We start from the raw sequence: 72,089 nt of genomic DNA on the forward strand, positions 1-72,089 counted from the left end.
AAACGGCACCGTTTCACTGCTCAATAAATGATGAACTTCTAGTCTTTCCTTTCCATTTTCTCTTTACTTTCTCTAGATTTTCTAATTCTTTATCCTTTTTCAAACTAAACAACTAGTTTCAAAAACCACCACCTGCACCCAAAGCCTGATTAAAGATAGCCGCCTGTTTTACCATTCACTGATAATGAAAGTCCAACACAAAACCATTTTTAAACTCTTTGTAAACCCCTCTTTAAATTTTCTCAAGGAACTTAAAAACTAAAACATTAGTAGACCAACCCCGAAACTATCAAGATTTGCTTACTAGCACCACCATTCATCATTGTTCTCCGCTTCTTGTCACCTTGTTCAGACAAAAAAAATCCACAACCTATTTGAAATCCCGGTGTTGAAACCTCACTTTCCCTTTCCTATTTTCTACCCAAAACCTTAGCCAAGAACCCTTTGGAACTTTCCTTTTTGCTACGTAATTGCTGATGTTTTGTGTATGGCTACCCAATTGCTTGTTGCCTTCATTTTCTATCGCTGTTTTCTGCTAAGTTTTTTTTGTATTGGGTACTGTTTTTTGGATGCTTTGTTTGCTTTGATTGTGGATTGGTTTAGTTTTTGGGATTGTGTTTGTTGAATGCTTCTCTGGCTCTATCTCTTGTTGCCCTCTATGCTTCTGCCTCAAATGCCTTTTTTAGCTTGTACTATTTTTCTTGTGATTTAATGAATGCTGTCGAATGGGAAAATTGGACTTGAATATCCACTTCCTTTTTTGAAATTTCCCCTTTTGGTTCTTCAATTGCTTTCTATTGCTTGATTGCCCCCTTTATTTTGCCAATTGCTTACTTTATAGGAATCAATCCATTTCAATTTGGACCAATTTTAATATTCATTGGATCTTCTGTGATTTTTACTTTTTCATGAAGATTGAGATCAAAGTATTTCCATAATTGATTCAACCATTAAACCATAGAATCGAATCTTGGATTCTCAAAATTGAGATCTTCAACCACTAAACCACAAAATCAAATCATTGATTCTCTGAATTAAGATATTCAAATTCCCACATTTTTTCTATTTTTGACATTTTTTTAACTTTTCCTTTGACCAAAAATAAAACAAAAATAAAATTAAGATTAAAATTAAATAAAACCCCAAAACATTTGTTTAGGCTTTTAATCATTGGGTTCAAAATTTTGCATTAAGACTAAATTGACAATCAATACACATTTTAATTCTGATAAATTTTCAAACAAAAAGGGATATCTATAGTTACCTCTTTTTGTGCATTCTATGAAACAAAAATTACGAAAAAACATAAATACCCATTACGTCTGGGCTCAAATTATTCAATGTTTTTTTTCCTTTTTTTTTGTTTTGTTTTTTGTTTGTGTTTCAAAAAATTCCTTAGGAATAAAGGCACACCACTATAAAAAATAAAAGACTCCTTCAATACGAAGGCACACAACTTTAAAAACTAGGGATGACACTTAAAGGTTTTAACGATCTTGCCCAAAAGTCTTATAGATCTCATCCAAAGAACTTAAAGATTAGGCCTATAAGTCTTACAAATTGTTCTTAACAATGAAAAAATGCTCCTTTAAAACAAAGGCTCCATAACTTTTAACAAAAGGTACCTAGAGAATTTAAAAGATCATGCCCGGAGGTCTTATAGATCATGCCCAAAAGACTTGGAGACTACGCTTAGAGGTCTTACAAATCTCAACTTTAAAATAGATTTAGCTCAGAAGACTTACGAATCTTGCCTGAAAAACTTAGAGATTATGCCTAAAGGTCTTACAAATCTCAACTCTAAAAATAGATTTAGCTAAAAAAACTTACAAATCTTACTCGAAGGACTTAGAGATTATGCCATGACGTCTTATAAATTAAACTTCAAAAAAGCTCTTTTAAATAAAGGCCCAACCACTTAAAAAAAAAGATACCTAGAGGTTTTAAAAATTATGTCCAAAAGACTTTGAAATTATCATTCAAAAGCTTAAAGGATGCATTCAAAAGTTTTAAGAAGTATTACCTAGAGGTTTTTCAAAATTGATACCTGTCGTAACGTCTAGATCCGGGGATCTATCGCTAGACATTGACTTTTAAGGAGTCGCCACCAATCTTTTTTATCTAGGTGCGATTGGCCACCTAAAGAATCTATCCTTTCAGGGAACACCTAAGTTTAAGGGTCCCTAGAAGAATAGGTTCAGGTCTGCTAACCAGAACAGGGTTCGGGAGTTCGGTTACGTGTGAGGAAGGTTATAGCACCCTCACAACGCCCATCAAAAGATGGTACCAGCTTAAATTTGTGTTATCCAAAAGCCTTAAAATTTTATCAAGTAATTAATTATTAGAAATTATTCTCAATTGACTCTAATACTTTTAGCAGAAAATTGAGAAAATTTCCTCACCTCAAGAGTATGCAAGAAAAACTACTGTTTCACTTGCAGAGGCTCCGTCGTCGGATTATTTAAAGAAAAATCAAGATCAAAATCAGAATATAAGAAAAGAAGGATTTTTTTTGTTCAGGGAAAATTGATACTTTCAACTTTTCCCCAAAAATATTTTTTGGAAATTTATTTTTCTTTTAAGGAAAATTGATACTTTCAACTTTTCCCTAAAAATATTTTTTTTTGAAATTTATTTCTGAGGAAAATTGATACTTTCAACTTTTCCCCAAAAATATTTTTTGGAAATTTATTTCTAAGGAAAATTGATACTTTCAACTTTTCCCTAAAAATATATTTTTTTGGAATTTTTTTATTTTTATTTAAAGAAAATAAAATAATAAAAAATAAATAAAAAGAATATTACATAAACCTAATCTAATAAATAAAAAAATAAAATAAACAAATAAACAAAGAAATAAAAATAAAAATAAAAAAAAAACAACCTGGAGCGGCTCAGATCGCGGCTCGGCTCGGCTCGGCTCAAGGAAGAGAAAACGGCTCGGGGGGAGCGGCTTGGCGGCTTGGCTCGGCTCGGCTCGGCTCGGAGGGGGCTGGCACGCGCGGGTCAGAAAGCGGGTCGACGCCCGGGTCGGGTCGGGTTCGGCAAAACGCGCGGATCCTCTGGGTTACTTAAGGCCAAAACGACGTCGTTTTGGGAGAGTATAAAAGGCACCTTCCTCCATTTTTCGGCAGAACTCTCCTTCCCCTCTCTCTCTTTTCTTCCTTTTTCTCTCCTTTCTCTCTAGAAACTGAAGAACACCGGTGCCGGATTCTGGAAATTTTCGCCGGAATCTGGAAATTTCATCGGAAGTTGGCCGGAAGATCGCCGGTTTCTGGGATTCTTCGCCGGAAACTGGACTGGTCGCCGGAAACTTCAATGTTCGCCGGAATTGTTGCCGGAAAATTCAAATTTCGCCGAAATTTTCGCCGGATTCTGGAAATTTCCCAGAAATTTTCAGAAAAAATTTTCGCCAAAAAATCTCTAAAAATTTTTTCTCACTCCCAGAACACTCCTAAACTTTTCCTAGCTTCCTATACGCCTCCTTTTCTCTTAAATCAGTAGCTTTGCTTACTGTTTTCTGTCTCCAGCATTGTTTCAGAGGGTCCCTTTTAATGGGGTTGATCAGGAGTTCCTGATCAATCCCAATTCCTCCTTGGACGGGAATTCAGTCTTTGAATCCAACTGGACTCTTCTGATTGAATTCCCCTCCAGAGTGGGATTCTTCAACTTTGAATCTTAGCCATCCAGAATTAAAATCAAAATAAATAAAAAAATACTAGATAATCAAAAGATATGATAGTATAAAAATAAAAAAATAATATCAGATAATTCGGAAAAAAAAATCAGATAAAATTAACAGATAATAAAAAAAAATAACATAAGATAAACCCAAAAATATATTACAAAAAAAAAAAAAAGATAATAATAATAATAAATATATAACTATATACATACAATACATATAAATCTAATCTAAATAAAAATAAATACACAAAGATATACATAATAATAATAATAATAAAATACATAAAATACAAAAGAAGAAAAAGAAAAGAAAAAACAATACAGGATTGAAATGGGCCTTACCCATTTGGGCCAGGCCCAATTGATCTGGGCCCGGACCCAATTGGGTGTCTACAATACCCAAAAGTTTTAATAAATATACCCTCAGGTAAATCTTATACGACCTAAGAATATGTAATGAATGCAACACATGAAATGAATGTGATGCATATAATGCATGAAATGCATGAAATGCTTGTAATGAATGCAATGTATACCTTATGTATGAAATGAACATGATGCATATAATGCATGAAATATATGAAATGCTTGCAATGAATGCAATGCTTGCAATCTATACCTTATGTCTTTAATTGTGGTACTATGATTCTTGAAACTTTTTCTTTTTTCTATCTTTCCATGATATAGCCTTTGGATTGGCTGACAAGTTTTTTCACGAACTAAAACAAACATGCTTAAAGCATTTTCATTCTTGAAAACCATTCTTCTTCTTCTAGTGGTCCCTTAAATTTGGCATTCTTCTTGCCTAGAAAGATCTCATCATAGCATTCATTTATTTTCCCTCAATAAGCATTGAGATTCAAGAAAATTTTTAGAACCACTAATGCAAATTGCCTCACACAAATATCTTCCTAAAAATGAATCAATTTTGCACATGTGCTCACATCTTTTAAAAATTGGTAATTACTACCTTGAATGACTGCGATGAATCACAAGTTGGTTTTTCCAAAGAGATGCAATGGCTTGGCACATTAGGTAGGTTCTTAGTTATAAAAAAAACTTGGCCACTAAATGAGAACAGGAACATCTTTTCATATAGGCTCTCAAATGAAAATCATCTTTTAAAGTGTAATCTATTTTAGCACTCTTTTCAGTTCTTGATATGTGATATTTTAATAAATATCAAGACCAACTATAGTAGGCTCAATGTTTCACGTTTGAAAGAGGAACAAGATCCAAATTTTAGAAAGAATCTTTGTAGTAAGGTTGACCTCATAGGGCTTTTAAAGAAAAGTCTTTAGCTTCCCTTTAAAATGCCTTTTTAGTGGTCCTCGCTTCTTCCTATGCATGAAAAATCATGAGTTGCTTTCAAAGCTTTAATCTTGCTCTAGATTGCCCTTTCAAGATTTCACCATAGAGCTTCATTTTGTTTTTTTTTTTTTGGATTATTCCATCATGCATTTAAGCATTCAAAATTCATTTAAAACCAAATCATAATGATTTTCTAAGGAATAAGCTTCTAATTTAGGTATCCATATATAACTAAAATGGATTTTTCGAAAGACGTAACATAGGCCAAGGTTTAAGATTTTGAAAAAAGGGATAAATAGGCCCAAAAGTGTATTTAAGGGTGATCAAACCAAAATTCATTTCTTTTTTAGAGACATCTTTCTTTTTCTTAAAACATGACTTTTCACCTTTCACCTTTCTTTTTTTTTTTTTTTTTAACATAAGTTCAAAAATTTTAGAACTCATCTTATGTCAAGCCTGCCTTTTAACAGAAAACATTATTTTCTAACCCTCAATACAAGATCAAATGCCATCTTAATGATATTTCCCTTTTTTTTTCTTGCATCCAGATTTGGAGGATGTTCCTTGGTTAGGGTTCATTTAAAAAAAAAATCAATAGTCCAATTTTCATTTATTATCCTTAGTAAATGAATATTTTCTTCTTTTGTGAAGGGAATTTAAAAAATGACTATTTTTCATTTCAAGCGCGAATACTTCCTAAAGAAAAGTAGTTCTCAGAAGACAACTTGTTTTTTTTTTTTTATTGATTTTAGATTTAAATGACTTACATGTATGATTGCACAATCAACTTTTTTTTCTCTTTTTTAGTTTTTTTTCTTTTGCAACTTATACTCATAATGCATTTTGATAACAAACCCATCGGATGTTCATTAGTTAAAAGTGGGACTTCAAGCAAAATTGGTATTTTTCAATAAAGTTACTGTAAAGTGAGGATAGAGAATCGTTTGGTGAAGGATTGAAAAAGGTGAAGAATGTAGCATAGGCCCAAAATACTAAACAAATTGAAAAAATATGGCTTAAAGAATTTAGGTGGTGAAGAATTTTGAAACAGCCTTGACATTTATTAAATCACTAAATTTAAAAAGCTTAGGAAGTGCTTTAAAAGATTTACAAATTAATTGACTATCTCATTGCTCATAGCCTAAATAAAGATCAATAAATTTCAAAGTTCATCATGGTCAAAATGGGGTGAAGTTTTGAAACTTTCATCCCTAGAAATTCTCAAGGTTTTTAACCTTTTAATTGAAGAGAATGAAATGTTTAGGGAAATGGCTCAAAATTCTCATTTTTAATAGTAATCACCAAAATTTTTTAGATTTTTCACATGCAAATATAGGAACCTAAACAATTAAAACTCATTAGAAACCAATGACTTCATGTACAAAGAAAAATCAACCTATGATAAAATAACTTTTCATTGTTCAAAAAGCTCTTGGGCCAAGGTGCCACTATGGATGAGACTTTCAATCTTCTCTTTCAACTGTCTGTATTTCTTAATTGAGTGCCCAATTGACCTCATGTGATAATCATATTTACTATTTAGATCATAACTCTTTATTGATGGATTCAGAATTACTTTCAAAGGAATTGGGGTAACATATTGGTACTTTACCAATAAAGGTAAAAAATTAAAAATTGAAATTGGGGTTTTCTCAAGAATGTTTCTGATCTTTTTTGACAATTCAATGGTTAAGCAATAAACTAAGGATAATGATTTAGGTGAGGAATTGATTGTTGGGTTGGTTGATGAAAATAAGACCTTTAAGCAAAGTTATTTGGGGTAGGGTAATAGGGTTGATGAGGATGGCATGGGGTAAAACCTCTGACTTATTTCCCTTAATACATCATAGATTAAACATATTCTCTTTTCATTCTCAGTATACTGACATCCTTTACACTAGCTATATCATCCTCTTTAAGTTTCTCACTTTTTATGGCATTCTGTATTATCTCCCCCGATATGACTATATCAATAAAATTCTTTATTGCATTTCCTATTATCCTTTCATAGTATAGAGCTTTAAGAGTGTTGACAAACAAGATTATAGTTTTTTTTTCTATTAAAAGAGGCTACATTTGGGTAGTAGCATCCTTCCACCTTTGACAATATTTTTTAATGCTTTCAACATATTTTTTCTCCATGTTTTGTTGAGATATTTGATTTGGGGCTAACTTTACAATGTATTTGTACTAAGTTACGAATGCTCTAACCAATTCTTTCTACGAAGTGATGCAAGTTCTATCCAACTAAGCATACCACCTAGCAGCAAACTTTATTCTATTCTTTTAATGGGTTTAAGTCTCTCATCTATGATATCTATCTTCTTTTGAGCACTTGAATCTTCTATTGCCTCAAATGAACTTTTTTTTAGTTCTTTTAGCTTTTTAGAATTGTCAGGGAATTGGGTTGGATCAGATTTATCTCTACCAAGAATAGTGTATCCTTAAGATTGTCTTTGTGTAGCTACTGAAAGTATTCCAGGATAAAAGTATGCCCAAAAAATGGTGCTTGTTATGATTGTGCCCTTTAAGATGCTTGTATGAAGGTTTTTCCACTTTTTTCTCTCTATTTAAATTTTTAGTAATTCCATTATCTAGTCTAGATCTTCTCATTCTATGTTGAGCTTTCGTAAAATTTCTCAATTCGACTATATTGTTTGGCTCCATGAATGGCAAGTAGATTATTTTAACAATCAAGCTCTTGAACTCTTACTATAATTATTAAGGATTAGGATGATGTCTACTACAAATTTATGCAAAAAGAAATTATATATGAATAAATGGATGGATGCATTCATTGAATGCTATCACATAATAAGAAAGAAAAAAAGCATTTATTTAAAAATTAAAAATTATTCAAACAAAAACACCTAAAAAAATCCTAAAATCTATTGCATGGCCCTATTCTTTAGCTTCAAGATCCTGATATTGCCATGGATAAGTTCTTTAGCTATTATGATTAAGCAATGACCTCTTAACAATCTTAGGCTCTCCTTCATTCCCAAATCTTAACATATCAGTTTTGATTAAACCTTGCACCTTATGTTTGAAAGTAGGGAAATTTTCTATTGAATGGCCCATATTCCCAAAGTGATAATCGCACTGAGTCTTGACATCAAACCACTTACGATAATGAGGTTTTAGTGGCTCTAAAAGAACTATTATGATTAGATAGTTTTCGAAAAATAGTGAGAAAATTTCAATTAAGTCATAGGGATTTGATCAATGATGACTTTCTCCTTTTTAGTCAACCATTTTTTGGGTCAAATAGTTGTTTGACTCACAAGTTGGAGTAGAATTAGGTGTATACACCTAAAGGTTCATTGAGAAATTTTGTTGCTAGTTGGGTTGATAAGTACAAGGGTTTTGGAAAACATTGTTCATAATTGGAAAGGTATATGGGTATGGGCCAATTTGTAGGGGTTGAATAGGAACAAATCTTATTTGGGATGCCAAAAAAGGTTGTTAAAGAATAACCAATTAGGGATTTGGGTATGAGCCAATCTATAGAGTCAACATGAAGTTAAAAGGCCCTATCCTTTCTACATTTTTTCTGACTTGGTCTTTTTTTAGGCCATTAGATGCATTGGCATGACTTAGACCGACATCAGTATTGTGATAGGCATTTTGATCTTGACAAAGTGGTTGTTTAATTTTCACATGGATTAGAGTTGATTAGGATTCTTTAAAACATGCCATTTTAAGATTTTTAACTTTTTCCACTAGCTTGGCAAGTTACATTTTTATTTCTCATAGGTCATGCCCAAAATTCTCTTGGTTGAGTTCCAAGTTTCAAGGCCTGGATCTGTGCTTCTAATTGGTCACCTATGTCTTCTAAATTGTTGCCCTAGATAAGCAAAAGATTTATATTATGCAATGATATGATGATGATTTATGAATGTGTGAGATGCATGAAATGAATGCAAATAGTCAAACAAACAAACAAATAAATAAATATGAACCTATTGATGATAACTTGATTCATGCAACAAGGAAGTAACGAACAAGAACAAAGTTAGCATCCAATATAAAGAAAGAAAAAGACAAAACAAGTTAGTGTACCACTCATGTATTAGAAAAAGGTATATGACCTAATTTTGGGTCATTTTTATCAAAAGAGAGGACATGGCTCTACCTATGGATTAAGTCCATTACGGATTGACTCTATAAGTTCTCAAATTGTTCCTCACATCATTGTCCATTATAGGCTTGTAAGACACCCCAATCCTCACCTATTATAGGTTATAAGCAAAAATAATTCAATTTTAGTGAGAATATTTTGTTAGCCCATGCGGAGACATAAAATCTCATGAAGGCACAGGTGCTTTACTCCCTTATTAGGGACTAGGTTGAGTGTAGAGCTCATGTTACACATATGTAAATGAATGATATATATGTAAAAAATAAATAAATAAAACATAGATAGGAAGAAAATTTCTTAAGTTTATTAAATTATGCTTGGATAACAAGAAATTATTTACTAACCTGACTTTTGGTGTCCCTAATGGAATCATCAAAATGTCATAATGTATAGATACATGGATCTATCGTTAGGCATAAACTTTAAGGAGTCACCACCAATCTTTTTTATTTAAGTGAGATTAGCCACCTAATTAAATCTATCCCATTTTAAAAAGAGGTCTTAAGTTTGACTTAGGTGTTTTTAAATAATAGATTCTAATCTACAAAACTAGATTTAGGTCTAAGAGTGCGGTTACACATAAGAAAAGTTATAGCACCCTCACAGTGCCTATCTAAAAGATGGTATCAGTTTGATTTCAAGTTATCCAACTCTTAAAATATTTTTATAATTTTACCAAGTAATTTAATTATTGAAAATTGATCTTAAAATTATTCTAATAGTTTGGTAGCAATTTAAGATAATTTCTCACCTTATGAGAATTCATGGAGATTAATGTCTCACTTTGAAAAGTCTCTATCATTAGATTCATTTAATTTTTGTAAAAAAACTTTTACTTGTGATGTCATAATGTTTAGATCTGGAGATCTATCGCTAGACATTGACTTTAGGAGTCGCCACCAATCTTTCTTTGTTTAGGTGCGATTGGCCACCTAACTGAATCTGTCCCTTTTAAGGAGGAATCCTAAGTTCAACTTAGGTATCTCTAAAAGGCAAATTCAATGTCTGTGAAACTAAAACTAGGTTCGGAAGTACAGTTACGTGTGAGAAAGGTTATAGCATCCTCACAATGCCTATTGGAAGATGGTACTAACTTGATTTCATGTAATCCATTAAGTCTAAAAAATTTATCAAATAATTAATTATTGAAAATTATTCTTAATTGACTCCAATACTTTTGGCAGAAAATTAAAAAAATTCTTTCACCTCAAGAGTATGCAGGAAAACTACTATTTCACTTGCGAAGGCTCTATTGTCGAATGATTTAACATTAAAAGTTTTCTAAGAAAAGAAACAAAAACAGAAAATAATGATGATTTGACTTTCGATATAGATCTCTTTTGCATTTTATAAGAAAAAAACTCATACTTTTATACAAGGAAAGTTAATACTTTCAACTTTTCTTAAATCATTTTAAGGTTTTATTTTTCATATTTTCTTAAGGAAAATTGATACTTTCAACTTTTCCTTAAAATGCCTTTTTTTTAGAATTTTATTTTTAAGGAAAATTGGTATTTCCAACTTTTCCTCAAAATGCTTTTTTTTTTGAAAATTTATTTTCAAGAAAAATTGATATTTTCAACTTTTTCACAAAAATATATATCTTTTTAAAATTTTTATTTTTTATCTTCAAGAAAATTGATACTTTCAACTTTTCCTCAAAAATATTTTTTTGAAAATTTTTATTTTCAAGGAAAATTCATACTTTCAACTTTTCCTCAAAAATGCTTTTTCAAAAATTTTTATTTTCAAGGAAAATTCATACTTTCAACTTTGTCTCAAAAATATTTTTTTAATTTTGTTTCATTTTTTTTGAAATAATAGCATAACTAAAAATATTTTTACTCAAATTATCTTTTAATTATTAACCAACATATCCTTAATGAATATAAATAAATCAAATGAGTGCTAAGACTAAAAACAAAATAGGATAGAAAATAGAATACCAAAATTTAGGCTAAGATCATAATCAAAGTGAGTCTAAGCCCATTTGAGAAGGAATTCTGGGCTTGAATGGATCGTTTCGTGGGCTGGTTCAATCGAAGCTCAAACCCGGTTTGAGCTTTGAATGGGTCAACATGTCCATCTTCTTTTCCTTTATCCATTTTCTGTGCCAATCCTCTCTTTCTCTTTACAAGTGGGCAAAAACCCAGAAACTAGTTGTCAACGTTCCTCGTTGTTGCCAACTACTGCTAGCAGTTTGTGTCTGTCGCCTATGGTCTACAAATTTGTTTCAGTAGTCTTCAATCCCTTTGTTCTTTCTGTAAAACAAATTATGAACCCAATAACCAAAGCAAAAGGCAGTTATTCAGATCTTTAAACCAGTGAATTTTGCTGCTATGCACCAATCACTACACTACCACGCCGTTGCAAGCCATCAATCACTACTGCAATTCGTAGGTCATTCCCACCATCAAAAATTTTCTAGATTCATTTTCCTTAAGGATCTGCTTGTCATCGACTTGGGTTTGGGTTTGATTGTTTGCTATTTGCTTTGTTGTCTTATGTGAGATGGTTTAGTCTAAAGTGATTAGATAGTGTAAGAAGTCTCAATTATAGGATTGACGGTGATAGCAGCTTCAGTAGTGATGGTAAAGGTAGTGGCTATAACGGTGGAGAGCAACATTGGCAAAGGTGGATTGTTGTTGATGTAAAAAGCAAGGGTGGCCACTAATTGGTGATGAATTTTCCTTTGTTGTTTCTCATGTTTCTGGCTTAAACTGCCGCGAGTTTCTGTTTTCCTCTCTGTGTTTCTTATTTGATCACTTGCCCATGTCTTCTTCCATTGATTCTTCTATTGATTTATAGGACTAAACTTAGGAGAATTTTAAAACAAATGTGATTCCATTTGCGTTATTAAAGAAAATCAGAATTTATCTTCCACAAAATGAACCCCACTCCAACCTTATCACTACCACTCACTTTCTCCCATTAAGTCTAGCCTTAAAAAAAAAATTAACCAGATAATGATGAAATTAAACTAGAACTAAATCACAAAATATTAAAAATAAATAAAATAAATAAATAAATATGATAAACACAAAATAAAATTTTAAATAAATAAATTCTACAATTGAGCTTGTATTGAGCTTCCCATCGACGAAAACTTTGAACAAAATAGCGTGTCTACAGCTACCTCTCTTTGCGCATTTTCTATGAAACAAGAATTGTCCAAAGACATAGACACCTTGCACCTAATCACCCAACATATTCATGCTCTTTTTCTGTTTTTGAAAAAGTAAACAAAGCTCCTCTAAACAGAGGCTCAATGACTTTCAAAAATAAAAATGCTCCTCTAAACAGAGGCACCACAACTTTGGAAAGTAAATTGCTCCTCTAAACAGAGGTACCATGACTTTAGAAAAATAAATTGCTCCTCCAAATAGAGGCAACCACGACTTTGAAAAATAAATTACTCCTCTAAATAGAGGCAACCACAACTTTGGGAAAAATAAAATGCTCTTCTAAATAGAGGCAACCATAACTTTGAAAAATAAAATGCCCCTCTAAATAGAGGCAACCATAACTTTAGAAAAAATAAAAGGCTCCTCAATAATCATGTCTAAAGAAGTCATAGATCGTGTCTGATAGAAACTCAAAGATTCACAATTTGAGTTTGCAATTTAAAGGTTCAGATTCATAAGAACCTTTCAGCTTTGCCTAAAATTCATTGAAATTTGATTCTCAAAATTTTAGCTTTGCTAGAATTCACTGAAATTTGATTTTTAAAATTTTAGTTTTGCCAAAATTCACTGAAATTTGATTCTCAAAATTTTAGTTTCTCAATATTCACATTCAACATTTAAAGAGTATCATTCAAATTTTGGATATTCACATCCAAAAGTTTAGAGCTTTTCATCTGAGTTAAAAAAATTCACACTTGACAAATTTGGGATTCATATCGAAAAAGTTTAAAGCTTTTCATTTGCATTTTGAAGATTCACATCCAAAAGTTCAAAACTTTTCATTCTAGTTTGAAAATTCACATTCGATGAACTTTAGGGTTTCACATCTCAAAGATTCTCATTTGAAACTCAAAGATTCTCATTTGAGTTGAAAGATTCTCATTTGAAATCAGGACTCCATCAAAATATTCAAAATTTCTTTTTTCATATGAGCTTTAAACTTTCACCAGAGTGAAAATTTTGTAAGTACTGAATGTCATGATCAATGATGCAAATGCTTTCCTAATGAAGCAAATGCAACAATCTAGATTTTCATAATGTCATATTCTTAACCATGATTCATATGTTTACTGTATAATGCAAATGCATATCCAAAGCAAAGTTTTAAACATTCTCTAAAAAACAATGCCAACGTAATGCATGTAATGCAAATATCAATGTCATGAAATTCTAATTAGAATGTGGTAATATGGTCCTCAAGACTCCACCATCTCATGTTTTCTCCTTGTTTAGCTTCTCAACACTTTGGAATAAGTCTCATCAACTGGTCATCATTATTTTTATCACTTGATTGCCATTCATAGACTTTTTAGCACTAATAATTCCAGAACAAGTTTCGTTCATTGCCCCATATCATTTAATCACAACTCACTGGTTCCTTAGTATTAGCAATTTTAGCATAAATTTCATCCATTGACCTATACAATTTTCACCACAATTCACAAGCTTCTTAGTACTAGCCACTTCAGAATGAATTCTATCTTTTGATCCATTATGTTCATCACTTGATCACTATTGACAAGCTATGTCGACCAATTCATCCCCATACTCATCATTTGGTCACACCATGTGCTTTATCAAATCATCCTTTTTCAGGTTTCTACCATCTCTTCTTTTTTCTCTTATTATTTTGGATTTCTCTTCAAAAGAATGCAAGACTTTTTTATGCACATTGTCATTCATTCATCATCATTTCAAATCATGACAAATATAATGCACTCATACATTTTCTTGATTTATTCTGGGGATGTAACAATAAGAGAAACACAGGATGATTTGAGAGCAAGGTAATCAATGAGGAATGAGTTTGGTACAAAAACAAATGGGGAAAGAAACAAGTTGGATGCATGTCATTGGGATGAATGGTATATCCAAATAATGAATATTCAGACAATTCTGAACATTAATCCAAGATTCTTTTTCAAAAACTCATTCCATTGACTGTCAAAATCATTTTGAGCTTATCAAACTTTGTTATAACTTTGAGGGAATTTTAGATGTCTTTGACCTTCCACCCATGCGTCCAACTCTCAACTCAAAGATCTTTTTACCCAAATCACCTTTTCAGGTTTTCAATTTGAGTCTTCATTTTCTCTCTTTTTCATCTTTTCTATTTTTTTTTCATTTTTTCATTCTTTCACCCATTATTGATATCTCTTCCACATCAATCTATAGACCAACATAGCATGATTATGTCATTCCATCACGAGCATGCCTTAACCTAACATATGACCATTCAATCTGAGCATTCACATTTGATCCAAATGGACTTTTAAAGGTTGTAATGTAGGCCATGGTGAGGGGTCATGAATGAAATGGATAAAATAGGCTCAAAACATGTGTTTAAAGGGTTTAAAACCAAAGGATCATTTCTTATCATTTGAAACAACTTGGCATTTTGCCCCTATCCACTTCATTTCACTTCATTTTCTCTTTTTCCATCTCATTCCTCACAAAAATATTCTCATTTCTTTGCCTTAACTTGTTTATGGCACTTTTTCTTTCTCTCTTTCTTTCATTTTGGTTTTCTTTCTCTCTTTAAGACCTTTTATGATCTTTTACCTCTTTTTTTTTCAAAAAAACCCTCCCATGTGAAGAGTGATCCTTGATCAAGGTTTTTTAGAAAAAAAATCATAATAGTCTCAAAAGGGTAGCAATGAATGGTTTTTCGAATGGTAAACGAATAACAGCCATTTTTCATCTCAAATATGAATGCTTTTCTAAACATCATCTATTGAACAAAAACAAGCTTATGGATGTTTATAAAGAACTACACATCTTCAAGACATATTCACATCTACTAGTAATAGCTGACTTCTTTTGCTCAAACAGTCTCATCAGATCAATGTGAATAAGTTTTCAAAATAAATCACAAAATTATTGTTATCTTTGTCTAAATATTCATCATTTAGAATTTAAGAATGAGAAAAAATGCAAAAGTGTGGAATAGTGGTTGAGATGAAAGAGAAAATCTAATGAAATGCATTATCCTTGCCTTTTATTAAAATGATAACAAATGAAGTCCTATTGGATAAAAGAAATCCTAACATTACTCTAAAAAAAATCCTAATAAACAACTTCTAATCAACCTTAATATCCTTCTCCAAAATTGTGTCCCTATGCAATTAGATAAAGGATCTTTATTGATATCTTGCCCTCTGATTCATTAAAGCTCTCCAAGCCATTTTCGATCAACGTGTTCTTAATTCTCACTCAGAGCATTGACATTGTGATTAGGCAATGGTTGCCATTAACATTAAGTGTTGTTGCTCTTCCTTGGTCAAAATTTACTATCCCATCCTTGATTAACCGTTGCACCTTATGTTTCAAAATAATACAATTTTTAATAGAATGGCCAGCAATTCCATAGTGGTAATCACAGTGGGCTGTAAGATCATATCATTTGGGATAAGGTGGTTTAAGTGGCTCCACACGGTTGGGGCAATCAAGTGGTTATTGTAGAGCTCTCGGTATAACTCTGTATAAGTCTTGGGGATTAGATCAAATATAGGTCTTTCTTAGGTAGCTCGTAGCTCTCATGAACCACTTACTGGGCTAACAGGATGAATTTAGGGTCTTGCAAGAGGTTGAATGTTAAGGCTGCATGTGGAAGCTTGAAGGCTAAAAATAGGTTGTTATGTTGATGGGTAAGATGGTTGTGGTGTGGGCTGGTATGAGTAAGATGAAGTATTGTTCACAGCAGGATAATATGGAGGGTATACTTATGGTGGATAAGGTTGATAACCCCTATACTGTCTATCAAAGCTCACAACTTGAGCTTCAGTCTCTTTTTTCTCTAACATTTTCTTAGTTTCTCATCCTTTCAACTTGCCATTTTTAGTGGCATTTTCAATGATTTCTCTTGAGATCACCATATCGGCAAAGTTTTTTATTGCATTCCCTATCATCTTTTCATAATAGGGAGATTTCAAGGTGCTAATGAACAACACTGTGGTTTCTTTCTCAGTCAGAAGAGGTTGCACTTGAAAAGCAATATCCTTCTACCACTAGGTATATTCCTTAAAGGATTCAATCACTTTTTTTTCATGTTTTGCAAGGATAGGCGATTAGGGGCTAAGTCTATGATATGTCGATACTAACTGAGAAAGTCATGGGCCATATCACTTTAAGAATGAATGCAAGTCCTATCTAGCTGGACATACCACCTTATAGCAAAGCTTGTAAGGTTGTCATGGAAAACATGCATCAATAGTTTTTCATTATTAGCATGGGCAACCATTTTTTGATGGTACATAGTAATGTTGGTCTTCAGACACTTTGTACCATCATCTTTTTCAAACTCCGACACCTTGAACTTCAGAGGAATAATCACATCTGAGACTAAACAGAACCTAGCAACATTCACAGAACCATAAAAACCAACTATTTCCACTGATCGTAGCCTCTCTTCCAGCATACTAATCTTTTGGTCAGCTTTTAAGTCCCCTAGTGACTCACCTTCTTTTGATTTTAACTTTTTGTTTTCCTTTGGATCGTCCAAATCAAAGACCTAAATTGGCTCTACTGCCTTTTCTATAAAGACAGAATTTATATAACTCTGATATTGGCCAGGGTTTAAAGCTGATGGCATTTCAAGGTATGTGTGCCCTACAGGATAAGTGAACTATTATGGCAGTGGACCTTGTGTGGACTGGGCTTAAGGCAGCCTAAAACTAAGAGGGTACAATGGGTCATCCACCTCTTATGATGGATGATCTTATTGGCTAGTACTTTCTTCTATACCTTTTCTCTTGTTAAATTTGTTCAAAGCCTCCAAAATCCTATTCAACTCTCCTTTTAGCTTTTCTTGGGCTTTCTTTATCCCCTTAAGATGATTGAAATTTTCTTGTTTCATTTATTTGGCTCGAGCCCTTGTATTGTATTGGTGAGTGAGGTTACTTGGTAGAGCTATCCTTGAACCTTAAGCATCACAATTATGATCAGAAATGCTATGCTTTATGCAAGATATATTGATGCATGAATGAAATGTACATTTTTATGGATGAAATAAAAATGATGTAGATGTAGAATATTACATATGACAATGAAAATGATACATGATATGTAATACAAATGCACAAATTTAAACAAACAAAATGGTTCGTTTCATGATGAAATGAAAGTGATGCAGATGCACATTATTACATATGATGCACAAAGTTAAATAATCAAAATGGTTAGAAAGTCATAAATTGTTCCTTTTTGTGTCCTAGTTTTGAGGTATATCTATCACTAGGTAGGAAGAGTTCTATCTTAGGTTTGGCCTCTTAAGTGTACACTATATGTTGGGTTAAGTGATTTTGACCCCTAAAGGTTCCCAAATTGTTCCTTACATTATTATCTATCATAGACTAGTAAGGCAATCAAAACCTCACCCATCAAAGGCTACCAATGGAAAGGATTCAATTTGAATAAAAGTATTTCGCTAGCCACTGCGAAGGCATTAGAACCTCACGAAAACATAGGTATTTTACTCCCTCCTAGAGGGATGAAACTCGGGTATAGAGCTTATGTTATGCATATGCATATGAATGACAAAGTTAACAAAGTAAATGAATGAATGAAAAATCTATACAAAAAGTTCAATTTTATTAGGCTTTTAGATAACACGATTTATTTGCTGGCTTGGCTCTCAGTAGTCCTTAGTGGAGTCACCAAACTGTCATAACATTTAGATCTGAGGATCTATCGCTAGACATTGACTTAAGGAGTTACCACTAATCTTTTTTTGTTTAGGAGCGATTAGCCACCTAATTGAATCTGTCCCTTTTAAGGAGGAATCCTAAGTTCGACTTAGGTATCTCGAAAAGGCAAATTCAATGTCTACGAAACTAGAACTAGGTCCGAGAGTACGGTTATGTATGAGGAAGGTTATAGCACCCTCACAACACCCATCAGAATATGGTACTAGCTTGATTTCATGTTATCCATTAAGCCTAAAAAATTTACCAAGTAATTAATTACTTGGAATCATTCTTAATTGATCCTAATATTTTTGGCAAAAAATTAAGAAAATTTCCTCACCTTAAGAGTATGCAAGAAAACTACTATTTCACTTGTAGAGGCTCCATCGTTGGATGATTTAACATTAAAAGTTTTCTAATAAAAGAAACAAAAAGAGAAAAGAATGATGATTTTACTTTCGATATAGATCTCTTTTGTGTTTTATAAAAAAAAAAACTCATGTTTTTATACAAGAAAAATTGATACTTTCAACTTTTCTTTAAAGCATTTTAAGGTTTTATTTTTCATATTTTTTTTAAAAAAACTTGATACTTTCAACTTTTCCTTAAAATTTGTTTTTTTTTTAGAATTTTATTTTTAAGGAAAATTGGTATTTTCAACATTTCCTCAAAATGCTTTTTTTTGGAAATTTTATTTTTAAAAAAATTGATATTTTCTAATTTTCCTCAAAAATATATATCTTTTTAAAATTTTTATTTTTTATCCTCAAGGAAAATTGATACTTTCAACTTTTCCTCAAAAATGTTTTTTTAAAAATTTTTATTTTCACGAAAAATTGATACTTTCAACTTTCTCTCAAAAATATTTTTTTAATTTTGTTTTATTTTGTTTTGAAATAATAGCATAACTGAAAATATTTTTACTCAAATTATCTTTTAATTATTAACCAACATATCCTTAATGAATATAAATAAATCAAATGAGTGCTAAGACTAAAAACAAAATAATGGGCTAAGATCATAATTAAAGTGAGTCTAAGCCTATTTAAAAAGGAATTTTAGGCCTAAATGGATCACTGTGTGGGCTGGTTCAATTGAAGCTCAAACCGGGTCTGAGCTTTAAATGGGTCAACCAATCCCTCTTCTCCTTTATCCTTTTTTACTGCCAATCCTTTCTTTCTCTCTATAAGTGGGCAAAAACCTAGAAACTACACCGTTGCTCGTTGTCGCCAGTTGCTACCAGCAGTCGGAGACCATCGTCTATGGCCTGCAAATCTTCCTTCAGTAGTCTTTAATCCCTTTGTTCTTTCTGCAAAATGAATTATGAACCCAATAATCAAAGCAAAAGGTAGTTGCTTAGATCCTTAAACCAGCAAATTTTGCTGCTATGCACCAATCACTGCACTACTACGCCGTTGCAAGCCACCAATCACTGCTGCTATTCGTGGGTCATTCCTGCCATCGAAAATTTTTTGGATTCATTATGCTTAAGTATCTGCTTGTCATTGACTTGGGTTTAGGTTTGATTGTTTGCTGTTTACTTTGTTGTCTTGTGTGAAATGGTTCAGTCTAAGGTGATCAGACAGTGTAAGAAGTCTCAGTTGTAGGATTGGCAATGATGGCAGCTTCCGCAATGATGGTAAAGGTAGGGCTACAGTAGTGGAGAGTAACGTTGGCAAAGGTGGATTGTTTTGATGTAAGAGGCAAGGGTGGCCACTACTTGGTGATGAATTTTCCTTTGTTATTTCTCGTGTTTCTGGCTTAAAGTACCGTGTGTTTCTATTTTCCTCTTTGTGTTTCTTCTTTGATCACTTGCCCGTGTCCTCTTCCATTGATTCTTCTATTGGTTTATATGACTAAACTTAAAAGAATTTTAAAACAATTGTGATTCCGTTTACGTTATCAAAGAAAACCAAAATTTATCTTCCCTAAAATGAATCCCACTCCAACCCTATCACTGTCACTCACTTCCTCCCATTAAGTCCGATCTTAAAAAAAAAATATTAACCAGATAATGATGAAATTAAACTAAAACTAAACCACAAAATATTAAAAATAAATAACATAAATAAATAAATATGATATACACAAAATATAATTTAAAATAAATAAAATTTTACAATTGAGCTTATATTGAGCTTCCCATCGACGAAAGCCGCGAACAAAATGAGGTGTCTACATGTGATAACAAGATCTAGAATATTGGTATTGAAAATTCTTATATAAATTCTTCAATATGTTGGTAAAATTTAGAAAAGATTTTCTCACTTAAGAATTTTCATAAAGATTGCTGTTTACAACACTCTTAACAATTCCATCATCAAAGACTCAAAATCTAATTTTTATAAAAATAATTTTTTTCGCAAATATCTTTCACTATTTTGATAAAAAATTTTATCAAAGATTATCTTCAAATATGTTGGTAAGATTTTATGAAAATTATTTTGAAAACACCTATTTTAAGAAAAAAAAAAAAAGAGGAAAAGAAAACAAATTCATAAATGTATCAGGCAAATAGAATATTATGCAATAAATCATGCACACAAATTAAGTTCACACAAAATATCATGCAAATATATAATTATTCATACAAAAATATAAATCATGCAATTTACATAATAATCAAACAAAGTAAAAAAATTTTTGAATTCTAAAAAAAATTGAATTAAAAGGAAAAAGTATAGGAAATAAAATTCAAAACATTGTGAACCAGGTTAGGAGTAGGAAGCAAGGCCATACATGGGTCTTAGTTAGGTTGCAGGTCAGACTTTTCCGTGTTGAGAAACGGCACCGTTTCACTGCTTCATAAATGACAAACTTCCAACTTTTCCTTTTCATTTTCTTTTTTACTTTCTCTAGACTTTCTAATTCTTTATCCTTTCTCAAAACTAAACAACCAGTTATAAAGACCAACACCTGCACCTAAAGCCCGATTGAAGACAGCCACCTGCTCCACTGTTCACCAGCGATCAAAGTCCAACACAAAACTATTTTTAAAGTCCTTGTAATCCTCTGTTCACATTTTCTCAAGAAACCTAAACACTAAAACATCAGTAGACCAACATGGAAACTAGTGAGATATTGCTTACTACCACCATCGTTCATCATTATTCTTCTTTTCTTATCACCTTGCCTAGACAAAAAAATCCACAATCTATTTGAAATCCTGGTGTCAAAACCTCATTTTCTTTTTCCTATTTTCTACCTAAAACCTTATCCAAGAACCCTTTGGAACTTTCCTTTGTGCTACATAATTGCTAATGTTTTATGTATAGATACCCAATTGCATGTTGCCTTCATTTTTTGCCTTTGTTTTCTATTCAGTTTTTTTTTTTTTTTTGGTTTTTGTATTGGGTAGTGTTTTTTGGATGCTTTGTTTGCTTTGATTATGGGTTGGTTTGGTTTTTGGGATTATGTCTGTTGAATGCTTCTCTGGCTCTATTTCTTATTGGCTTTTATGCTTCTACCTCAAATGCCTTCTTTGGTTTGTACTGCTTTTCTTATGATTGAATGAATGCTGTTGATTGGGAAAATTGGAGTTGAATATCCACTCATTTTTTGAAAATTTCCTTTTTGCTTCTTCAATTGCTTTTTGTTGCTTAATCTCCCCCTTTTATTTTGCCGATTACCTCATTTATAGGAATCAATCCCATTTCAATTTAGACCAATTTTAATATTCACCGGATCTTCTATTATTTTTTCTTTTTCATGAAGAGTGAGATCAAAGTATTTCCATAATTGACTTAACCATTAAACCACAAAATCGAATCTTGGATTCTCAAAATTGAGATCTTTAACCATTAAACCATAAAATCAAATCTTTGATTCTCCGAATAAGATATTGCAATTCCCACTTTTTTTCTACTTTTGACATTTTTTTTACTTTTCCTTTGACTAAAACAAAAGTATACAAAAAAATTAAGATTAAAATTAAATCAAAACCTAAAATGTTTGTTTGGGCTTTTAATCATTAGGTCCAAAATTTTGCATTAAGGCCAAATTGACAATCAAAACCCATTTTAATTTTGATAAATCCATAGACAAAATGGGGTGTCTACACCCTTTAACTAGCGGCCACTAGCTTTGATGAGCTATTGAATAAGGGACCTTGTGACCCCAACCCACAAATAAAGACTATAGGAGGTACTCGACTAGAAGAGGTTACACACTAAAGAGGTCACAGCAAAAAAAAAAAAAAAACATAGAATTTGGAAAAGAAAGCCATGATTCCTATTCGCCACCTTCTTACCACCCATTCAACAACCTACCATAAACACCAAAACTAGCCCTTTCATGACCTACCATTGACCAAAAAAACCACCACAAGCCCACCAAAGTACCTTTAGTCGAACTCCTTTCACCATTGATACTCCTTCAGCTCCACACCCATGATCTTTAACCCTTCTTAATGAAGTACTCCAACTTTCATTTTGCAACCACCAAAGCCACTAACACAACCTAATTCCCTAACAAACACTAAAATCCCATAAGGCCAGTCCCCCCTTCTTGGATTCCAACTTCCAACCAAGTACAGTGATAGCACTTAAAAACATAGTGATTTTATATATAACAATAGATGCAAAATTTAAAATTTTGGTTGATTTTGGTGCCTTAATGCTTATTTTCATGATTTTAGGGTTTCAAGCTTATGGACATCATTTTCATGCAAACCATGCATGCATGCAAGCAAGAACATATTTGACCCTACCTTGTAAGTCTATAGTCAAATCCTATTGGCCTAATTCCCTCATTGCATTCAGCTAAAGCAAGATTATTTGAAGACTTTCACTTGCTCTAGGATTTATCATATGGTAAAAAGAGATCATGTGGCTACTTCAAAATATTAGAAGAGATAATGCTTATTTGGAGAAAGTGGCAAGCATTAAGACTTTCTCATGCTTCATCATATTCAGCCACCCTTATTCTAAGAAGAATTGCATCCAATTTCAAGCTCACGTAGACTCTATCTACTCAGCCAAAGAAGGTTTATCCAAGAATGACTCTTTTACTAAGCCATGAAGGAATTTAAATGAATAAGGGCTCTTTTGCTTGCTTTTTGAAGAATCACGATAAAAGGAGGACTCTTGCCATTTGAATTGAAAGAGTTTGGATAAAATTCAAATGCATTGTCTTATAATTCAAGAGCTAGCTGAACGTATCTAGAAGAATGAATCAAGATGGAAGCTACAAAGATCAAATGCCAAGATTACATCCTAAGAGACCATTTGGCCAAGACCATTTCACCATGAAGAGTCCTATTTGGCCATAATGCTTTGGAGGCCAAGATTAAGCTCTATCATGTAGCATTTGAATTTAAATACAACTCTTATAATCCTATCCCTTTTATGGCTGAATCCTTAAGTATAAATAGGGAGGCCATTCACTTCATTTCATTATCCCTTATCACTCGCTTCTTTTCTCTTCTTTCTTTTAGTTCTTTTCTTTAGTTTTATTTAGTTTAGTTATTGGCTTAGTTGATAGATTTGCCAATAACAAAAGCTTTGTTCTTTATATTATTTTTCTTTTAATTCAAGAAGTATTTTTCTAAGATCTCTTTTTCATTACTTTTAGTTTCAAATCTTGTTCTTTACTTTCTTATTTTTAGCAAGCAATTTTTTTCATTTTACAAGTTTGATTCAAGAATTCTTATTTTATTCTTTACAACTCTTTTTAATATTCTACAAGTTTGTTTTTATGTAAGCATTGTTTGAAGTTCATTATAAGTATTGAACAATCTCCATTTTTCTTTGCTTTCAAGTTTCTCCTTATTATTCTTTAGATCTAATTTTTAGCCATACACTTTTACTTCTCAAGTAACAATTGGTGAAGTCAAGATCTAAGCTTACATTACTTTCAATTTTTCTCTTCTTTGCAACCAAACCCAAGTTTTCATCTATTTCGATAAAGGATCTTAAAATCTCACCATGGGTACTTGAAAAGCAAGCCAACATTTATAATTTATAATCCCATTGGAGATGATACTAGAATACTTTCATTTTATTACTTGATCTTTGCACTTGCAGGCTATACAAAATGCAACAATCAAGTTTTTGGCACCATTGTCGGGGATTATTGATGTGTTCTTAATATCAATAAGAATTTCTTAAATTTTATTATCTAAATTCTTTTTCTTTTATCTACTTTTATTTTTTCTTTGGTCTTTTCTTGTTTGTATGCGCAAATCTAAAAATATTGACTTAGCTCTAGTTGATAAAGAAATTGAAAGGACATTCAAAAAAAGAATAAAAGAACAATCCACATGACTTACACCAATGCCATTGGCAAATGCAAACAATAAAGCTCAAAAAACTTTAAAGAATTACACAATTCCTCATTCTAATGGTTTTTAACCATCCATTAGAAGGCCAACCATTTTAAACATAACTTTGAAATCAAGCCTTCAATTATACAAATGGTCTAAACTTTTGTCTAGTTTTGAGGACTACCAAAATATGATCCTAACCTTTATTTGTCTAATTTTCTTAAATTATGTGATATTTTTCACTAGAATGGTGTTTTTGATGATGCTATTAGACTAAGACTTTTTTCTTTTTCTCTCAAGGACAAGGTGAAAAGTTGGTTGACATCACAACCACCTGCCTTTATCACAAAATGGGATGATTTGGTACAAAAGTTTCTGGCAAAGTTTTTTCACTAGCTAAAATAGCTAAGTTAAGGAATGAGATCAACACATTTCTACAAGCAAATGATGAAACACTATGTGATGCATAGGAAAAATTCAAAAAGTTGCTAAAGAAGTGCCCACATCATTGACTACCCCAATTGCTTTAGATCCAAATTTTCTATAATGGTCTCACTTCACCTATGAGAACAACTTTAGACTCAGCTACTAGAGGGGCAATTATGAGCACGACTCTTAAAGAAGCCAATGAATTAATTGAAGAGATGGATGCTAAAAACTACTAATGGGGCATGGAAAAAAGGGTAAGTAAGAAATCTGTTGGTTTACTTGAGATATATGTAATCATCTTCATCAATTGCCAATTAGTTGCTCTAACTAAGAAAAGATAGAAGCCTTAGGAGCCTAACCCTAAAACAACCATGTAAATGCAATCCAAAACCCATTTTTTTCTTGTGATATCTATGAAGGATCACATTCCAATAAAAAATGCCAATTCAAGATAGAACTTATCTGATACATCCAATAGTCAAACCTAATTACAATCTTTATAGCAATACCTACAACTTTGGATGGTGAGACTACCCTAATTTTTCTTAGAACCAACCAAAAATAACCAAAACAATAACTTCCGGCCTAGTCCATCAACCTATAACCCACCCCAAGAAAAAAAAATATAGTTTTAACAATATGTTGACCTAATTGATGCAAGCCAATAATGCCAATATCCAAGGCCAAGCTGCATCCATAAAAAACCTTAAAAATCAAATAGGTAAACTAGCCAAGCTATAGTCAACCGCCCTATAGATACATTTCCTAGCAATATTGAATCCAACCCCGAAAGACAAGACAAGGAAGGTTGCAATTCTATCTATTCATTAAGAGATGTTGGGATGGAGGATTATGATAAAGAAAATGATTTTATGGATGAACCTATAGTGGTAAATGTCCCTAGTTTTATGAAACAACCTAAAGTAGATTTTGTAGAAAAGAAAGATATATTAGAAGATGAACTCTTAAGATTTGGAAAAAAAATTCTAGACGAATGACCCTATAACACTGAAGGCCCTGAAAACATTGAATCATATGAGGAAGACACTGAAAAGAAAAATGCTATGATGGAATATAAAGAAGATCCTAAATAATATATTAAAGGGTCAGCTGAAAAGGGCAAATACTACTGCAAATAGGGAGAGAACTATTAAAAAACACTTCAACCTAAGCCTAAAGAGGCGGTGCAAGAAATAGTTCAAGAGGAAATAGTCCAAGAAGAAGCAAGTCAAGAAGAGAAAGTTCAAACAAAGTCAAGGATGAATGCAAGAATGTATAGGCAACGTTTCAATGTAGCCTAAAGAATGTATATGCTTTAGTTAATGGTTTATAGAATCCATTTTATTTCTCATGTTTTAGTACTTCTGCTTCTAAGATCATTTTTTTGTTTCTCAATCAAACTTCTATTTATATTTATTTAATATAGTTTGGATAGCATTTAATAAATAAAATTCTAATAATTTTCTAAAGAATATTAGTACTTTCATCTTAAAACAACAACAACAATAACAACAACAACAACAACAACAACAACAACAACAACAACAACAACAACAACAACAACAACAACAATAATAATAATAATAATAATAATAATAATATAACATTAAATCTATGTAGATATATGACCTGATCCAATCTAATTTGATCAAACTCAACTCAAACTCGAAATTATTTAAACTTAAATTAATATGAATTTGAAATGATTCGAATTCAAATAATTCGAAAGGTTGATTCAAAATTATTATTTAAAAATAAATTTATTTGATTTTAAAATACAATAATTTAAACTCAAAATAATTCAAATCCAATCGTCTTAAACTCAAATAATCTGAGCCTTTATCCAAATAATCTGAACCGACAACCATAAAAAATTTCTTTTACCGTAATAATTCAATATGAAGTATAATGGCATACAAAATTGCCACCACTACCATCTATAAATCTTTTCCAAAAATTGTCTGTACAATTAAATTCAATATTTTAAAAGATATCCATTCAAATGTGTGATTAATTAATGTAGAGATAATTAACAACATTATAAGAAATTTGTGTAAAATGCATTCATCCATCAATTGTCATAAGATTTTATACAATTATATCCAAGTAACATTGCTTATTGTATTATCTCTTCATTTTAAACACGGTAAAGAAGTTTGCCAAATTTCTGAAAGTCCCCTTAATGATGCAATTATCAAGGAAAACATGTCTGCAAGGCATCGAGACAATTTATTCATCTCCAACCAAGAACTCCTCCAAACAAATAGTACATTGTTTCTTGGAACTCAAATCCTCAAGTCTTCTCCTTTTCTTCATGAGTAAAAGACCATCTTCATCGTATCACCAAATTTCACTGTTTTCAAAGCTTGAATAGATAACTTATTAGTAGGCTTGAAATTCATTGTCGTCAATACTCATCAATCACATGATCAAACTCACCATGAACTATTACTAATTCTAGGACCAACTTTTTCATTTTACGTCCAAGATTAATAAGGTCTCTATCAACCTCCCATGCAAAAGACAAGATGTCTGGAATAATGATAGACTGAAGGAGTTCTGGAGATACAACATGTTGGCAAACAAGGAAAGTAGACTGTTTGAACCATACTTTTTAAATAAAGTCATGTGACGAGTATATATGACCGATTAATGGAATATTTTTACGGTTGTTTCGAAATCAAGAATTAAAACATAGCAAACCTCTAACTCTAATTTAAAAAGACCGTATGGTATGCAACAATAGAGATATTTTAAGTGACTATCTATTACATGAGTAATCTTGAGTCGTAATTGGAAGCCATGGCAATATTTTGAAAATAGATTTCTAGGTTTTTGTTGTTCTTATTTTGAGAATAGTTGTTGCTAAATTTAAAAAAATAATAATAATAAGTTGCTTATAATGGTTTTGATGGAAGTTTTGGATTTTGGAATAAAAAAAAAATAGACTTATTTACATATATAGAAGATTAAAACCTAATTAATTTGTTTTTGCACCACCTTCCTCTTTTCGTATTTACATTGCTAATTGAACTCTAATTAGGAGTATAACTCTACTAGGGTTTAGGAATTTGCTATATATATACGGCAATTAGTTAATTATTTTTGTTTCTTAAATAAAATATTTATTTCATTTTCGTATGCAGAGCATTGTTTCTATACATTTAAGTAATTGCAATAAATTTAATTAATAGAGAAATATTATAATGTCAATGTCTCTGAGAAATAAGTAGGAATTAAATATACATTTATATTGCTAAAAGTTTGAATTGCTAATTTTAAACCAAAGCAAAGGAATACATACATATATACATATACAATACATAGGGAACTTAGGTTAATAGAAATGGTTGTTTATTAATATAGAGAATTCCCATTCAGTCATTCAATTAAAATTACAATAAAAAATACAGTAATATATTTAAACTGGTAAAAAAATTAAAAAGTTCATAAAATTATTTTTTAAAAAAATCAATTCTCATCAATCAATCATCATTACTGTTACCTGTTTATAAATCTAATAATAAGAATATTATTGTTTAAACTTTTAATTACTTTTATTCATTGAATAATGAAATATCTATTTTATTTTAATATGCTAAACATATTTTTATTTGTTTTAAAAAAATTATATTATCATTTATAGGTAGGTATTAGGTTATAATATCTGTGTAGACTGTACACATATGAATATTCATAATTAAACCAATATTCAATGATATACCAACGTACCTATTTACTATGTAAACATATATTTATTGAAATTATGCCAATTCTTCAAGCTAAAGTTCGGAACCACTTAATCTAAAAGTGTATATTAACTTATTAATTATTTAATTACTTTGTGTTACAGGCTATATGCCTTGTTGGACTAGAATTTGGGCTGAAATGAATAAACGTAAGCCATGTTGGTAGGCTATATGTGTTACAGGCCTATTTAGCTTTATTTGTTTCTTTTATTAAATATGTTTTCACCATTATAATGGACGAGGGGATTATTCCTTTATGCTAAAATCACATTTACTAATTTATTCTTTTATTAAATATACATGTAAAACCACATTTACTAATTTATTAGTGCCATGACCACGTTAGTTTATTAGTCTTCGTGGAAAATTAATTGGAAAGGAGCTGAATAAATACCTGACAATATAATTAACGAAATATTCTTTTGAACTATCCAAATCATGGCTTCTTTCTTAATATCATTCCAAGTCTTGTTGTTTCTCATGCTTGTGTCGGTTCAGTCATCCTACGATCATGAAATATTTTTTTTATTTAATTCAACCTTATTTTGCATGAAAATTTAAGGAAATTTCAACATTTCACATGCTCAAACTAAAATTTCATTATTTTAATATAGTAGGTTCATTATTAGTGTTAATTTACATAATTCCTTTATTTAGGACTATTACACAATTTTAATATATAATTACAAGGAAACAAAACGTTTGAACATGACCATTTAGCTAATAGTAAGTGCATATATGTTTCTGTCAAACATAAAATGTTTGATATAAATGGAAAAGAAGCTTTTAACCAAAGGTTTCCAAACCACAATGTTACTATCCAACGATACTGTGAAACTAAAATGTAAAAAAAAAAAAAAAAAAACCCCTAATCTCTCTGTTTTTTATGTTAATTTCTGATTAAATTCTTTATCTAATATATTTAAGTGATTTGCTTTTATTTAACCCATTGACCTTGCATATATAAAAAAGTAATTTATTTTTAAGGATTTAACTCATTTTAATTTTATTTATTAATGAAATGTCACCTGTGGCTACGAAGTAATACTTTATTTTTTCTTATTCTTCTTAATGTTGAAATTAATTGTATTGGTTCGATGATGATTTAAGCATTTTTTTTAGCATTTTGTCTTTTTGTTTTTTGGAATTTTTAATATAGAAAATGGTGGTTTGAGCTTAATTTTTAGTGAGATATACATATTTATTGTTAAATCAAAATTTGGATGCAAATTAGGTTCTTTTATGGAAAAAAAATCATGGAAATTATTATTTTTTTTTTAAATCTAATATATGAGTGAAAGTTTTAAACTCCCCGTTTAGGTTTACAAGATTTTCAGGTATCGTATATTCATAATTAAGTAATAAAAGAACCTAATGAAATAACTTATATCATTATTAAAGAAAAATTATTTCATTCATTGGCAGTAGAATTTTTAAACTCTATAAATCAAAGTAAAAGATCAAAACTTGTCTCTAGCTTTTTGGTCTCATGATTAAGAAGGTTTATGAAGACTGGTAAGGTAGAGTTTGAACCATACCATGCCCATCTCCTATCTCCAATCCAATGGATAAAAAAAAAAACACTTGCTTTATTAGAGTATATTTATAAAAATTAACAAATTGATTAATTATTTAAATAGACATAATGAGTTTTTAAAATGCCCACTACTTAAAATAGTAATCCGAATATTAAATAGACCTTTTTTTTTTATTTATATTCCATACACTATTCAGAAAAAAAGAAGAATTTGTATTTAATTTATTGGTACATTTCTTTTTTATATCTCCATTCAAATCTATAGGATAGATTAGGATCTATTATGATATATAAATTGAATTGATTAAGTAAAAAAAACGTAAAAAAGAGTCTTTCCTTTTCTATCTTTGCCTATTTTTTTTGTCGTCCTATATTTATAATTTATACATCTCCATTTATACATGAAAATTACATCAAAACAAAAATATGTAAAAAAATCATTTTATCTATCTAATAAAAAACAAACTTGAATTTTTTTCTATTAATTGGTAAATGGTCAAGCTCGAAGAGAGAGTATGCCCAATTTTCATTTTCAATCAAATTCGATATAAAACAACTTTAAAATTAATTTGTAATATTAAAAATTACCATAGTAATCCTATAATATGTATAATTTTTTGAGAGCATATCATCTACAATTATTGTAGTATAATTAATTAATTATAATTTACCATTGTGTAGAGTTCATAAAAAAATTATGTAAAGTCCACACTTTTATGTAGTGGACTCTTACATAATTTTTTGTTGTGATTGCTGTAATAAAAATTATAGATGAAATTAACCAATTTTTTTTGCAATTAATTTTGTTCAAAGTCGATCGTTTCTTCAAATAAACAAAAAAAGAATTCTCTTCACCATATTATTAAAAGAAAAACAAATGGAGAAAAAGAGATAAAGTAATTATGGGAATTCATTGAGATTTAATAGTTTAGTCTCACACAATCATTGTCAAAATGTAGTTAGGATAAATATGAAAACATGTTGGACTAAATTTAACTCAAAATTTTAGTTTGGGAAAAAATGTTTTGTGTTTTTGTTAATAATTATGTTTTGTATTTTATTGGCTATATATTATTATTGGAAAATTTGCGTTAAATTTAATTACAGTCAAACCCCAGCTATAATTAAATATTAAACATGAAAAATATTTTGTGATGCTAAGCCTTGAATTTTTCAAATAAGCCTCCATCCTTCTATTAAATCTAATTAAGTCCTTAAAAGAAGTTTTTTTTTAATCTAATTAAATCTTTAAAGTATAGTTTTGTTGCAAAAAGCATTTTTTTTATGAAAATTGCAAAAGAAATATTATTTCTTGCCAAATCAACATATATGTCTTAGTTACTTCTACGAAGCCAACATCTACATAGCATATATTTGAAAATAAAAAATTCTTTGGAGGCTAATGTGGCCAACTACATTAGCCATTCATTACATATCATGTAAACGACAGCTTAACTTAAATTTTTATAGTTTGCAATCAAGCATTGATTTAACAAAAATAATTATTATCGTTGATGCAGTAAATATATCGAATTTTAGTGATTTTCATGTAAAATAAGATTTAATTAAATAAGAATAATTATGCTTTCAATTGGATAAAAAAAGATAAAAGTTTATTTGAGAAATTTGAGGAAAGGACAACATTTTTTTGGCATTTTATTAAAAAATAGTACAAGTTAAAGGTATATAGTTCAAAATCATCACTCAAATCCGTTTCAAGTGTACTCAATATAATTACAATTAAACTTTGAATGATTTAAAAGACAAGGAATGAAAAAAGATTAAAAAGATGAAATTGTGAGAAATAATGTGCATGACTGTGTATAAGAATAAATGGATGAGTAAATAGTAATATCAAAATGTTATTACCTGAAGTTGTGTTTATTGTAATTTGGTTTACTCACCAATTGTATTCTTTGTTTGTTCAAACAAATAAAAAAGTGATATTAGAATTGCTGTAGCATTCCAAAGTGAAACACTATAGCAAATCGATACCACAGTAGAATATTACAGTCAATTCACCACAAAAGCTTTATTACTAGAGTGCTTTAACATTTTCAATACAAAGAAAAGAACAAGAAATAGATTGAAAGCAAATACAAGAGCTTAAAACTATTATTCAAATTGTTAGCACCTTAATATTAGCCATTGTAGATTTCATGATCCCATAATTCTCCCAATTTATGGTTAAGAAAGGATTGGGCAATGGAAGCGATTGATGGGTAAGGGCTTAAGCAACTTCTCGCATGGTTGGCCGAAGTTGGGGATTGCCATTCAAGCATGCAAATGCTAGCTTTGTAGTAGAGACAACATCCTTTACAACTCGTCTTATCGATGGTGAAAGACGTTGGTTAATCACATCTTTAAATAAAATATGTTGGTTGTCTACCAATGTCGATGTCAATGTTGATGCCAATGACGATGATGGCAAACATAAAATCAAATCACCAGGATGCTTTCCCATAAGCATTTCCATTGTTGGCACCCCAAAACCGTAAACATCACATGTCTCATCTAATTTCATTGTATAGGCCAAATTTGCTCAGAAAAATATATCTAATCAATGTGCTCTATTAAGCAAGAAATATATCTTATCAATACACTATTATATAAGAATATTGAGAAGATTATAAAATGTCAAAAAAAATTGCAAATGTTTAAAATATTAATTGAAAACTGAAATTCAAAGTATCTAATAAAATTTTACATTTAGTTCTTCAGTTTGATATATTGAATATTGAAAATTTAAGTGTTAAACTTCAAAGATTAATTACACATTTGACACTTGAAATATGGTAAAATTCTTAATTTGATACTTAAAACTTAAAAAGTTACAATCATAATACTACTTGAATTTTATTTTAACGCATCAATTTGCACACAAAACAAACACTTATAATTGAATGTTGACATGTTTAAAGCATCTTAAAAAAAGAAATATCAAAAAATACCTGCAGCTATGTACCCGAAAGTGTCAGCAAGTGAGGTCCACTTGGAGAAGTGAGGCTTTAAAAGGTTGGCTGTGCCAAACTATGAGACATGAGCCTCATAGTCCAAATCCAAAAGAACAGTATTGCTGGAAATGTCTCTATGAATTATAGGTGGTGAATGGTCATGATGCATATAAGACAAGGCATTGGCCACTTCTTTTACAACATTTAGCCTCTTCTCTCAATCCAACTCCATTGCCTAATCCTTGTTGGTTAACACCATTTTCAAACTTCCCTTTTCTACAAACTCATAAACCAAAAATGAGTTCTTTGGATGTGAACAAAAGCCATACAGCTTCACAATGTTATGATGCCTTATTTCTGATAAAGCATGAATCTCGCTTTCAAAGGCTTTCAAGTTGTTGGAAATCATGCTATCTTCAGATTGGTGAAGTTTCTTCATAGCAACCACCTCACCAATGGGTAGCGCAGCTTTATAAACAGTTCCATAGCCTCCTGAACCAATGCAATTGTTGGAGCTGAAATCTTCAGTGGCTTCAATAATGTTCTCTTAGAGTATTCTTCCATTATATCCCCACAATGTGAAAAAATCTCCCAGTTGTGCCTAGGCCATTATTTTTTCTTAAGGCATCAAATGAAGCCTCATGGAATGCCTTAATGTTGGGAATAGGGCCTTCTAATTGATTGTAAGAGCTATTCACAACAGTCAAGCTTTGTAAATCATTGAAAGAAATTGGGATGGAACCATTGAGCATATGGTGAGAAAGAGCCAATATTTCCAAGAAATGTAATTCCCCAAGCTGTTGTGGTATCGCTCCAATAATCGAATTATGACTCAAATCTAGGATCTGAAGACCATATATGAAGCTTATTGAAAATGAAATGCTTTCTCCAAGTTTATTTTTGCTCAAATTCAAATTCAATAACTTTGAGCACTTTCCAAGTTTATAAGGAATCGAACCACTTAAATTGTTTGATGCAAGTTAAGATGTTGTAGATTTGAAAGAACTCCAATCTCTGGTGGAATTTTGCCTGAAAGTTGGTTACCACTTAGCAGAAAACGGAACATCAATGTCAATGCTCCTAATTCCTTGGGAATCTCACCAACAAGATGATTTGAAGAGAGATCGAGTTCCTGTAACTGAGTTGCATGTTGCAACTCTTGTGGGATCTTTCCAGAAATGTTGTTATTGGAGATTTGTAGGCTTGTTAGATTATGACATTGTCCCCATTTTGGAGAAAGTTCACCATAAAATCTGTTGTTGCTTAATGAAATATAATTCAAATTCGGATACACAGCAAAAGTTTCTGATATATTTCCTGTAAAGTTGTTTCCTTCAAGCCTAAATCTGTATAAACTTTTGCAATTTTTCAAAGTTGGTGGGATACGACCCGTCAAATTGTTGTTGATAACTGAAAGATTTGCGACTTGTCCACCCCTGCATAAATTTTTAGATAATGGACCACTGTGATGGTTATCTCCTGATTGTAATGATTGCAAATGAGTAAGATGTAACCTTGCAAGCTTCATTATGTTTCCAATTGAAGCAGAGATTGAACCACAGAACATATTTTGATGAAGGTAGAGAATGGATAAGCTGGTCAAGTTTCCTATGGAAGCAGGGATTGAACCAAAGAAATTATTTTGACTCAACGCAAAGTCAGTGAGAGATTTAAGCATGCCTATCTCTTGAGGTATCGATCCAGAAAACATATTTTGGTAGAGGTAGAGAAGAGATAAGTTGGTCAAGTGTCCTATAAATTATTCTGATTCAACAAAAATTTAGTGAGAGATTTAAGCATTCCAATCTCTTTAGGGATCGACCCACCCAAAAAACATATTTTGATGAAGGTCGAGAATGGATACTGGTCAAGTTTCCGATGGAAGCGGGGATAGAACCACGCAGATAGTTATCAAAGAAATAGATCTCGGAAACTAAACTCAGCATCCCTATCTCTAATGGAATGGAACCACTGATCTCATTACTTGCTAAGGAAATCAACTCAAGACCTTTCAATAAGCAAATTTCGGATGGAATATTCCTCGAAAAGTTATTGTATGACAAGTCAAGGAGGGTGAGCTTGGAAAGGTTCCCAATGTGTGAGGTAATGGGCCGATACAGTGAGTTGTTACGAAGGTTAAGCCTCATCAGGTTAGGGAAGAAAAGAAAGTTAAAACTATGAAGTGTACCTTTCAACCCATAATCTGGAAGGCTTAGATTAATGATGCTTTTAGCCTTGTCGCAGGTAATTCCAGCCCAACTGCAATGGCTGTCTCCAACCCACAAAGCAGAGAGCAAAGTTTGGGTGTTGTTGTCAAGGCTAGCTTTCCATTTTAGAAGAGCTTCCGCTTCTTTACCTCTTGTAAGTGCAGCAATGGAGGATGAAGAAGCAAAAACAGAGGAAGAGTGAAGCAGGACAAGTATGAGGAAGAACATGACTTTGAATGGTATTAAGAAAGATGACAGGATTTGGACAATTCAAAAAGGATCTTTTGTTAATTTTTCTAAATTACATTGGCTAGCATGGTCAGGTAATTATGCAAAATACAAGAGTATTGTAGTCACTACGAAACATCAACATCAAATGGAAAAATATAACTCCAAGACCGATGGATCTTTTACGTTTAAATTAATTTTGGTAGACGATGATTATCAGTCTTCTAAGTTTAAAGGACAATTTTAGCTTTCGTTTGCACTTATTATTAATGGAATATTAAAAAAAATCATGATAATTTTTTTAATACATCAATCAAAATTTTTAATTCTATAAATGAGTTTATAAGATTACTACAAGCCATACACATCTTTGTCATCATCTCTAAAATTTAATATTTTTTTATTTTTATTCAAATAAAAAATTAATTTTTTATTAAATTTGAATAGGATTGACATCTCTAGCGTAATGGAAATGATTTAGGATTCACTTGAATTGGTGATAAGATTAACTTTGGTGAGATTAAAAACAGTAATTAGATTAGATACTATATCAATGAGATTAAAATCAATTGTCAAGATATGTGTTTCCATAAAACCAAGCAATGGAAGTGATGTAAATTATAATTAGAGGATAAATCACCATTAAATTTGTATGTAATAAAAAATTAAAATTATTTAACATTTATAAAATTAATAAATAATTTAAAAATCAGTAAATTATTTTTATGTAAAATAATAATTTTTAGATAAATAAGTAAAAACTAATAAAAATAATAATATCTCAAATGATATTTTTTTCTTTAATTTTTATTAATAATGTAGTTATCTATTTTTAGTTAAAATAATAATATAATATAATACTAAATTTTATATTTAGTTATTAATTTTTTATATAATAATAATTTTTAATTTATAATATAATAATAACTTTATTTATTTATAAGTTTATTATATAATAAAATCTTTCATTATATTAAATTAAAAAATTATTTCATAACTTATTAATAAAAAAAAAGAGAAAAAATATCAAAAGTGTCAAAAGCTCACCACACCCTTTTCCCATCAATGCAGTTTAAGTCTCCCACTGAAGCCACGTAAGCATAATCGGATTGTGCCTTTGTGATCCAAACAGCAAAGCACAGTGCAATTGGATCAATAAGTGCTTAAATGCATTAAATAGTGACACCAATTCATTTTAAATGAGGTTTTAGATGAAAATTTGTAAGCAAAATTTGTGTATTTTTTATTAAAAGTATTAAATAAAAATTAAAATTAATTAATTTAAATTAATAAATTAAAAAAATTATGTTACATAAATTAAATTGAACATTTAAAATAAAAGCATACAATAAAAAAAATTTAGAAGGCATCGGATCTAAAAATAATCGACCTTAAATAAAGAGTTTTTTCATAATAAAGTAAATTATTATGTTGTGTGATATCAACAAAAACAACAATTGTAGCTAGATACAAAAATATATATTATAAATTGTATGACTTATAATTTTATAACAATATTGGCTTGAATTTTATAAATTATAACAATAATATGATTTATAATTGATTTTATGACATAAAATTATTATCAATTTCAACAAATGCAGATTTATTGAGTGTTGAGTTACCATAAATAGAAAATTTTGAACATACAAATTGAGTACTTAAATACAGCTGTTCTATATCACATGCTTAAACACATCTGTTTTATATCATAGCCAATTCACTACAAAAGCTTTTTTACTAGAGTGCTTAAACATTTCAATACAAAGAAGAGAAAAAGAAATAGATTGAAAGTAAATACACATGCTTAGAATTATTATTCAAATTATTAGCACCTTAATATTAGCCACTGTAGACTTCAAGATCCCACAATTCTCCCAATTTTATGATTGAAAAAGGATTGAGCAATGGAAGCGATTGACGGGTAAGGGCTTGAGCAACTTGTCGCATGGTTGGTCGAAGTTGGGGGCTGCCATTCAAGCATGCAAATGCTAGCTTTGTAGTAGAGACAACATCCTTTGCAACTTGCCTTATTGGTGGTGAGAGGTGTTGATCTATCACATCTTTAAGTAAAATCAATTGGTTGTCATTTGGTATCGATGTCGAAGTTGATGCCGATGTCGATGACGATGATGGCAAACATGAAATTAAATCACCAGGATACCTCCCCATAAGTATTTCCATTGTTAGCACCCCAAAACTGTAAACATCACATCTCTGGTCTACTTTCATTGTATAAGCCAACTCTGTTTAAAGAAATATTTCTAATCAATGTGCTCTATTAAGCAATTAATATATCTAATCAAATACACAATTATGTAAGAATATTGAGAAGATTATAAAATAATGTTGAAAAGAAATTGCAAATGTTTAGAAGATTACATGAAAATTGAAATTAAGAGGTTTAAAAAGATTTTATATTTAGTTCATTAGTTTAATATATTGAATATTGAAAAATTAAGTGTTAAGCTTTAAAGATTAATTACACATTTGATACTTGAATTAGAGTAAAATTCTTTGAAACTTAACTTTGAAAAGTTACAATCTTAAATATTGAAAAATTAAGTGTTAAGCTTCAAATATTAATTATACATTTGATACTTGAATTAGAGTAAAATTATTTAATACTTAAATTTGAAAAGTTACAATCTTAATACTACTTGTACTTTGTTTTAATGCATTTGCACACAAAACTAACACTTTTAATTGAATGATGGCATGTTTGAAGCATATTTAGAAAAGAAATATTAACAAATACCTGGAGCTATGTACCCAAAAGTACCAGCAAGTGAAGTCCAATTGGAAGAATCGGTCTTTAAAAGCCTGGCTGTGCCAAAATCTGAAACATGAGCCTCATAGTCCAAATCCAGAAGAACATTGTTGCTGGAAATGTCTCGATGAATTATAGGTGGTGAATGGTCATGATGCATATAAGACAAGGCATTGGCCACTCCTTTTACAACCTTTAGCCTCTTCTCCCAATCCAACTCCATTGCCTCGTCCTTGTTGCTTAACACCTTTCTCAAACTTCCCCTTTCTACAAACTCATAAACCAAAAATGAGTTCTTTGGATGTGAACAAAAGCCATACAGCTTCACAATGTTACGATGCCTTATTTCTGATAAAGCATGAATCTCGCTTTCAAAGTCTTTCAAGTTGTTCGAAGTCATGCTATCTTCAGATTGGTGAAGTTTCTTCACAGCAACCACCTCACCAATGGGTAGCGCAGCTTTATAAACAGTTCCATAGCCTCCTGAACCAATGCAATTGTTGGAGCTAAAATCTTCGGTGGCTTCAATAATGTTCTCGTAGAGTATTCTTCCATTATATCCCCACAATGTGAAAAATTCTCCGAGTTGTGCCTCTATTGACTCAGATTTTCTGGTTCGGTTCTTTTGGCAAAGAATAAGGATACTTCCAATCATGATAAAGAGAAAAAGAAGACCAAAGAATGGAATCACAATGAAAATGATGACTTTGGTGCTTTTTCTATGACCGTTGCTGGCAGCAGCGACAGCACAAGGCATTAGTCCAGTGGCATTACCACATAGGCCTTTATTGTTTCTTAAGGCATCAAATGAAGCCTCATGAAATGCCTTAATGTTAGGAATAGGGCCTTCTAGTTGATTGTAAGATATATTCACAACTGTCAAGCTTTTCAAATCATTAAAAGAATTTGGGATGGAAACATTGAGCATATTGTGAGAAAGGTCCAATATTTCCAAGGAATGTAATTTTGCAAGCTGTTGTGGTATCTCCCCAATAAGTAAATTCCAACTTAAATCTAGATTTTGAAGACCATTTATATAGCTTACTGAAAATGGAATGCTTTCTCCAAGTTTATTCTTGCTCAAATTCAGGTCCAATAACTTTGAGCAGTCTCCAAGTTGATTAGGAATCGGTCCTCTCAAATTGTTTGATGCCAAGTTAAGATGTTGTAGATTTGAAAGAACTCCAATCTCTGGTGGAATTTTGCCTGAAAGTTGGTTACCACTTAGCAAAAGATTGTACATCAATGTCAATGCTCCTAATTCCTTTGGAATCTCACCAACAAGATGATTTGAAGAGAGATCGAGTTCCTGTAACTGAGTTGCATGTTGCAACTCTAGTGGGATCTTTCCAGAAATGTTGTTGTCGGAGATTTGTAGGCTTGTTAGATTATGACATTGTCCCCAATTTGGAGAAAGTTCACCATAAAATCTGTTGTTGCTTAATGAAATATAATTCAAATTCGGATACACAGCAAAAGCTTCTGATATATTTCCTGTAAAGTTGTTTCCTTCAAGCCTAACTCTATATAAACTTTTGCAAGTTTTCAAAGTTGGTGGGATATGACCCGTCAAATTGTTGTTGAATGCCGTAAGCTTTGTGAGTTGTCCACCGAGGCATACATTCTCAGGTAATGGACCACTGAGATGGTTGTCTGATAAATGTAATGATACCAAATGAGTAACATTGCTAAGTGTTGGAGGAAGGAAACCAGACAAACTGTTATCAAATAAATGAAGTTTGGTAAGAGATACAAGCATCCCTACCTCTTGAGGTATTGACCCGGAAAGCTTATTCTCAAAAAGGTAAAGACTAGACAATTTGGTTAAGTTTCCTATGGAATTAGGGATGACACCAGTGAGATTATTACGTAACAACTGCATTGTGATAAGGGATCCAAGCTGTCCTATTTCATTGGGGATAGAACCAGAAAGGTTATTATCATACAGATAAAGCCATACCAAGTTACTTAGGTTTCCCAGAGATGCTGGGATAGGACCAGATAGGTAGTTCATTGAAAGATCAAGCAAAACAAGTGACCTCATCATTCCAACTTCTTTAGGTATGGAACCATTGAGCCTATTGTTAACGAGGACAAGTCGGGACAAATTGTGCAAGCTTCGAATAGAAATAGGTATTGGACCAGTGAGATCGTTTTCATGGAGATAGAGTATAGAAAGTGAACTTAATAACCTTCCTAAGGTAGATGGAATATTTCCGGAGAAATCATTCTTGGACAAGTCAAGTTCGGTGAGCTTGGAAAGATTTCCAATGTGTGAGGGAATAGACCCATACAGTGAGTTGTTTGGAAGGTGAAGACCCATGAGGTTGGGGAAGGACAAGAAGTTGAGACTATGAAGTGTACCTTTGAACCCATAATCTGGAAGGCTTAGATTGGTGATGGTTCCAGCCTTGTTGCAAGTGATTTCGACCCAATTGCAATGCTTGTCTCCAACCCACAAAGAAGAGAGCAAAGTTTGGGTGTTGTTGTCAAGGCTAGCTTTCCATTTTAGAAGAGTTTCTGTTTCATTTGCAGCAATGGAAGATGAAGAAGCAAGAACAGAGGGAGACCAATGCAGGATGACTATAAGGAAGAAAAGGGCTTTGAATGGTATTATGAAAGATGCCATAATTTGGATGGTTCAAAAAGGATTGTTTGTTAGTTGTTGTAAATTACATTGGCATGGTCAGGTATTTATGCAAAAAACTAGAGTATTTCAGTCACTATGAAACATCCACATCATGTGGAAACACGCAACTTCAAGACCGGGACTTTTACGTTTATATTATTATCCCTGGAAACGAATTTATTTTTTGACTTTTGAAAAGCTTGCTTGAAATACATAACACCCTTCAAGTACTTCATCCAACCATAGCCTAGAAGAAGAAATTTAGTAAGGGCTTGATCCCAGTTTCAGAAAGAAACAGAGGCTTATATCGCTTTCGCAAAATCATGCTGAGAAATATTAGTGTTTTCACATTTTAGGTTCTTTTAATTTTTTAGCCATAACTTTATGCTTAACATTCATTGGTTCAATAATAAAAAAGTAGCCAACATTTCAAAAAGAAAGAAAAAGCAGACAAAATGACGCAGATCTTTCTACTTTTTCAAAAGAAAAGAAAAGGTGCTAAAAAACGAATCAATTGCTTTAAGAAATGCAAACTTTCCAACTTTGAGTAAATTTGCATCATAATCATATTTTTTATAAAGGCGTTTGATTGGAAAGAAAGAAAATTATTAATAGTATTTTTATTTTTGATTATTTGGTTATTACATTTGATTATTTGATTAAAGAAAGAAGATTATTATCTCATATTATAGAATATAAGACTTAATATGTTGTTATTTTTATTATTACATTTAGTTATACAATATTTTTGAATAGTGAAAATGTAAGATAATCAGTAATACCAAAATAGAGCTTCAATATCAAACAAATTATATGCTAAATCGACGCCAAAAAATATTCAAATCATTGAATCTCTTTTAACACCTAATTATGCTTATAGTTAAATTTCTTTGTTTTTCTTTTTTTTAAAAAATAAATTCAGATTTTATTTCAGAAAAGGAATAATGCATCAATCAGCTTAATAAAATATTTCGACAATTTTTATTTTTCTTACTTTGCATGCCCTTTTAAATGCACTTTATAACCAAATATGCAGTATGCATGAATCCGAATAAATTTGTTTTGCCAAAATACATGACCACCGCTAATTTACCTTCCATAAAGAAAGAAAAATAAAATTTTAACGAGGATTAGTGCTTGAAACTGAAATAAACTCACTGTCATGCATAACGGATCCAGGAATTATAATTGGTGAGGCAAATTAATATATATATATATGTATAATATTATGCATAAAAAAAGATGTAAAGAATTAAAAATTAATTCAAGTGTAATAAAAATGGACATCTAGTTACACTTAAGGTAATTTATTTTACTTAATTTTTTATTTCTACTGAGTATATGTTTTTACTTCACTTGAATTTTTTAATAAAATATAATAATTAATGATAACATATTTATATATTTATAAAATTTTTTAATTATTTAAAATTAAAATATATTAGAAAAGAATGAAAAGAAAAGAAAAAAAGATTAGAAACATCTCAATTGGAGGAACCCTTCATATGTCTTTCACGTTATTCATGATTTACGTGGTCTTACAATCACTTTGGATCTATTTGGTTGGCCGTTAAAATTAGTGATACAAATAAAACAAATTATTATAATAAAAAATTAAAATTAGTGGTAGAATGTATTTGAATAGAAAACCAATGATGATAATGAAAAAAAAAAAAATCATTAAAGACATCAGATTAAAGCTATATGTAATAAAAAATTTAAATTATTTAATATTTATAAATTTATTAAATTATTATTAAATTATTTTATGTCAAATAATGATTTCATTAATAAATAATTAAAAGTTATTTATTAATTTATTGTATAATAAATTTTTATATTAAATTTACAAAATTATTTTCTAATTTTAAGTAAAGAAAAAAAAAAGAAATAAAAAAAAAAAGTGATTAACTTGAAAGAGAAAACAAAAAAAATATAAAATAAAGGGACAATTGAGGACTAGAACTCAAAACTCCATTGAACGGTGGAAACCACGTCACACTAAAAAATTATTTGGATTGCAAAGTTACGGGTGACAATTTTTAATGGCAACTGCATCTCTATTAGCAAGTATATGACAACTGCATCAATTATGGAGGTTTGAATGGAGTTTATGTATCTTTATTAAGGATACCTACATGTTCAAAGTTTTTTTAACCAAATATATGTTCAAAGTTCATTTACTTTCTTGGGCAAATAAATTCGATGACATATACTAGCCAATACAAATTCTCATTTATCAAAAAAATAAAAATGAAATATGTTTTTATTTTTATTTTTCATTGACCAATTGTTTATTTAAATTATTTATTGAAGAATTAAGTCCTAATAAAATACATTTAATTTTTAAATATTGTTATATAAATGTCATAAAAATTATAATTAATTTATTTATCTTGTGCATAGCACTGATTTAAAATTAGAATAAGAGCAAAATATGTACCACTCAGACCCTACGTGCCCACCTAGTTAACTGCCTTTCTCCTTTTCCCACCCTAATAAAGGAAAAAAAAAGAAAAAGCGAAAGGAAGGAAAAGAGAAGAAAAAATAGAACATCTAAAATTGACGCCAACGTCAATTGGAGGAAGACTTGAGAAGTCTTTCAAGGAGTGTTTTACGTCATTCATGACGTGCGTTTGCAATGATTTGATCACACCCTAATATGTTCTTAATCTATGCCGACATGTTTTCACCACATTCATAACTTGCGATCTCGAGTTGACTCGTTCGTGTAACACATTTACTAATTTATTATTGCCATGAACAAGTTAGTTTATGAGTCTTTAACTGGGGAGGGGCTGAATAAATATCTAACCATCCATGCTAGCCAATGTAATTTATACCTAATAATCAACAAAATATTCCAAACCATGGCTTCTTTCTGCATATAATTCCAAGGTCCTTTTATTTCTCATGCTTGTGTCGGTTCAGTTATCTTATGTTTATCCAAATGGTATCATAAAATATTATTTTTAATTAAACCTTATTTTACATGAAAACTTAATAAAATTTCAACTGTAATAACAATATTTTGTACAAAAATTCGATTGTTAAATTTGATAAAAATTTATAAAGTGATTATCAATTTTTTTTAATTAGATATAATTGATTAATTAAAATATTATTTTTTAATTAAAAAATCTTAAAATTAATTAAGATTCATTAAAATAGATTTTAGTTTGTGAAATTAGGATTGAGTCTGAAAGTACTATTACGAGTGAGAAATATATTAATATCCTCATATCATCCATTTAAAGAATGGTATCAATTAAATACGTGTTATCTTTTAATTTTGATACTACAGTCATTTTAATATTTAAAGTTAATTCCTTAAAAATTATTTATGAAAAGCAGTTTTTATTATTATTTTGTGAAAAATTATTATTTTTGTCTTCTATAAATTTTCCAACACTTTGATGGATTCTATAAAAAATATTTTTATTTATGAAATTTTTGAAAAAATTAACCATTCACAAAATTCATAAAATTTCATCATAAGATATATATATTTTTTTCATTTTTAAAATTAATTTCAAAATTATCTTAACTTTTTGGCGAAATTCAAAAACTTTTTTTTCTTAGAAAAATTTTAAAAAATAAGACTCTTTCAATTTTTTAAAAAATTCTTACTCAAAAGATTTAATTGAATTAAATGCATAATTAATATTTTTTGTTTTTTTATTATTTCTATTTTATCATTATTTTTATTTTTTTATTATTTAAATTAACCTTTATTTAGTAAAAACAAGTTTTTAGATTATCTCCTCTCTTTGGTGAAATCTAAAAATGCTTTTACTTACAATAATTAAGAAAAACTAAACTCTTTCAAATTTTTTTTAAATTACATCTTAATTGATTTATTCAAATAATCAATTATTTATTTTATTTATTATTTGTAGCATTTTTATTTTTTATGAAAAAATAAATTCGTGAATTATCTCAATAGTTTAGCAAAATTTAGGAAATAATTTTGCTTGTAAATTAAGTAAAAATAGAATTTTTTTTATTTTCCTTAATAATTATTTTTTGGGAATTTAATCTTTTTTTTATTTTTTTATTTTAGATAAAAATTACCATTTGGTTTGATTTTATATTTTATTAAAATTATTACTTATTTCTTTAGAAAGGAAAAAAAATAATCATTTATTTTTTCTATAATTTAAAAACTAATAATTAAATAAAAATCAAAAATAGATAAAATCAAAAAAATCAAAATTAAAAAAAAAAAACTTAAATAAAGGTCGGGCCATACATGAGTCGACACATGGGTCTGCGCACGGGTGCGTTGTTTTGAATGACACATAAAATGATCAAATTTATTTTTTATTTTTTTTCTCTCTTTTCCAGACCCTCTCTATCTAAAATGTTCATCAATTTCCCACCTTAATAGAGAAAAAAAAAACATAAAAAAAGGACAAAGAAGAAAAAGTAGAAACATATAAAATTAACACCAATGTCAATTGGAGGAAGACTTGAGAAGTCTTTCAGGGTGTGTTTCACGTCATTCATGATTTGATCACACTCAATCAATGCCGGTATGTTTTCATCACATTCCTGACTTGCAGTCTTGAGTTGACTCGTGGATGTACCACATTGACTCATTTACTACTCTTCGTGGAAATTAACTGGAAAGGGGTGAACAAATACCTGATCATCCGTGCTGGCCAATGTAATTTATACTTAAATAATTAACAAAATATATATTCCATTTAAACTATCCAGATCATGGCTTCTTTCTTAATATCATTCCAAGTCATCTTGCTGAGAAATATTAGTGTTTTCACATTTTAGGTTCTTTTAATTTTTTAGCCATAACTTTATGCTTAACATTCATTGGTTCAATAATAAAAAAGTAGCCAACATTTCAAAAAGAAAGAAAAAGCAGACAAAATGACGCAGATCTTTCTACTTTTTCAAAAGAAAAGAAAAGGTGCTAAAAAACAAATCAATTGCTTTAAGAAATGCAAACTTTCCAACTTTGAGTAAATTTGCATCATAATCATATTTTTTATAAAGGCGTTTGATTGGAAAGAAAGAAAATTATTAGTGTATTTTTATTTTTGATTATTTGGTTATTACATTTGATCATTTGATTAAAGAAAGAAGATTATTATCTCATATTATAGAATATAAGACTTAATATGTTGTTATTTTTATTATTACATTTAGTTATACAATATTTTTGAATAGTGAAAATGTAAGATAATTAATAATACCAAAATAGAGCTTCAATATCAAACAAATTACAACACCAAAAAATATTCGAATCATTGAATCTCTTTTAACACCTAATTACGCTTATAGTTAAATTTCTTTGTTTTTTCTTTTTTAAGAAAATAAATTCAAATTTTATTTCAGAAAAGGAATAATGCATCAATCAACTTAATAAAATATTTCGACAATTTTTATTTTCCTTACTTTGCATGCCCTTTTAAATGCACTTTATAACCAAATATGCAATATGCATGAATATGAATAAATTTGTTTTGCCAAAATACATGACCACCGCTAATTTGCCTTCCATAAAGAAAGAAAAATAAAATTTTAACGAGGATTAGTGCTTGAAACTGAAATAAACTCATTGTCTTGCATAACGGATCCAGGAAACATAATTGGTGAGGCAAATTAATATATATGTATAATATTATGCATAAAAAAAGATGTAGAGAATTAAAAATTAATTCAAGTGTAATAAAAATGGACATCTAGTTACACTTATGGTAATTTATTTTACTTAAGTTATTATTTCTATTGAATATATGTTTTTACTTCATTTGAATTTTTTAATAAAATATAATAATTAATGATAACATATTCATATATTTATAAAAATTTTTTAATTATTTAAAATTAAAATATATTAGAAAAAAATGAAAAGAAAAAAAAAAAAGATTAGAAACATCTTACTTGGAGGAAGGCTTCATAAGTCTTTCACGTTATTCATGATTTACGTGGTCTTACAATCACTTTGGATAAATTTGGTTGGATGTTAAAATTAGTTTTAATGAAATTAAAATCAGTGATAGATATAAAATAAATTATTATAATAAAAAATTAAAATTACTGGTAGAATTTATTTGAATACAAAACCAATGATGATAATGAAATGAAATATAATGAAAAAAAAAATCATTAAAGACGTTGGACTAAAACTATATGTAATAAAAAATTTAAATTATTTAATATTTATAAGATTAATAAATTATTATTAAATTATTTTATGTCAAATAATGATTTCATTAATAAATAATTAAAATTTATTTATTAATTTATTGTATAATAAATTTTATTTTTATATTAAATTTACAAAACTATTTCTAATTTTAAGTAAAAAAAAGAAATAAAAAAAAAAGTGATTAACTTGAAAGAGAAAAAAATAATAATAAAGGGACAATTGAGGACTAGAACTCAAAACTCCATTGAAGGGTGGAAATCACGTCATACTAATCCATAACTTAAGGTATGAACGAAACTCATGTTTGAAAATCATATGCATACCAATTATGATGTTCACAACAAATAGATTCGATTTTGGATTCAATTTTCTATGTTTAACTTTTGCTCCTTGTTATGTTCATACATGTATGTTTGTGTGACAAATATTATCAAATCGCTGTCATTTTAAATGATTAATTTAAACTATTTAAATGAACATATGAACAATTATTGATCAATTTTATAAAATTGTCCTTTAAAAGCATAAAAAATCTTTCAAAAAATTCTAAATTAACCAACAATATACATTTTAAAGTTTTGAATCACTTTTAAATGATTAACTTAAATGAGTATCTAAACAAAAAATTTTGATAATGTATGGCCTTTCTTTAAGGTGCCACATGGCATTCATCTCTTTTTATTTATTTTTTTATTTAATATTATTTTAAATTTAATAAATATTTTTATTTAATTATTCTGTGTGTGGACCCATAATCTAGAAGGCTTAGATTGGTGATGCTTGTAGTCTTATTGCAGGTAACGCTATCCCAATTGCAATGGCTGTCTCCAACCCACAAAGAACGTAGCAAAGTTCTAGTGGTGTTGTCAACTCTCGCTTTCCATTTTAGATCATTTCACTTTCTATGAAACATTCATATCAAAATGCAACTTTAATACCGATGGGTCTTTTATATTTAAATTAATTTTGTTGGATTTTTTTATAAAAAAATTGCAACATAAAAAAATTTTAAATACTGATATTTATATTAAGTAAATTAAATTTTAAATTCTCATAAATATTGGTTATTTTTATTTTTCTATTTTTTGTAATAAAATAATATTCTAATTTGATTCATGCTTATTTTAATAAAAAGTATGGGTTATAAAATTTTCATGATAATTTTTTTAAAATGAAAATTATATGATACATCATTGAAAATTTTAAACTCAATAAATGAGTTTATAAGATTAATACATATCATTAGGTCATAATTAAAAAAATTAAGTAAATAGACAAATTAATGAATTAAAAATTATCTAATATAAATTTTTTAAATTTTATGAACAAAATTAAAAAATTGACATGTATTTTATAATAATATATTTACAAAAATTAATAAATTTTTAAAAAACTCTATCATCTACATATATATAATAATTTAATTATTAAATGAAGATACCAACCCTACAGACCATAAACCAACAGTCAAATTAATTTAGAAGTAACAATTCTTAAATATATAATTATATAAATTTCTATTCATTTAATTTGGTTCAAGTCTATCTTTTATTTAATATGGAGTCTTATCCAATTCATTTGGCCTCTGATTTTGGCCTCTCATTTCTAACGTGTTCATGGTGCTAATTAAATTATATGTGGGAGCACTACAGGGGTTTTGGTTTTTAGCGGTGTTTTTTTTACCGTTTAGCGGCATTTATTGACGTCATTATAAGGTTGCGGCGTTTGCAAAAAAGCGTCACATAGAGTGCCGCCTATACAAGCATCGCGGTAAATAATGACGTTTTCGAAAAAAATGCCTTAATATTAGTAGCGTTTATATCTAAAGCGTCATCATTTTAGCAGCGTTTATATCTTTGAGACGCCGCTACTTTAGAGGCATTTGAATCTGAAAATGGCTTAATATTAATGGTGTTTGTATCTTTTAGTCGCCGCTATTTCAATGGCATTTTATGAGAAAAACATCATTGCATTGATGGCGTTTATAATAGAAAATGCCGCTACTTTGCATGGCTTTTGAATTTGAAAATACTTCAATATTTGCGGCGTTTGTATTTTTTAGGCACTGCTAATTCAGTGATGTTGTTATGAGAAAAATATCATTGCTTTAGTGATGTTTTTGTAATAAATGCCACCTAACTAGCAGCGTTTGCTGGAAAGAGCACCATTAATATTGTGGCATTTTATGCTACAAAGGCCACTAAATTATTCATTTAGTGGCATTGCCCAACGCAAACGCTACCATTTTGTAAAAATGTATTTTTTTTAATTTCTTATAATAAATTTTATTTTTAGTAAAGAGCTTAAATTCAAAAATTGAAATTAATATTAACTTCATTCACATTTAAATATACATCTAATTAATACAAAGTTTAATAATTAGTATAACAACATTCAAATATTGTAAATAAATTAACCAAATAAAAAATTAAAATGTATGAAATGGATGACTACATACATTTTGCTGGCTGTCAATTGATGAAGAAAATTTTCCACCTTGGTCACTAGCATGCTCAACAATCTATTGAATAATACCATATAATTTTTAACACTTCATTGTATGCTTATTTTTTATTTAAAAATTTTAATATTTACTAAATATAATACCTGAGTTGATAGGGCACCAAGATCATTTCCTAGAAATTGTTGTTGCACAAAATTCATAAAATGATCAAATCAATCATACAACTGCTAAAATTTTGCATGCTCTAGCTCCATTCTAGCACGTTCTTCTTCAATTTTGGCACGCTTCTATTCTCTTTCTACTTTCATTTGCTAAAAACGTTGTTGCATAGTTTGCAACTCCCTTCTCAATATTGAAATGTCTCGTGAAGACTGACTTGGTGAGAGTGTAAATTACGGAGAGTTATGTCCATAGTAGGCAAATGGTGTTGGACCCAATCCAAGGCCTCGGACCCGTCCATGCCTTTCTTTTCCAACTACTTCTATAAATATTTGATTTTTCATTTCTTGCATGTTTAGAGAACCTTCAGATGCTACTTCAATCTCAATAGCCATTTTCTCTTTCACTTTTTCTTGTGAATTTGTCATATACAACTATCCCAATGCATTCTCTTTCCTGTCATAAAAAATAATTGCGTATATGATAAAAATATAAATATTATCAATTGAAACCATCAAACACTTTCATCATTTCATTTTATTATACAAAGTTATAAACTAGTATCTCTCCTTTTCTTGAGAACCAAAATCTAACAAGTTGTTCATATTGCCACCTAATCACATTACGGGGTAGATTTTGCATCATCGTCTCTATAGTAGTATTTCGATCGAAATACTTATTCTTCAAACTTTGCTTACAATCTTTCCATTTGTTTCCCAATGACTTTAAGCACAAATGAAGTTGGTATTTCAAGTACAAATCTTGACTATAATAATATAATAAGAAAAGTTTGAATAAGTAAACAAAATGTAAAATAAAAAATTTAAATATATCTAATTAATTATACTAATACCTCAATAAAGTTTAACACATCGGCCTTAACTTCTTCTAGAATATTATGCCATGTTTCATAATGAATAGGCAATTTCATTCCATTACGGGCTAGCATGCCTAGAAATCTAGCCAATAGTTGAGCCTCTTCACCAATTGGTTGCCTATTAGAGTTTGCAGACACTACAATATGCTCATTAGGATGTAGTGCAAACAATTCCTTCAAAGTTGTCTGGCCTCTGGTCTTTTATTGACCATTGTTATCAACTACAACAAATATAAAATATATTTGTAAAATTGCAACACTTTTATCATTATACTCAAATTCTAAAATTAGAGTATATCATACCTGCATTCAAATTTAAAGTATAATCAATCGATGGGGTACTATCTAAACTTGGACCTCTCGTATTGGCAGATCCAATACAATTGAAGGGTTACAAGTGATGGAGTTAGATCTGACAGTACATTCATTTACCTCTAAAGGATTTAGTCCATAGCCAATATCTATAGGTGCCGTAGACGGTTTTGAACTAATATGTCTGATATGCTTTCCTTTCAACCTATTTTTCCACATTGTGGCTTACCTACATCATAAAAATGAATATAAAAAAAATGTTAGTTCAGAAGATATATAAAGACATTTTCAATTTAAGAAATCAAAACCTACGATATATAAAGAACATATCGATTTAATTAAATCAAAATATAATGTATGATTTAGAAGACAATAATTATACAATAGCCAATATGACATTATTTACATACTCTTATTTACTACATTATGTCTTAAGCACTCGAATTACAAATTATAGGTGCACAGAATCATGGTTTGTAAATGTCTTCAGTAATATTTTCGCAGACCCACTGAGTGTAGGTATTGGAGATATTCTCATCCAAGTTTTGTTCAGCAAAAGGATAACATTCAGTTCCATGTTCAACATCATCTTTGGTATCTAACCCCATATCAAAAAAGTCTCTAGGTGTGTTTCGAAGAACAACAAACAACCCAATTCTTTCGGATCTTCAAAGTAAAATACTTGTTTAACTTGAGATGAAAATACATAAGGTTCATTGATGAGTTATTGTCCAGTGTGAATTAATCGAGAAAAATTCATAAGTGTAAATCCATACTGATCTTTCTTAAGACCTTTTGCACTATTCACATCTGTCCAATCACACCGAAATAAGACAACTTTCCACTTGCCACAATAATCCAACTCAATGATGTCATTAATCATGCCATAATAGTTAACATTTCCCTCTAAAGAGTTTGCATCCCTAACACTAGCATAGCTAGTAATTGATGAAGCCACAACAACTCTTGAATTTTATGTACTTCTAAATCTCTCACAGGATTTTGTGTGAAATCTAAATCCATTAATGATGAAACCTTTGTATCGTTTCACATTCTAGTACAGACCATGTGAAAGACACTTCACCTCTTCACTAACAAGCCTTCCACTCCAAATCTATAAAAGTGGAATAAATATATATATGTTATTAATCTTATTTTTACCGTAAGCATTCTATATAGATAAAAAAATAATGGAAAGTATGGCATTACTTACAGTTGCTCCTAACCATTCATGAAATTTTCAGTGAACAACTTATCAATCTTTTGAGGGTTTGATCATCAATAACTTATAGGATCTCTCAAATTATTTCTATACTCACTATAAAGCATCATGATAAAGTATTAACACTAAAAAAAAACACAATAAATTATGCCTAATGTAATGAAAAATTTTCTTGCTAAACAACTTACGTGCAAAATGATTCAATTGAGTCATAATGAAAAAGAACATATTGATGTGCATGTGCACAAGATTTATCATCTAACTCCACCAATTCAGCTTTGCCTATGGGTTGTCCAAAACTTTGAAAAAGATAATTGTAGGCCGAGTCTATATGATGTATACCAACATTTCTCAAAGGTCTATTAAATCTCATTTCAACATCTTCCAAATAACAAGAACAAAATGTCATACTCTCTTTTACTAAATATTCTTCAGCAATAGAACTTTTTGGATAACGTTTGTTACAACAATAAGACTTTAACCTCCCCAAAAACCTATAGCATAAACCATTAGTCATATGTTATTTTAAGTAGATTGGCTTTGATAATCAATAAAAATGTAATCAATCTATTAACAAATAATACCTTTCAATAGGATACATCCATTGATAATAAATTGGCCCATCGACCTTTGCTTCATATGGAAGATGGATAACCAAATGCATCATAATAGTAAAAAAGTTTGGAGGAAAAATCTTCTCTAAATGGCATAAAGTAATCGCGACTTGATCTTGAACTTTGTCAAGCTTTTCCACATTCATACATTTCTAACATAGAGATTTAAATATGTTACTCAATTCAATTACCATAGAAGTCACTTGCTTTGACATTGATGAGCGTAAAGCAATTAAAAGTAAGTCCTGCATCAAAATGTGATAATCATGTGACTTCAATGAAGAAACTTTTTGCTCCTTCATATTCACACATCTTGATATATTTGATGCATAGCCATCCAGAACTTTGACATTTTTCAAAACCTTGCAAAACACATCTTTTTCGGCTTTAGAAATCTCAAAACAAGTAGCAGGCAATCAATATTTGCCACTAAGAAGCAATATTGGATGAAGGTCTAGGCGAATCCCCATATCAACTAGGTCGAGCTGACTCTTTAAGTCATCTTTAAACCTTCTATTCATATTAAGAATTGTCCCAATAAAATTTTCGTAAATATTTTTCTCTATGTACATCAAATCAAGGTTATGACGTAATAAATTATATTCCTAATAAGGCAACTCAAAAAATATACTTCTTTTTTTCCATAACTCATACTCATTGGGGTCATCTCCTTCATCATCCTCTTCATCACTTTAAACATCAAGATCACCAACTTCTATATGACTATCACCAACTTGTGTAATACGAGGCCAGACATCTTCAAAGATGTCCCTCACTCTTTTCCTTGATGAAGTCATTTTTCCATATGTGAAATTGATATCTTTTAACTTTGACAAGATATTAGACCCACTAATGGGTAAAGGCAATCTCCTCAACTCTTTAGTTCCATCAAAAAGATGTTTTTGGAATCTAAATCGATGATTATCATCTAACCATCGATGATATCCCATATAACAGAACTTTTTACCATTATGTAACCACGTCGAACATGTTTGCGCAGCACAACATGGACAAGCATAACAACCTTTTATACTCTAACCAAATAAATTCACATAAGCAAGAAAATCATTAATAGTCCATAATAAAGTAGCACGCATATTGAAGTTCTCTGCTTTTGATATATTATAGGTCTTAACTTCTTCTTATAATTGCTTTAACTCTTTAATAAGAGGTTGTAAGTAGATGTCTATATCATTACTTGGACCTTTTTTCCTAGGAATTATCATAGACAATATAAATGACTATTGCTTCATAGTAATCCATGGTGACAAATTGTGAGGAATCAATATAATTGGCCAAGTACTATAGAAAGTACTCATCATTTGGAATGGGTTGAATCCATCATATGCTAGTCCAATCATAACATTTCAAGGATCAGATGCAAAGTTTAGAAACCTAGAATGAAATGACTTTCATGCCAAAAAATCTACAAGATGCCTCAATGATCCATCATCCATCTGCTTTTCATGATGCCACTTCATTGAATCTGTAGTTTTGAAAGACATGTAAAGTTATTGAAGTCTTGATATTAATGAAAAATAACGTAAAACCTTAACAAGCTTCTTTTTGACACATACTTCATCATCATCATCATTCAACCTTTTATCGAGGTTTTTGTCAACCCAATGAAAAATACCACATAAATGACAAGATTCTTGATTTTTTCTATCCCCCCAATACAACATGCAATCATTAGGACAACTATGAATTTTCTCATATCTGAGACCTAAATCCTTGATCATTTTCTTTGATTCCTTACAAGATTCAGGGATTTTTGCAAAAGAAAACATTTTTTTCATAAACTGTAATAATAAAATCAGAGAGTTTTTCATCTGTCCACATAAGCATTTCAAGTGAAAAAGAAGAACACAGAAAGATAACCTTGAATGCTTTGATCCCTTAAAAAGTTTTTCGTTCATCTCTTCAAGTAACCTATAAAACTTTGATGCTTTTCCTCTAGGTTGTTGGTCACGTGCACCTATCCAAGGTTCACCAAATTCATGCATTTTAACATTGGACTGATTAAATCCTTTATTTTGGGGAAAAAGATTACAAAAATTTTACAAAAATTTTGGTTATGAATGTTAAAAGCATCTTGCAACATACCTTCAATGTCATCTGCTATAAAGGTATGATGTTGGTGATAGAGAGCCCTTAATGTTGAAGAAACTATAGTGGAAGACCTTGATGGTACAGACTTTCCATGAAAATACCAATTAACATATCTTGATAGAAATCCAATACAAATTAAATGCTCATAAACAACTTAATGCATTTACCATTTGATATTAGCACATTTCACACATTGGCATAATATCATATTATCTTCAATTGTATTCTCAAATGCAAAATTAAGAAAATTTTCCACTCCATCTTTATACTCTTGACTTTTGCATTTAACTCTTATCCATTTATTAGTTGCTACATTATCAGACCAAATGTATATAAATAATTAATATGAAAACGAACATGTATAATTGCATAGTTTACTATGTTTTAAACAAAAGATAATAACAAGAACAATACTTACACAAAATGATAACTCCTTGTTGTGAAGTAATTTATTAGCTACTAGATATTATGATTGTTAAAACTCTGCTGCTAACGTAGATAGTACCCAAGAGTATTTGTAGTTAGGGTTGACATAAGGGGAAATAAGGTGGGTTTTATAAAAAAAAATTTTCACCAAAAAGAAAATCACAAATTGCAAGAGCTGAAAGAATAGTCAAATGAAGTAAAAGCTAAAGTTAATAAGTTATGAATAGTCAAAATAGGGTTTTAAAAGACAATGCTCAAATACTAAAAGTAGAAGGAAAGGGAAAGTAAATTGTACTTGGTTTGGAAAGAGAAATAGTATAATAATGAAGATGAAGCTTGAAGTTGGTGATTGGATGCGCTAAGTTTTAGAAGATTTTTATTGGATAGGATTATGGAAGGCATTTACTAACAATAAACACCAACAATAATTCCCTCATAAATATTTTTTGAATATATTATAGGCATATTGAAAATATTGCCACACAAATTCTAACACTATTGTTGAAAGCATTTATCCAAGAAAGACACCTTTAATAATTCCTATCATAGTTTGTAGTTAATTACTGAAGGCAGTTGTAGAAAACAACGCTTTCAATAATTTCTCTAAAAAAATTTTCTCCGATTATTAAAGCGTCTTTTATTATGACACACCTTCAATATACCACGATAGTAATGAAAGGCATTTATTAGAAAAGGCACCTTTAATATACCTTTAAACTTAGTAATCATTACTGAGGGCATTTGTTAATAATATATGCCTTCAAAATTTTCTTACTAAATATTTTGGGAATTATTAAAAGCATCTTTTATTGTAAAATGCTTTCTATATACTGCCACACAAATTGTAATACCATTATTGAAGGTGTATATTTAAGATAGATGCCTTTAATAATTCCTATCACAGTTTGTATACAATTACTGAAGGCGATTTTAGAAAACAACATCTTTAATAATTTCTCTAAAAATTTTTTTTAAAATTATTAAAGGCATTTTTTATTATAAAACGCCTTCAATATACCATGATGCTAATGGAAGGCATTTATTAGAAAAGGTGCCTTCAATATACCTTTAAACTTAGTAATCCATTACTGAAGGCATTTGTTAATAACAAACGCCTTCAAAATTTTCTCACTAAATAGTTTGAGAATTATTAAAGGCATCTTTTATTGTAAAATGCCTTTTATATATCGCCACACAAATTGTAACACAATTATTGAAGGCATATATTTAAGATAGATGCCTTTAACAATTCTTATCACAGTTTCTAAATAATTACTGAAGGCAGTTTTGGAAAACAACACCTTCAATAATTTTTCTAAAAAAATTTTTTTGGATTATTAAAGGCATCTTTTATTATAAAACACCTTCAATATACCACGTTGGTAATGGAAGGTGTTTATTAGAAAAGGCACCTTCAATATACCTTTAAACTTAGTAATCCATTACTGAAGGCATTTGTTAATAACAAACGCCTTCAAAATTTTTCCACTAAATATTTTAAGAATTATTAAAGGCATCTTCTACTGTAAAATACTTTCTATATATCGCCACACAAATTCTAACACTATTATTGAAGGCGTATATCCAAGAAAAATGCCTTTAATAATTCCTATCACAGTTTATAGTTAATTACTGAAGGCGGTTGCAGAAAACAATGCCTTTAATAATTTCCCTACAAAATTTTTCTCGGATTATTAAAGGTGTCTTTTATTATGACATGCCTTCAATATACCACGATGGTAATGGAAGGCATTTATTAGAAGAAGCACCTTCAATATACCTTTAAACTTAGTAATCCATTACTGAAAGCATTTGTTAATAACAGACGCTTTCAAAATTTTCCCACGAAATATTTTGAGAATTATTAAAGGTGTCTTTTACTGTAAAATACCTTCTATAGACCACCACACAAATTGTAACACTATTATTGAAGGTGTATATTTAAGATAGACGCCTTTAATAATTCCTATCATAGTTTGTATATAATTACTGAATGTGATTTCAAATAACAACGCCTTCAATAATTTTCCTAAAAAATTTTTTTTCGGATTATTAAAGGCGTCTTTTATTATAAACCACCTTCAATAATTTGTTATAAACTTTGGAAATCCATAATTATTGAAGCCAATTTTTTACTAAAAATACCTTTTATAATTTTTAAGAAATATAACAGGTATTTTTTTAATAAAAAATACTATAGACACCTAATTGGGTCCAGGCCCAGATCAATTGGGCCTGGCCCAAATGGGTAAGCCCAATTCAATTTTTATCTTGTATTATTTTTTTTCTTTCTTTTCCTTTTGTATTTTATGTATTTTATTATTTATTATTATTATTATGTATTAATATATGTATATCTTTATTTATTTATTTATTTATTTTTTTCTGTTTATTTTATTTATATAGTTATATATTTATTATTATAATTTATTTATTATTGTTTTTTTCTTTTTTTTTTCTTGTAATATTTTTTTGGATTTATCTTATTGTATTTTTAATTATCTGTTAATATTTTTTTTCTTTCTTGTTCTGATTTTTTGTTTATCTGATTATATTATTTTTTTTTTTTTCTTTGAGGGCTGTGATTGAAAGTGGAAGAATCCCACTGTGAATGGGAATTCAATCAGAAGAGTCCAGATTGGATCAAAGATTGAATTCCCGTCCAAAGAGGAATTGGGATTGATCAGAAACTCCTGATCAATCCCTATATAAAGGACCCCTGGAACAGATGCAAAGACAGAGAACAAACAGTGAGCAAAGCTACTGATTTGAGAGAAAAAGAGGCGTATAGGAAGCTAAGAAAAGGTTTAGGAGTGTTCGGGGAGTTAGCAGAAATTTTTTGAGAATTTTTGGCGATTTTTTTTCTGGGAATTTCTGAAAAATTCCAGATTCCAGTGAATTTTTCGGCAAAGTTTGAATTTTTCGACAAAAATTTCGGTCAACCTTGAAGTTTCCGACGAAGAATTCCAGAAAACGGTGACCTTCCGACAAACTTTCGGTGAACTTCCGACGAAAAAACCCGGATTCCGGCGACAAAACCCAGAATCCGGTGAATCTTCAACCGAAGTTCTTCGGCGTTTTAGAGAGAAGGGAGAGGAAAAAGGAAGAAGAGAGAGAGGGGAGGAGCGTTCTGCCGAAAAATAGAGGGAAGTGCCTTTTATACCCTCTCAAAACGACGTCGTTTTGGCCTTAAGTAACCCAGAGGATCCACGCGTTTTGCAGAGATCCGACCCGACCCGAGCGTCGACCCGCTTCCTGACCCGCGCGTGCCAGCCCCCTCCGAGTCGAGCCGAGCCGAGCCGAGTTGAGCTCCAAAGCCGCTCCCCCGAGTCGTTTCTCTTCCTTGAGCAGAGCCGAGCCAAGCCGCGATCCGAGCCGCTCCAGGTTTTTTTTTTTCAATTTTTTTTTGAATTTTTTTTTCGTTTATTTGTTTTTTTATTTTTTATTAGATTAGGTTTATTTAATATTTTTTTTATCTTTATTTTATTTTTTCTGTTTTACTTTTCTTTATTTTTTATTTTTATTTATTTTCACTTTTATTTTTTTTATTATTCTATTTTCTTTAAATAAAAATCAAAATTTCAAAAAAAATATTTTTAGGGAAAAGTTGAAAGTATCAATTTTCCTTGAAAATCAAAATTTCCAAAAAAATATTTTTAGGGAAAAGTTGAAAGTATCAATTTTCCTTAAAAATAAAATTTCAAAAAAGGGTTTTTTTTGAGGAAAAGTTGAAAGTATCAATTTTCCTTGAAAATCAAAGTTTTCAAAAAATATTTTTGAGGAAAAGTTGAAAGTATCAATTTTTCTTAAAAATAAAATTTCAAAAAAAAAAAAGTTTTTTGAGAAAAAGTTGAAAGTATCAATTTTCCTTGAAGATAAAGGTTTCAAAAAATATTTTCGGGGAAAAGTTGAAAGTATCAATTTCCCCTGCACAAAAATAATCATTCTTTTCTTCCTTTCTATCTTGATTTTAATTTTGATTTTTTCTTTAACTAATTCGCGATAGAGCCTCTGCAAGTGAAACAGTAGTTTTCCTTGCATACTCTTGAGGTGAGGGAATTTTCTCAATTTTCTGCTAAAAGTATTAGAGTCAATTGAGAATAATTTCCAATAATTAATTACCTGGTAAATTTTTAAGGCTCATTGGATAACACAAATTTAAGCTGGTACCATGTTTTGATGGGTGTTGTGAGGGTGCTATAATCTTCCTCACACGTAACCGAACTCCCGAACTTTGTTCTGGTTAGTAGACCTGAACCTATTCTTTTAGGGACCCTTAAACTTAGGTGTTTCCTGAAAGGATAGATTCCTTAGGTGGCCAATCGCACCTAAATTAAAAAGATTGGTGGTGACTCCCTAAAAGTCAATGTCTAGCGATAGATCCCCGGATCTAGACGTTATGATAGCTTGGCGACTCCGCTGGGGACTTTGAGAGTCAGGCCAGCAAATAATTTGTGTTATCCAAAAGCCTAATAAAATTGAACCTTGTTGTATATATGTGCTATTAGTCATTCATGTTTATTTATCTTGCTAATTATGTCATTCATATGCATGTGCATAACATGAGCTCTACACCCAAGCTTCGTCCCTCTAGGAGGGAGTAAAGTACCTATTGCTTTCGTGAGGTCTAATGCCTCCGCAGTGGCTAGCGAAATACTCCCACTCAAAGTGAACCTTTTCCGCTTGTAGCCTGTAATGGGTGAGGATTAAGGTGCCTTACTAGTCTGTGATGGACAAGGATGTAAGGAACAATTTGAGGACCTTTAGACTTTGACCTTAAACCACATATAGTGAACCTTAAGAGTGCCTAAACCTAGGATAGAGCCCTTTCTACCAAATGATAAATATACCCTGAAATTAAGACACAAAAAGGGTGTTTATCTAATCATTTTGATTGCTTAACTTTGTGTATTATTTTTATCATATGTAACACTATGCATCAGCATCACTTTCATTTCATCCATGGAACTAACTATGTTGTTTGTCTGATTGTATGCATCTGCATTATTTTCATGATCATGTTTTAACACAATCATTTGCATTCATTTCATACTAGATTTCATTCAGAAAAATGTACATTTCATTTGTGTATCAAAGCATCATACATAAGGCACAGCATAACATTTCTAATCATAAGTATGGTACTCAAGGTCCCAGAATAGCTCCATCTAGCGAAAACCCTGCTCATCCATACAACACAAGATCCAGAGCAAGGCAAATGGAGGAGAAAAGTTCTCATAGATTTGAAAAGCTAGAAAAAGCTCAGGAGAAGATTGAAAGTGAACTAAGCAAGATTCTGGAGGCTCTTAATAACATGAACAAAGGAAAAGGAGTTGAAAGAAATACAAGACAGCAAGATGTGGCTGACCCTTTGTACCCTCCAGGTTTTGGCCCACCTCAAGCCCAGTCTGCTCAAGAGGTCCCACCACAACATTTCGCATATCTTGGAATGCCATCAGCTTCCAACCCAGGGCAGTATAATAGCTATATAAATCCTGTATTCACTGAAAAAGTAGTAGAACCAATTCCTGATCTAGATGACCTAAAAGATGAGAGTGGAAGTTTAGGAAAGCTCCAAGATTAGCATGCTAGAGCAGAGGCTACGGGCCGTGAAAGGATTTAGTTTTTATGGGTCAGTTGATGCTGCTGGGCTCTGCTTAGTTCCTGATGTGGTTATTCCCCATAAGTTCAAAGTACCAAAATTTGAAAAATATGACGGTACAAAGTGCCCCAAAACCCACATTACCATGTATTGTAGGAAGATGATAGCTCATGCTCATGATGAAAAACTCTTGATGCATGTCTTTCAGGATAGCCTTACAGGCTCAGCGGCCAGGTGGTACGTTCAGCTGGACAGAACTCGCATTCGCTCTTAGAGCGATATGGCACATGACTTCATCGATCAGTATCGACATATTATCGATTTGGCCTTTGATCGTTTGTCTTTATAGAATCTGGAGAAAAAGGCAAACGAGTCTTTTAAAGAATATGCCCAGAGATGGAGAGATATAGCTTCACAGGTACAACCTCCTCTGACAGAGAAAAAAACTACAGTGTTGTTTGTTAGCACTTTGAAACCTCCCTATTATGAAAAGATGATAGAAAATGCAACAAAAAATTTTGCTGACATGGTGATCTCTGGAGAAATTATTGAAAGTGCCATAAAAAATGGTAAGTTGAAAGGAGGAGAAACCAAGAAGATATCAGAAAAGAAAGAAACTGAAGCTCAAGCTGTGAGCTTTGATAAACAACAATTCAGGGGTTATCAACCCTATCCATCCCAAGGTTACTCTCCATACTATCCTGCTGTGAATAATGCCTCATCCTACCTATACCAGCTAGCTCCACAACCACCTTATTTTAGCCCTTAAGATCTTACATATAGCCTTAACATTCAAGCTCCTGTAAGAACCCAAATTCGCCCTATTAACCCAGCAAGTGGTTCACGAGAACAACGAACTACTCGAGAAAAACCTGTATTTGATCCAATCCCTATGACTTATACAGAGTTATATCGAGAACTCTATAATAGCCATTTGATTGCCCCCAGCCATGTGGAACCACTTAAACCACCCTATCCAAAGTGGTATGATCCTACAGCCTGCTGTGACTACCATTATGGAATTACTGGCCATTCTACTGAAAATTGCACTGCTTTAAAGTATAAGGTGCAACGGTTGATCAATGATGGAATGGTAAGTTTTGATCAAGGAAAAGCAACAACATCTAATGTTAGCGCTCTGAGTGAAAGTCAAGAACAGAAAGGGTCCGGAGAGTCATAATGAATTGAGGGGCAAGATGTCAATAAAGATTCTTCACCTGATCGCATAGGGGGACAATTTTAAAAAATGGAGATAAGGCTGGTTGAAGGTTTCTTCTGTCATTTTAGGATTTCTTTTCAAATAATGTTAAATTTCTTTTTGCAATATAACTTCACCTGTTATCATTTTAATAAAGGCAAGTCAATGCATTTCATTACATTTTTCTCTTTCACTTGACCATTACTCCATGCTCCGTTAGCTTTCATAACTTTACATTCCCATTCTTAAATTTCAGATGATGAATATTTAGACAATGATAACAATAATTTTGGGATTTAATTTTGAGAACTCATCCATATTAATATGAGAAGATGATTTAAGCAAAAATAGGCTGTTACCGGAGGTGAAATAGATATGTCTTGAAGATGTGTAATCTTTTATACAGATTCATGAGCTTTGTTCAATAGATGATATTCAAGAAAGGTATTCACAATTGAGATGAAAAATGGCCATCTTTCTTTTACCATTTGAAAAACCATTCATTGCTACCCCTTTGAGCCTATCATTTTTTTTCCTGAAGAACCTCAACCAAGGATCACCCTCTACACTGGAGGGTAATTTTTGGAAAAAAAAAAAAACCACAAAAGGTCTCAAAGATGGAAAGAGAAAGAAAAGTAAAAAAATAAATGCCACACATGATTTGAGGCAAAGTAATGAGAATCCAGTGTGTGAAGAAAGAAAAAATAGTGAAATGATGTGGGGGCAAAATGCCAAATTGTATCAAATGATCCTTCAGTCTTGAACCTTTTTAATACATGTTTTGAGCCTATTATGTCCATTTTTTTTATGATCCTTCACCTTGGCCTACATTACAACCTTGAAAAGTCCATTTGGATCAAGTGTGAATACTCAACTTGAATGATCATATGTTGAACGAAGGTATGCTCATGATGAAGCAATGGAATCATGCTACATTGCTCTAAAGTTTGATGTATGAAAGATATCAACAATGGATGAAAAATGGAAAAAAAAAAAAGAAAAAAGATGATGAAAAAAAAAGAAAAAAAAAGAAAAAAAAGAAAGAAAGAAAAAAAAATGAAAAAAAAAAAGAGATTCAAATTGAAAACCTGAAAAGGATGATTTTGGTAGAAAAAAAAGATCCAGGTTAAATAGCTCACATGAATGGAAGATCAAAGACATATGAAGATCCCTCAAAGACTGGGGCAAAGTTTGCCAAACTCCATATGACTTCAATTGTAAATGGAATGAGTTTTTGAAAAAGAATCCTAGATTAATGTTGAGAATTGTTTGAATATTCATCATTTGGACATACCATCCATCCCAATGACATGTATCTAATTCATTTCCTTTCCCATTTGCTTTGTACCAAAATAGATCTTCATTGATTATCTTTACCATAATTCACCTTGCATTCTCTTATTGTTTCACCCCTAGAATGAATTGAGAAAATGCTTGATTGCATTGTATTTGTCAAGAATTGAAATGATAATGAATGAATGAATATGTGCTTAAAAGAGTCTTGCATTCATTTGAAAAAAAATCTAAGATGATGGTGGTAGAAACCTAAAAGAAATGATTTGGAAGATATATGATGTGACCAAATGGAGAATATAATGGGGCAAATCTTGAAAAGTGATATAACTGAGTGATGGGTACAAGGATGAATTGGTCGATATGACTTGTAAGTTATGGTTGAATGATGAGAACAATCAGTGGATAAAGTTTATTTTGGAATGGTTAATGTTAAGTAATGACCCAGTAATGGTGGATGAAACTTGTTTTGAAATTTGTTAGTGCTGAGAAATTCATTAAATGATGGTCAAGTGATAATCGATCGATGAAGCTTATTCCAAAGTATTGAGAAACTGAACAAGGAAGAATATGAGTGGAAAAGACAATTGAGAGCTATACTGGTTCAATCTCAGAAGAGCAGTGTAATCGGATCTCTGAAGAATCAAAGGGCTTGATGCCTAAGAAAAAGAGCTTGAGAAACTTGAGTACCATACATTGAATAGGAATTAATTGGTCAACATTTGCATAGCATGCATTGAAATTCATATGCATTTGCATAGCATACACTACTTTCAGGAAAGTATAGTGTATAAATTCAAGAAGCAAGGGTGTTCCAACATCCCATATGGAGAAGACAGATATAAAGATATTTTACAAAATTGAAAAAAGAAAAGCTTGTCAGGTAAGTCCCTAATCCTTGAAATAGGATGTCTTTCGGTATCAGGGTTGATTTATAAGACCTTTGGGCATAATATCCTGAAATTCCTTCAAACACAACTTTCAACTCCTTTGGACATGATTGTCAAGGAGCGATTTATTTTCCAAAGTTTCGTTGCCTCTGTTTAGAGGAGCAATTTACTTTCTCAAAGTCGTGGTGCCTCTGTTTAGAGGAGCAATTTACTTTTCAAAGTCAATTTACTTTTCAAAGTCCTGGTGCCTCTGTTTAGAGGAGCAATTTACTTTTCAAAGTCCCGTTGCCTCTGTTTAGTCTCAAAGTTGTGGTGCCTCTGTTTAGAGGAGCAATTTACTTTTTTAAAGTCCCGTTGCCTCCGTTTAGAGAAGCAATTTACTTTTCAAAGTCGTGGTGCCTCTGTTTAGAGGAGCAATTTACTTTTCAAAGTCCCGTTGCCTCTGTTTAGAGGAGCAATTTACTTTCTCAAAGTCGTGGTGCCTCTGTTTAGAGGAGCAATTTACTTTTCAAAGTCGTGGTGCCTCTGTTTAGAGGAGCAATTTATTTTTCAAAGTCGTTGAGCCTCTGTTTAGAGGAGCTTTGGTAAAAAAAAAATAAAAAAAAACAAAACAAAAAAATCAAAAAAATCAAAAAAATCAAAAAATCAAAAAATCAAAAAATCAAAAAATCAAAAAAAAATCAAAAAAACAAAAAAACAAAAAAATCAAAAAATAAAAAAACAAAAAAAATCAAAAAAAAAATGACAATGCTGAGTTGAGTCTTGATTGGGTGTCTACGTCTTTGCGCAATTTTTGTTTCACAGAAAATATGCAAAGAGGGGTAGCTGTAGACACCCAATTGGGTCTAGGCCCAGATCAATTGGGCCTGGCCCAAATGGGTAAGCCCAATTCAATTTTTATCTTGTATTATTTTTTTTTCTTTTCCTTTTGTATTTTATGTATTTTATTATTTATTATTATTATTATGTATTAATATATGTATATCTTTATTTATTTATTTATTTTTTGTTTATTTTATTTATATAGTTATATATTTATTATTATAATTTATTTATTATTGTTTTTTTCTTTTTTTTTCTTGTAATATTTTTTTGGATTTATCTTATTGTATTTTTAATTATCTGTTAATTTTTTTTTCTTTCTTGTTCTGATTTTTTGTTTATCTGATTATATTATTTATTTATTTATTTATTTTTTCTTTGAGGGCTGTGATTGAAAGTGGAAGAATCCCACTGTGAATGGGAATTCAATCAGAAGAGTCCAGATTGGATTCAAAGATTGAATTCCCGTCTAAAGAGGAATTGGGATTGATCAAAAACTCCTGATCAATCCCTATATAAAGGACCCCTAGAATAGATGCAAAGACAAAGAATAAACAGTGAGCAAAGCTACTGATTTGAGAGAAAAAGAGGCGTATAGGAAGCTAAGAAAAAGGTTTAGGAGTGTTCAGAGAGTTAGCAAAAATTTTTTGAGAATTTTTGGCTACTTTTTTTCTGGGAATTTCTGGAAAATTCCAGATTCCGATGAATTTTCTGGCAAAGTTTGAATTTTTCGACAAAAATTCTGGTTAACCTTGAAGTTTCCGGTGACCTGCCCAGTTTCCGGCGAAGAATTCCAGAAATCGGTGACCTTCTGACGAACTTCTGACGAAAAAACCCAGATTCCGACGACAAAATCCAGAATCCGGTGAATCTTCAACCGGAGTTCTTCGGCCTTTTAGAGAGAAGAGAGAGGAAAAAGGAAGAAGAGAGAGAGAGAGGAGAAGCGTTCTGCCGAAAAACAGAGGGAAGTGCCTTTTATACCCTCTCAAAACGATGTCGTTTTGGCCTTAAGTAACCCAGAGGATCCGCGCATTTTGTCGAGATCCGACCCGACCCGAGCGTCGACCTGCTTCCTGACCCGCGCGTGCTAGCCCCCTCCGAGCCGAGCCGAGCCGAGCTCCAAAGCCGCTCCCCCGAGCCGTTTCTCTTCCTTGAGCCGACCGCGATCCGAGCCGCTCCAGGTTTTTTTTTTTCAATTTTTTTTTTCAACTTTTTTTGTTTATTTGTTTATTTTTTTATTAGATTAGGTTTATTTAATATTCTTTTTATCTTTATTTTATTTTTTTTGTTTTACTTTTCTTTATTTTTTATTTTTATTTATTTTCACTTTTATTTTTTTTATTATTCTATTTTCTTTAAATAAAAATCAAAATTTCAAAAAAAATATTTTTAGGGAAAAGTTGAAAGTATCAATTTTCCTTAAAAATAAATTTCAAAAAAAGGGTTTTTTTTAGGAAAAGTTGAAAGTATCAATTTTCCTTAAAAATAAAATTTCAAAAAATGGTTTTTTTTGAGGAAAAGTTGAAAGTATCAATTTTCCTTAAAAATAAAATTTCAAAAAAAAAGGTTTTTTGAGGAAAAGTTGAAAGTATCAATTTCCCCTGCACAAAAATAATCATTCTTTTCTTCTTTTCTATCTTGATTTTAATTTTGATTTTTTCTTTAACTAATCCGACGATGGAGCCTCTGCAAGTGAAACAGACTCTTGAGGTGAGGGAATTTTCTCAATTTTCTGCTAAAAGTATTAGAGTCAATTGAGAATAATTTCCAATAATTAATTACCTGGTAAATTTTTAAGGCTCATTGGATAACACAAATTTAAGCTGGTACCATGTTTTGATGGGTGTTGTGAGGGTGCTATAACCTTCCTCACACGTAACCGAACTCCCGAACTCTGTTCTGGTTAGTAGACCTGAACTTATTCTTTTAGGGACCCTTAAACTTAGGTGTTTCCTGAAAGGATAGATTCCTTAGGTGGCCAATTGCACCTAAATAAAAAAGATTGGTGGCGACTCCCTAAAAGTCAATATCTAGCGATAGATCCCCAGATCTAGACGTTATGACAAATACCTTTAATAAGTTGGTCGGACAATTTTAAAGGCTTATAATTAAAGGCATCTTTTTGTAAAAAACGTCTTCATTAATCTCCAATAAAATTTTCAGGTGATTACTGAAGGTGTTATTCCATGGAAATGCCTTTAATAATTAATTTTATATTCATTTCCCTGCCTTGAACATAGGAATTTACAGAGGCCTGGCACATAGAATGATTAAAAGCTGTGTTATTCAACTAAACAAACTAAACCTTTAAACACATTTCTAGTAGACCATTGCTTTCTTTCTCCCATTCCTCACCATCGACCTTCCACAAATCACCGATGCGAACTTCTATTTTAACTGGTAAGTTTTTTTTTAGTTTGCGTATTATTTACGCATTCAATAGATAATTTTTGTTTTTTCAATTTCTTAATATTGACATATGCGTTTTTATATTTTCATTAACATCACCATCAGCATAGTCGTCCAAGATTCTATTCATATTGCAAGTATGCTATTTCTATGTAGTATGCATTAAAATTGTGGTTTGCTGAACCTTATTGATTGATATTGTATTACCGAATGGTATTGTATGATATTGGAGGTTAGAATAATATTTCATGCTGAATGGTTTGCTGAACCTTATTGTCTGATATTGTTTTACTGAATGGGTTTGAATGAGGGCTGAATGGTATTTCTGAGTGATTTGCTGAAGGGTGTGTATGAGCACATTGTTGAATGGTGTGCTAAATGCTGTTTCTGTACATAGTATGGTATTGGTTGTATTAAATTAAGTACAATGATCAATTTAAAGGGTCATATTATGTAATTTGTATAATTATGATCAATATTACAGGTAATATGGACTTCGAACAACATCATTCTCCTTTTAATAAACATGCAGAAGAAAAAAGTGTAGGCCAAAAAAGAAAGGGAAAGGGCCCAAATAAACAAATCAAAGTGACTGACAAAAAAATTCATGTTGACTTTAATTAAAGTGGGCAGCCTATGTCGGAAGGAGCTGCCAAGATGGCTACTCATATTGGAGCCATCGTCTGCCAGAGGATTTCAATTACATACACCAACTGATAACAAGTTCCTGATGATCTAAAGAATGAGATATGGCAGTCCATTGTAATATGTTTATTCAACTATTTTGTAAAATTTGTTATATGGTCATTTAATTAAAATTCAATGTGTTGACACTATTTGTGTTAACTTATTTAGGAACAGTTTGACATCCCAATTGAGTGTAAAAAGATTGTGTTGCAATTTGTTAGGAAAGGTTTCAGAGACTTTAAAAGCATATTGACAATCCAATATATTTTACCGATGGCTGGTGAAGGTGATGTTTTGGTTGTTCCACCTATAGCATATGCAGATGTCATAAGTGTTGAAGATTGGACAAATTTTGTTCAATATCAACTTTCAAAAGATTTCTCGGTACGCAAACTCATTACCAAATTAGTCCAAGTTTATAAGTTTTTATGTAATATAGCTTTTGATCTTCATATGTGATTGACGTAATTTCTTGATTTTTTAGAAAATCAAAGAACAACATCAGGACATTCGGGCCAAACAGCAATATCACCATCGGATAACAAGAAAAGGATATACAACTGTGAAGTATGAGCTTGTATATATTTGCACACTTGTTTTATACTCATTAATGAATATTTATGAACATTAATTTCATACATTCTGATTCTTTTATTACGGTAATTTAATAGGAATCGATGAGCTTAAACACAAAAGTTTCCAAATGGGATATCTGGAAACAAGGTCATCTACGGAAAGATGGACCCTTTATAGATGAAGCAATCGAGGAAATGACAAAAAAGATTGTATGTATAACTACTTTTTTGATATAATGTATGATTGGCATTGTGGTTGTATGCATGAATGTATAATAGCTTGTGTAGATTTGTTCTAACAACCCAACTTATTATTATCTTTCAGGATGATTATTTGCTAAAGTAAAATCTGGTGAACTAGCAACCCAGTATGGTGAAGATTCTTTGTCTTTAGTATTAGGCACTAAAAAAAGGCCTAGTCAAGTTCGTAGGGTTGGTAAATTTGTCTTGCCATTAACATATTTTTGTAAATAACCAAAAACCCCACAAATCAGAAATGCATAATATAAAGCAATAATTAAGTGACAACAGCAACAAATTAATGATAAGGAGCAACGCCTCAATGACCAATAGCAAAAACTCATTGCTTTGGAGTCTATGTTGGTAGCAATACAGCAGGTAATGCTAATACCCCAGCCTGATAGCATTGTCCCTGTATGAAAAGCTTTCGTTGTAAGTAAGGAAGTCATCCCATCATCTGCTACCACCCAAAAAGTATGATATTGTTTATAATTTAAATATTAATTTGTTTATTATATTGATTGATTTGGTTTTAATACTTATATTTCATTAAATATTGTAAGAGGATGTTCAGACTCAAAGTCTGACCCTTGCCCAGGCTTCCATGGATGAGTTAACAAAATATTTGCTGAAGAATTGTACCGACAAAACTTCATATCCATTGAGTCTGAGGAAGACTTATTTGATAAACAATAGATGAAAGAATTTTGTGAAATGGATGAATTATCAGCTGCTGAAACCATTACTTATATGAGGTTAGCTTATAAATACAAATATACACATTCAATATGTAGTAAGTTAGTATTAGGGTGTAATACTAACTAGCAGTGTTGATTGTTATCATGTAGCTTCTTATATGGAGAGCTAAAGGGGAAACAATTGATGAACAGATTTAGATTCATTGACTCTAACTTCATTAGTGAGCAGAGTGGCACAGTCATGTATCATGCTAATCATGTGATCCAATGCATAAAAAGATCGATTGATTATTATTTGCTCCCGTATAATGCACAGTAAGCTATATTCCAACCTTAATTACTCCAACTTGCTCCATTCTATGATTTGATGCATATTCTGAGTATATTATTGTTATTATTTTGTAGTCGTCATTGGGTGCTTATTGTGATTGACACCAAATCCTTAACGCCATACTTTCTTAATTCAATTAATCTAACGGCGATGCCTAACCCCGATATTCAAACTTTTATAAAGAGGTATTACAGTACTTTATTGTATTATATATGTTCTGTTTCTCTATAAAAAATTTTATTTATGTTCCCACTAATTTTTTTTCTTTTCAATTTAAGGTAATATCTGTATTCAATAAGAAGATAAAGAAACTGAAATGGGTATCATTACCGATAAATGTCAAATTTATTCTTTTAATGCTGAGTTTGTGTAGATAAATATTTTCTAAACTGACTCAATTTAATTTTTAGGTACCTCATCAACCCGATAATACTGAATGTGGATATTATGTCCTCCATTTTATGCGGGAGATAATGTTACATGATTTTATGACCACACCATTCAAGGTTAGTATAAATTTTATAAACTCATTATATATTCAAAAAAAAATAAAAACGGTACATTATGTTCTCATTTCTTAACATTTACTTCTGATAATTTTTTTTTAGTGTGAGGGTAAAGAAAGCTTCACGAAAAAGGAGCTGGATGAAGTCTGTAAAGAATGGTATGATTATATATTGTCATTTATCAATGTTGATAAACCTTCAGGTTAGACATTTATCAACGTTGAATGTAAATATATATGGAACAAATTGTTATAATGTTTTTAACATGCCATGTTGAATGGAAACTTTAAGTTTGTACATTGGGAGTATTGGTTTAATATTATTGCTATACTTAATATGAATACACTATGTGCACTTATTAAATTACTGAGTACGATTATTTTAGAAAAGTACATTAATATGGCAATGTTATTAGTTTTAATTTCGGATGTGTGGTCAATTTTTTGAAAAACAATAATGTTCATTATGCAAATTCCAAAATGTAATTCATAGTATCAGATATATAAACCAAATGTTTTTTGGGCATAAATATACAACTGACAGCAAATGTTTTTCTGGGCATAAATCTACAACTGACTTCACATATAAAGTATCAATTATGTTTTTTTGATGTGATTAATGAAGGTGTTTTTAGCAAGAAAAAGCCTTTAATCACCCCTACCAAAAAACATTGAAGGCATTTTTTACCAAAATTGCCTTCAATAATCCCCTCAGGAAATTATTGTTTGGAATATTAAAGGCATTTTGGGCAAAAAATGCCTTCAATAATACCAACTAAAAATTAATCGAATGGATTATGAATGACATTTTCTTACAGGTAACACCTTCAATAATCCCAACAAAATGTTTATGAAGGCTTTTTTGGATATAGCCACCTTTAATAATCCGACCATTAAAAATTATTGTTGGGAATATTTAAGGTGTTTTGAGCCAAAAATGCCTTCAACCATCTCATTAAAGTTGTCTATGGAATATTGAAGGTGTTTATTACAAAATTGCCTTTAAAAATCCAAAAAAAAATTTACTGATTGGATTATAGAAGGCAAGTTCGACCAAAAATGCCTTCGAGAATCGACCCCATATTTTTTTCTATTGATTGTTAAGGGCATCTTTCCATGAAAGATGCCTTTAATACTCTATGATAAATTTTTTAAAGCAATTGATGAAGGCGTTTTTGCCAAAAAAATGCCTAGAATAATTAATAACAAATAATCTGTGCCTAAACCCAAAAAAAGGCTAAGGGAAGGATTGAACCAATAATCTTATGGTAAACATCCATATGATACAAACAATTTGATAAGCTTAAAATTGAATGAGTTTTTGAAGAAAATAAATTTAATAAGCTTGGAGAAATTTTTGGTCTAAATATTAAAGGCATTTCTTTTAGACAATGCCTTCATTAATCTCATATAATTTTTTATGACGTGATTAGCGAAGACATTGTTTGCAAAAAATACGCCTTAACTATTCACCAAAACTTTTAATAAAAAAATATTCAAGACGTTTTAGTCGAGAAATGCCTCTAATATCAAGTCTTGGGTGACGTTTATAAGTAACAATGCTACTATTTGAATATTTAGTGGCGTTTGGATAATAAACGCCTGAAGTTTTGTAAAAACATGGAAGCTAGCAACGTTTGTAAGTGAAAGCCGCTACAAAATTACTGCTAATATGCCATTTGGCTAAAGTGGAGGATACGTAAGA

General features: G+C 30.6%; 1 protein-coding gene, 1 long non-coding RNA gene, 1 other non-coding gene and 1 pseudogene across 4 annotated transcripts; 1 reads left to right on the forward strand and 3 right to left on the reverse strand.

Moving 5' to 3' along the window:
• The first annotated feature begins 18,930 nt into the window (after window positions 1-18,930).
• Window positions 18,931-19,890, forward strand: LOC149513495 (uncharacterized). Its single transcript, XR_016330198.1, has 2 exons — window positions 18,931-19,452; window positions 19,577-19,890. It is a non-coding gene; the product is annotated as an uncharacterized LOC149513495 (long non-coding RNA).
• A 4,787-nt stretch (window positions 19,891-24,677) lies between these two features.
• Window positions 24,678-24,784, reverse strand: LOC149513496 (small nucleolar RNA R71). Its single transcript, XR_016330549.1, has one exon. It is a non-coding gene; the product is annotated as a small nucleolar RNA R71 (small nucleolar RNA).
• Window positions 24,785-36,995: 12,211 nt separating this feature from the next.
• Window positions 36,996-41,028, reverse strand: LOC111309635 (uncharacterized). Of its 2 annotated transcripts, XM_089748788.1 has the most exons (3): window positions 40,509-41,028; window positions 38,133-39,797; window positions 36,996-37,620 (listed from the first exon to the last, which is right to left on the reverse strand). In XM_089748788.1, exons 1-3 carry the CDS (start codon window positions 40,771-40,773, stop codon window positions 37,217-37,219), a joined length of 2,334 nt encoding a protein of 777 aa, XP_089604914.1. In that variant the 5' UTR covers window positions 40,774-41,028; the 3' UTR covers window positions 36,996-37,216. The 2 variants fall into 2 exon arrangements, with proteins under 2 accessions (XP_089604914.1, XP_022764366.2); XM_022908631.2 differs by having other exon boundaries at window positions 38,133-41,022.
• Window positions 41,029-51,188: 10,160 nt separating this feature from the next.
• LOC149513497 (uncharacterized) lies at window positions 51,189-53,168 on the reverse strand (annotated as a pseudogene).
• Between the last annotated feature and the right edge of the window lie 18,921 nt (window positions 53,169-72,089).

Source organism: Durio zibethinus, chromosome 19, assembly GCF_047325235.1.
Source record: "Durio zibethinus cultivar Kanyao isolate XHJ-2024 chromosome 19, ASM4732523v1, whole genome shotgun sequence".
Lineage (NCBI taxonomy): Eukaryota > Viridiplantae > Streptophyta > Magnoliopsida > Malvales > Malvaceae > Durio > Durio zibethinus.

Excerpts from the sequence above, each read along its gene's own strand:
- LOC111309635 (XM_022908631.2), bottom strand. The coding sequence starts at position 40,773 with ATGGCATCTTTCATAATACCATTCAAAGCCCTTTTCTTCCTTATAGTC. Across the intron at positions 37,621-38,132 it reads TTTTGGGTACATAGCTCCAG|AGTTGGCTTATACAATGAAA; the intron begins GTATTTGTTAAT and ends TTCTTTAAACAG.